Here is a 72,089-nt window from a genome sequence, read left to right on the forward strand (position 1 = left end):
TTTAAGACTATGATCGAATCCTATGGGGATTGCCTACGTATCATGACGCCGCATGAAGCAGATCATTACACAGTTCAGGGATATAAATGCGAAATGAAAATTTCTTTTTTTTGTTTTTTTTTCAATATTTCATTGATAAAAGACATCTTTTTGAATTTTCTATTACAATGACTTAAAGTAGTGATGACTATAAAAGAAAATTCTATAGACTCGAAATAAAGCAATAAACAGCCTTGACAAAGACAAACAAAACTCGAGGAGAAAAACAAACTCAAAAACTTAAAAAAAAAGAAGGTCAAAAATACATAAGAGCATCCACTGGTACTCCGGGGGCTTGCGGGACATCAGTCGGTCTCTGCACGGGCCTATGGGCAATATCTTCTTAAAGGTGGTCTAGGTCAACCATCACCTGTCGAACGAATGTCATCACAGAAGCAAAAAACATAGACTTGGTCATGTCTTCACATTCATGGTATTTCATTACAACATAATCAGCTATCTCTTTAATCCTCATTCTGATGACACCCTTTTCTTGAAGCAAACGTCCAATCTGCTGGGCCCGAGCCTCCAACACCTGTGTATCTGTGTTGTTTTGATCTTGTAACTGCTGCAGGCTTTCTTGTAGCTGGTAAATCAATGCATAGCAATGTTCTCTTTCTGTCTTGAAATCCTTTGTTTGCTTGACCAATTTATTTTCCAGGGCAACCGGCTTTTTCTGTAAATTTGCTACTTCTTTGTCATATTTCTGCTTCAACTGGTGGGCTAATCTAGCATGTTCTTCTGCACTTTTGGCCAACTTTGCTTGAGCATTTAACAAGTCCCTTTCGGCCTTTGTCAAGTCAAAACCATAATCATGCACTTTCCGCCTTAGGTTGGTTATAATTTTCTCATCTCTCTCACTTCTTACCGGTGTCTCGGCGGCTATTTTCATTCTATGGATTTGGGCTCGAAGGGCTTCATTTTCCCTAGCCAACCTCTTATTTTCCCCTTCATCTTTAGCTTCCTGCAAACTACTATCAAATTTGATTTTTTCAATTTGTTCTTCTAGTTTGTTTATAGTAGTCCGGTATTCCTTTTCTTTAGCTAACCAAGCCTATTGCTCTCGTGCTCCATCGGTGAATTGTTGGACATGGGGCCTTTTGGCGGGCTGTTCTGGCTCTTGATCAACCCGACTTCTTTTACCATACCATGTGGCATAGTTGGATCCTACTTCACCCATGGACAAATCTCGTACTTGAGTTTGTGGTTCCAGGAACCTACATTAATGCCGAATCAGGCGGACCCTTTCTTCTGGAAATGTGGTTTTGGGCATAGTTCAATAACCTGTGGACTCAAATCTTCGTCATAGGGGACCGTTTGGTATCTGCCCAATTGGCGTAGGACCCGATGCGGGGCATATGGCTGAATACTCCGAAGACCCATTAATAAAAAAAAGCACACTCCGGCGGACATGTAAATAACTTCATCGACCAGAGCCAACCGAAAGTCCACTCAATTCGATTTGCATTTAAAGAACCCAAATACTCGAACCATGCCTTAGTACCTTCTGGCAACTCATGAGCATTTACTCGGTTTTCATATTCTTCGATGCAATTGAGTCCGGTCAGACCGTAGTTCATGTAACCTGGGCGATGACAAAGATGTTCTACCAACCACATTTGTAAAAGCAAGTTGCAACCCTAAAAAAATTTTGTCCCGGCTCGACAAGAGGTTAAAGCTCGGTAAATTTCTGCGAGAATCATCGGTATGATAGTGCCATTGGCCTTTTTGATCATAAAGTCGGCCACTCCTGCGAGCCCTAATTCTATATGTTTGTCACTCCTTGGGCATATCAGAGTGCTTAAAATTGCCACCACAAAGGCCAAACCCCTGCGTGCTTCCCATTTGTCTTTATTTCCCTGATGATTCAAACTAGTGTCCGGAGCCTCAAATCCGTGGGGGTCCCCATACCGGCTGTATAAGAAATGGAATGTGCAGAATCCTCCGGCTAAATTTTTATCTTTAACCTGCCGGCTAATACTCAAGAGGTCCAAAAACTTATGAGGGGTTACAGTTCTTGGTGCTACTGGATATTGATGCCTTAGCTTCCCTTCGAAACCAGCATAATCTGCTATCTCCTCTAGTGTAGGGGTCAACTCGAAATCAGAGAAGTGGAAAATATTGTGTGTCGGGTCCCAAAACGGTATCAAAGCTTCGATTATATCAACCTTTGATTTAATCTCCAGAAGACCAATGAGCCCACCTAAAGCCTTTGTCACAGAACGCTTGCTGACCTCCCCTAGGTCGTTCCACCACATATGGAGTCCTAGTGGAATCTCGTCTACGACTCGAAAAGGTATATTTTCAACAGTGCTCATCCTGCACATTTTTATTTAAGGCGACTGGTTAAAAACAAGTAATTTTTGATTTTTTTTATTTTTGACCCCAAAAGAAAGATTATTTGTGCAAAATAAAACTCAAACAACTCAAGGCCACCTTTGCAAATACGACCCTTCAGAAATAAAGATTTTAAAGTTGTGCTTGCTAAGTGGCCAAAATTAGGAAAAGAGCCATAGGTGGCTATTCTGGTAAAACAAACTTCCTGCGTCCCGTCGGGACGTTTCTGGCTATTTGGACAGAAAGTGACATCCCCTAAATTTATTTATGACAAAATGACGTATTTTTATATTTTTTGGTTATTTTTGCAAAAACGGGGCCGGACCCGATGAGGGTTGCCTACGTATCTCACATCCGGTGAGAATCAAACTCGCGTAGTTCGGTTAATTTTGATGCACAGAAAGATATGATTTGTTTTGAAATGATTTTCTTTTTTAAAAAAACTTTGGCAGAGTAACGGGATTTTTTGAATATCGGGATTATCAAAATCGGGCATTTTTCTATCCTATCTTACTCTTGATTTTTTTTTTCTTCTTAATTTTCTTTCCTTACTCTAGAAGCCGGTCAACATACAAGCCAAGCAAATTAATGCACAAGTAGCACGTAAAGAATGCATCAAGATGGTCTTTTAATTTTCGGGTGCACCTATCCTAGACGGACCCAACCCCTATGTTGAGTCCCCTAAGTCAAATACACATGATGCAAGCAAACGTACCTACTAGGGATTCGGCATGAGGATGTGTTATTCTAAGTTTAAATCTTGAGTGTATTGTTCTAGACCTGGCTTACCCGAGCGGACAACTCGAGCCGGAGGGGGGAGGGGGGGGGGCAGCGTATCGGGAATATAGAAGCTTCACCGGCTTTGCAACTTGTCCGAGCCTCATTCTAAAATTAGGATATGACTCTAACAGAAAAGAAGCCACGCGAAGCGCACGCTCCCCAGAAGATTTAGAAGACTTAGAGAGAAGGAGAGTTGTCGTAGCAATTTATATACAGTTCAAACAATATCAAAGCGGTAAAAAGCGGCATTTAGCACATTAGGCTCAAACACGTAAAAATCAGATTATAAATAAAACCAAGTATCACAATTATTCTAAGCTCGAATTTTGAACCCTGAACCAGAGATTCTGGGTTCTTTTCCCCAACAAAGTCGCCAGAGCTGTCACACCTCCTTTTTTCGAAGGGGGATAAGGGAGTTTTTCCAATTAAAGTGACGTTAATCGAAATGGGATTATTTATTTATCAGAGTCGCCACTTGGAATAGTTGTTATGGTGTCCCAAGTCACCGGTTTATTTTAAATCCCAAATCAAGGAAATTGACTCTATTTTATGGTCCGCGAACACAGAAGACCGGGTAAGAAATTTTGTTAACCCGGGAGAAGGTGTGAGGCACTCCCGAGTTCCGTGGTTTTAGCACAGTCGCTTAACAATTAATACTTGGCCTAATTATCTGATTTATTACATATTTAAAGCCTATTGTGCATTTTACTTTTTAACCGCTTTTAATTATTTATGAAATTATTTCTGGAATAAGTCACGATATCGTACACTTGTCGTTTTGGCACACGTCGCAAACCGCGCCACATAAAATGCACCCGCGATTTACAACATGTTTATTTTTATTATTATTGTTTGAAATTGAGGTCGAGTCACGTGAAACGCGCACTCGAATTGGAGATTACGTATCATGACTATACCACGATAACCGTACCCATAGTCACGATGATTTATTAATCGTGCCTAAAGCAAACTACGCTGTTCGAGTTATTTATCATATATTAATTTGAGATTATTGTAAGGCCATGAATTATGGAAGTGGTAGAAAAGAAGCAAATTAGTTGATGGAATAAACATGCTAGCATGTTCCTTCTCGTTATTAACCGAACCCAAAATCCAACTTCAATTTTTCTTAAAAAAATCAACCTACGGCTTAAAAATGCTCTTATTAAGAGTCGAATTAACAAAAGCAAGGTAAAAAAAAAAATAACAGAAATTATCCAAAGCTCGAATCATTTAATTTTGAGTTCTCTGCCACGAATAATTTGTCTCAAGAAGCCAAAACCTCTCTTTTGCTTTTAAATTCAAACATTGTCATGGCTTAACCAAACAGATCGTAATCAATGAAAATCCAAACATTTGCAGCCACATTTTCATAAACTAATTAATTCATGTATGCTCCCAAATAACGCATCATCAACGGAAACTTTAACATAAATAAACTAAATTAAGAAAGTTCTAGACAAACAACAGAATAATCACACGGCATTCATAATCATCGGAGATTAATAGAGAGGAAACTTATCAGAGAAAGAAATTGACCTCAAAGAATGACAGCTTTTCGATTACAGTAGCCGTATATGAGTGGAAACCCGGATCGAAAAACCCCGACGGAAACAGAAACTCGAACTTAAGACCGGAATCGCACTGGTAATCCCGAACGAAAAACCTGCCGGCGACCTCGACTTCGAGCACAGAGCTTCAATGTAAGATTTCGGAGATAAAAATGGTGGCCTCCATTACTCGTCCGTTTCCCCTCTACTGTATCTACGTGTGTGTGGGGCTGAGTGTTGTTGGGTTGAGAGAATGAGAGGGTGGTGGCAGAAGCTTTTGGAATTTTTTCCTCTTTTTGAGGAAGATAGAGATACAGAAGGGAATGGGATTTTTGGGAGTGGGCAGCCGTTAGAATAACGAAGACCTCTGTTAGGTTTTGTGAAAATATGGGTTTTATATGGTTTGGGAAAACAACCTTGGCCATTGGATGAAAGTAGATCGATGGCTATGATTAAGGAGGGATTTTATGGGTGAGAAAAGGTTTGGGCTAAAAGAGATTGGGAAGAATGGGCCTTTGTCTTGCTGGGCCACTAAAATTCGAAATGAGCTCCCAATTGGCTCGGACTTAATTCTTTCTTATTGAACAAAAATAAAAATAAAAATAAAAATACTATCAAAATATACTAATTAATAAGAATAAACTATTAAAGTGATCTATATATTAAAATAAAAATATTTTTGGTATTTTTTAAGTGTTATAAATATTATAAAATACTAATAAGCTAATATATATTTATATATATATATAATAAGAAAAGAAACATTATAAAACCATTTTTGTGTTTTTAAAACTTATGTTTTAAAATTAAAACTAAAAGCTGACTGAAATCCTATTAAAATGGAAATAAATAAATATTTTTAAAATACTACTTTTAAAAGTTGCGCGGGTCAAAAATTACGTGCTTACAATGACAAAACTAACCACTAGACGATACAAATTGTTAAATCAACACCATGCAGTATGACTCTTTTCTTTAATCCACCTTCTCCAGACCAGAACAAAAAACACATATCAATACGTTTTTTGCTCCCTCTATTGAGAAAAAAAAGACGTAATGATGCTAAATGTACAATTTTACTTCGCATTTTGAGTAAAATACAGTTATATAACATATTTCTTGTACAAAGGGAGCAAAAAAATGTATTTTAACCAACTAGTTTAATGTGACGAGCCGAATACCCACCACGATTAAAATAATAATAATACTAATAATAATAATAATAACAACAATAATAATAACAACAACAACAACAACAACAACAACAACAATAATAATAATAATAATAATAATAACAAAAATAAAGATTATTCGTTTTAGCCATTAAAATGCTTCGTGTTTGTAAGAGTATAGCACAACATGAATTGCTTTGTTCCTTTCATGAGGATAACTCATTGATCAAGAGATCATAATTCAAATCATAACATGAAAATTTAAAGGGTTTAAGTTTAATGGCCTCAGTTGGATCTCTTGTTACCGATGTTTAAAAAATATTATCACATGCTCCAAAATATTTTGCAATTTATCTCTTATTTTTTGATGAAAAATGAATAAGATATTTCATTTATTTCCTTTTTGTTTCTAGCATTTACAAATAATTTATGCAGAAGTTTTTTTTTTGTAGGACAGAAATATGTGTGTTTGGAATTTTTACTTATTTTCTAGTTTATATTTGTTAAAATCGTAAGTTCAACCTAAATGGATGAATTTTCTCTCTCGACCTTATTAATTTAGACTATAAATAATTTATATTATTGAGAATAGGCATTTATACTTTATTTTTGAAACTTCATAGGAAAATTAACATTGCGGAAATTTTTTTATATGAAAGAGATTTGTACGAAATTTTTTGACCCTGTCGAATCCAAACTTTATGCTAATTTTGTATTTTTTTCATATTAAAAATAATAATTTCATATGGACATCTAACTTTCCACTGTTCATTAAAGAGTTAATATTTTAACTCTACAACTTGCGAGTTAATTTCTCTAGACGCCTATATAATATGACTTAATTTTGGTCAATCCCTTGCATTTCAAAATCTAAAATTTAACACCTATTTAAAGGAAGCTAAATCCTACCCAAGTATAATGATTACTAGTAATTAAGTAAGTAATTTATTTCATTAGATATTTAGGAGGTCTCGTGTACTCACATTTCAAAAAAAAAAAAATGATTTCTAACTTTTTAATGAAAGAGTACAATCCTTTGTCTCAAGCTCTTGTGGCTACAATGTTTGAATCTTGTTCAAGCGAACTTGTGGTATATTGGTAGAAATATGTCAATGCTTGTATCATTTTAATTCACAGAAAATCAATAGCTTCTCTTTTCCTCAGGGCTCTTCAAAATAGGGAGTCGGTTTTTTTCCCTAGGAAAGGTCATAAACACACACAGAAATATAAAGAGGAATTTTCAAAAACTACTACTGTTTTGTTGCTATTAACTTTATATAGCTACTATATACATAATTACTTCCAATATCTATTATTCAGTTGTTACGGTAGTATATTCGCGCGGTTGTATTCATGAATACATAAGCAAAAAGCACCTAAAATAAGGGTAGTCCAACTGTACGCGCATGTATTCACATGTATTCGCGATTCTGTATTCATGAATACAAGCGCCTAAAATCAGGGCAGTCCAACTGTACGCACATATATTCACATGTATTCGCGTTGTTGTCTTCATGAATACAACAACAAAAAGTGACTAAAATCAGGGCAGTCCAGCTGTACGCGCATGTATTCACATGTATTTGCATTGTTGTATTCAAGAAATACTGCAACAAAAAGCGCCTAAAATAAGGGCAATCCAGCTGCACACGCATGTATTCAAATGTATTCGCGCCATGTATTCATGAATACAGTAACGACAATCACCTTAAAAATAGGTATGTCCATCTGTCTAATAACAGAAATAATATCAATTAGCGTGATACACTCCTAATATAACTCAGCAAAATCAATTCTTACATGCCTCATTATCAATCCAATTAATTAGAATAATTTTTCAATTGTATATAACTGTTGTACTTAACTTTAGTATTTAGTGTGTTTCAATATTTTTTTTACTATTGCATTCATTAGATTCAATGTTTGTATTTACGGTATTCGCTATTTTATATTCAGTGTATTCAAATAAATTTGTATTAGCAGCATTTTAGTTATTCCTAATACATGTTATTACTGTTGTATTCAGTATATTTCATTGGTTGTATTCACTGTATTTCTATTTGTATTCAGTATATTTTAATGTATTTCACCGTATTTTAAAATTAAATGTATTCACTGTTTATATTCTATTCTATTTTAATATTTGTATTCAGTGTATTTCAATGTTTATATCCTGTATTCATGCACGAATACATGAGTATTCAGTTGTATTAAAAAAATACAAACCTTTAAAATACATAAATACAGGCAAAACATAATATATTTATATAAAAATATAATATATTTGAGTGAATTTGTACAGAATACAATGTGTTTGTATTATTGGATGTGACTAAATAGCGAAGAAGGGAAGAAAGTTCACCGGATATGGCATTTTCCGGCCAAGCAAAATATTATATACATTGTATTAAAACTAAAAATGGAGACGAACAAAAACCCCGGCCCTTAAATCTTCTCCGGCATAAAAACTATTGCAGTATCCGTGTAGAAAAATCATTTACAATATCCGGCGTAGAGAGAGCCGTAGTCTCTTTCTTTCTAATATTGCAGTACAAATCCATTACAAATATCCGGCGTAAAAACTAAGCAGTACAAATCCATTGCAATATCCAGCGTATAAACTAAGGAGGTATTCTGCTCGAACAGAGAGAGAAGAAAAATTTTGTTGGGATTTTGAGATCGTGTGTTAATTGAAAGAAAGAGAGAGAAGGAAGAGAGAGAGAAAGAAGAAAAAATTTGTTGGAATTTTGGTATCGTGTGTTAATTGAAAGAAAGAGAGAAGGAAGAGAGAGAAAGAAGAAAAAATCTGAGAGAATCTTGTGTTAATTGAAAAAAAAAGAGATGAAAAATATAAATAGCATATTTCATGTCTCAATGATAGTATATATCATAAATACCTATTTTGCTATAAAATATAAAAAGTAACTATAAAAAATAATATTTTAAAATAATTTTAGTTTATAATAAATATGGTATATAACTTTGCAACAGGCGGTAAAATTTTCAAATATAAATGGACGTTGATCACTTTATCATAGTTGATCTAAATGTACAGTTCCTTTCCTTGTTCGATGTATCTAAATGTGGGAAATGAGTTGTTTAACACGTATATGTGACACTCACATAATCATAACGTGATACTAATGTACTATTTTATACTAACATTTTACTTTAATAAATAAATAAAAATAACAATATACTCCGCCAAAAATATCCACTATTCGACGAAATCAACAAAGTTTTTAATTAAAACTATCAAAGATAAGGATGTGTGTGTTACTATATATATGGTAATTGCTTTCTAACCTCTTTTCCAATATAATGAGAACTAAATAATCTCAACATTTAAATTTCACATTTTTTCCATTTTTATTTTACACTTTCAAATTGTGAAAATTTACAGTATTGACTCGAAATTGACTACTACTTTGACCAAGTCAATCTAAGTGATGGGATAAGATAAGATACTTCAAGATACGTAGTCAGATTCGGCGGGAAAAAGATTGACCCAAATGAGATTTTGAGAATATATTAAATTGCAAAAAAGAAAAAATATATTCAACCTTAAATCTGAAATCCATTCTTGAGAAACATTCACAGTATATTAAAATTTTTAGATCTTCTCCGAAATTGAGAGAAAAGAAACTTGAGAAAAAAATAAAAAATAACGAATTGAAGTAAAAAGAAAAAGAGAACAAGAAATCACTAGCTAGCTTTGGCGTCATTGGTTATGTTGAACATCAAGAAAAAAAATATTGTTATTTGACATACTATTTCTAGATGAATTTAAAGACTATGGGTTGATGAGTATAACATTTAAGGTTATTAATATAGTTAGTGACGGCGGCGGATGATGATAGAGGTAGTTGGTTGGTGGTGATGGTTGTGTAATAATTGATAAAGTAGTGGTGAAATATTACGTCCACGAGAATCATTAAGTTAGCATTTTAACAATTTTGAAGACTTTTCGCAACATGGCTGATTTAAAAGTATAAAGTGAAAGCTAACTAATGGTGAGTTACAACTTCATTAAGTGGAAGTAACTGAACCTAACTGTTCCTTTTCTTCTAAGGAACACTTGTTTCATATACAGAAAATTTCTTCATGCATGTCAGAGTAAAAACAGTAACTGATTAACTTCATTGAATATTTAATTAATCACTGCAATTCAATGAATTCCACCAGCTTCAAATGGACAAGCTGTGTTCTTTGACATTGCTACAGAGAGGCTAATCAGGTCGCGGATATTTTTGTCAAAATAGAGCATTGACGAACAAGTGAGCTTTTTCTATGTTTCTAATGAAATGCGGCCGAGACAAGTCCGTAGTTCTTATGCATGAGTCATTCTGGTTAGTTTGGTTGAACTTTGTACGCGGTCGAAATAGATTTCGGCCTTCATACGATTGATCGAGGTCAAAACATAATGGATCAAAGTCAAAACATAATGGATCGAAGTAAGGCTCCGTGATGGGTTCCGAAGATGGAACAAACAAGCTTCGAGCCCGAGGGACCGATAAACGTCGAGCTCGATATCATTATCAAGCTCGAATCCAAATTGAACTATGATGCGAAGAAAAGTTATCGAACTTGTGATTCAGAGACCGACCCACATCGACCCCGAATCAATTCAGGGATCCGAGTCAGAATCAAGCTCAAGTCAAGATCGAGAGCTCGAGTCAAGACCGAAAACTCGAGTCAATATCGAGCTCATAGGCAAGAGCCGTTGCAATCCCACTAGAGTAGAGAATCTTGGTAGGAATTGTGGAAAAACTGATTTATCATTGGTCTCCCACTATGTATTTTTAATTATATCTAAAGTAATATCCCCCTACTATAAAGGGAATGATTATCATTTCTGTAAGGACCAAGTTTTTGCTTATATTGTAATTCAAGCACCATATTCTCCTACAGTGAAGAATTATTCTTTCAAACTTCATAAATTGATTCAACTTATTTAGTCCTAGCAATCATCTTCCTTACAACCTTTTCTATTTGCATTCTTATCAATCCATACTTGATTTTTCTATTCATCCTTACGATTTGTATTAAACTATACCATATATCCTTAGAACTACGTACAAATTCAACTCTATCCGTTTTTTGGGTAAACAGTTTGGCGCCTACCGTGGGGCTAAGGATAACAATGGTTATTTGATACGACCTTGTTTTACGCTTGTTTCCGAAAGCATTTCGGATTAGCAATAACTGACTACCAATCAAATGGCCTTACCTATCGACAACGAAGTCGGTCTTCAAGATGAGAATAACAACTTGACACCCAGTACCGGAATACCACTTGTCAACGCCGTTGAAGCTCGAATCGAAGTGCCGATAGATATCAATTCGCATGTGGCCATTGAGGCAAACCTACATCCTGAACCTGAGAATAGCATTCATGGTGGCACTCGGTCTGCAGTTCGAGATACCCATAATGTTGAGGAAAACGGCGTCAGCCTGCGCATGATTTTTGAAATGTTGCAAGCTCAACAGGCAGCAATAGCTCAGTTGCAGAGCCAAACCTAACTACCAAGCAGACCGGAGCCCAGTCCACTTCGAGAAATCAGCCACAGAACGGAGTCGGCCATAGTGAGGTCAAATGAGCAAGAATCGGGGACTACTTCCGAAATTGCTAAAATGCTCGAGGAGCTCACAAAGCGAGTCGAAGCCAACGATAAAAAAGTAGAAACGTATAACTCCAGGGTCGATCAGATCCCGGGAGCTCCATCAATGATAAAAGGGTTGGATTCCAAAAAATTCGTGCAAAAACCTTTTTCCCTCGAGCGCAGCCCCAAAACCAATCCCCAAAACATTTCGTATGCCCGAAATTCCTAAATATAACGGAACGACCGACCCCAACGAACACATAACTTCTTACACGTGTGCCATCAAGGGCAATGATCTAGAAGACGATGAAATTGAATTTGTGTTGCTAAAAACATTCGGAGAAACCCTCTCGAAGGGAGCAATGATTTGTTATCATAACCTACCACCGAATTCCATTGACTCATTTGCCATGTTAGCGGATTCTTTTGTAAAAGCACACACCGGCGCCATAAAGGTTGCAACAAGGAAATCGGACATTTTCAAGGTAAGACAAAAGGATAACGAGATGCTGAGGGAGTTCGTATCTCGTTTACAAATGGAACGAATGGATCTGCTACCAGTCACAGACGATTGGGCTGTTCAGGCTTTCACTCAAGGTTTAAACGAACAAAGTTCAACGGCTTCACGACGGTTGAAGCATAACCTGATCGAATACCCAGCCATCACGTGGGCCGACGTACACAATCAGTATCAATAAAAAATTAGGGTCGAAGATGATCAATTGGGGTCTGAACCCGCTGTTCGAAGGGATATTAATCGAGAACAAGGTCCGATCGGTGATCGATACCGACCGTATAACGGAAACCGCAGAATCAGTGAATCGAGACATAACCCCGGGCAAAATAATAAAAGAAGTGATCGAGGTCAAAGGTCCCGGGGGCTGATGAATAGAAGTAGGTTCGACAGGCCTGCCGGATCTAAGGAAGAGCATCGGTTATCGGAATATAACTTCAGCATCGATACATCCGCCATCGTGTCAGCTATCAGTTGCATCAAAGACACTAAATGGCCTCGACCCATGCACACCGATCCTGCCCAGAGGAATCCTAATCAAATGTGCGAATATCATGGCACCCATGGCCACAGAACGGAAGATTGCAGGAAGCTAAGAGAGGAGGTAGCCCGGTTATTCAACAAAGGGCACCTTCGAGAATTTTTAAGCGATAGGGCGAAGAACCATTATAAAAACAGGGATTTCGGCAAGCAAAACAAACAAGATGAACCACATCACGTCATTCACATGATCATCGGCGGCGATACCCTTCAAAGAGCGATGCTTAAACGCACTAAGACATCGATTGTGAGGGAAAAGCGATCTCGAACTCAAGATTACACTACAAACTCATAACGATGCACTGGTAATATTCGTACTTATGAATAAAACTAAAGTTACGCGTGTGTTGATTGATCCTGGTAGCTCGGCCAATATCATCAGATTGAAGGTCGTAGAACAACTCAGCCTACAGGACCAGATCGTACCCGCAACCCTGGTTCTAAACGGATTTAATATGGCATGTGAAACCACCAAAGGCGAGATAATTCTACCAATAAACATGGTCGGGACCATCCAGGAAACGAAGTTCCACATGATCGAAGGCGACATGAGGTACAACACCTTTTTTGGAAGGCCGTGGATCCACAACATGAGAGCTGTACCGTCGACCCTACACCAGGTCCTTAAATTCCTAACATCGAGGGGAGTTAAAACAGTGTACGGAGAACAACCGGCCACAAGAGAAATGTTTGCCATCGAATAAGCAAATCCAATATCCTCGCCTTCGCCAATAAAGGGTTCGAGCTCAAAAGGGGAACGAGATACCAAATAGTAATCACAGACATCGGCTTTAACCCGACCAGATAATCAGAAGATCAAAGAAGATGATGATCAGAGGATCCCTCGATCCTTCGTGGTTCCCGATGATTCTGACGCTACCAAATCAACGATTGAGGAATTGGAGCAAGTCACACGGATCGAGCACTGGCCCGAACGGAAGGTATACCTAGGAACGGGGTTGACCCCCGAACTCAGGAAAACACTTATTCAATTTCTTATCGATAACGTAGATTGTTTTGCCTGGTCCCATTTAGACATAACATGAATCTCACCGGATATAACGATGCATCGGCTAAGCTTGGACCCTAGGTTCAGACCGGTGAAGCAAAAGAGAAGACCCAGTACGAGGTAAAGCACATATTCATAAAAGACGAGGTAACCAAACTCCTCAAGATAGGGTCTATTCGGGAGGTGAAATATCCCGAATGATTAGCCAATGTAGTTGTAGTGCCTAAAAAAGGGAACAAACTTAGAATGTGTATAGACTATAAGGATTTGAACAAAGCATGCCCCAAAGATTCCTTTTCGCTGCCCAACATCGATCGCATGATCGATGCCACGACCGGCCACGAGATCCTTACTTTTCTCGATGCCTATTCCGGGTATAATCAAATCCAAATGAACCTGGAAGACCATGAAAAGACTTCATTTGTCACCAAGTATGGAACATATTGTTATAACGTGATGCCCTTCGGGCTAAAAAATGCAGGAGCTACTTACCAACGCCTAGTAAATAAAATGTTCGAGGAACAAATAGGTAAATCAATGAAAGTTTATATTGATGACATGCTAGTTAAGTCCCTGCGCGCAGAGGACCATTTGACCCATTTGCAGGAGACATTCGAATTTTAAGGAAATACAACATGAAGCTCAACCCCAAGAAATGTGCTTTCGGGGTCGGTTCGGAAAAGTTCCTCGGCTTCATGGTATCAAATCAAGGGATTGATATTAACCCCGATAAAATCAAGGCCATAGAAGACATCACCATCGTCGACATTATAAAAGTCGTGCAGAGGTTAACGGGACAGATGGCAGCCTTAGACCGATTCATTTCGAGGTCGTCAGATCGGAGTCACAAATTTTTCTCTCTACTCAAAAAGAAGAATAATTTCGCTTGGACCCCGGAATGCCAACACGCATTAGAGGAATTAAAATGATATCTATCAAGCCCGCCACTGCTTCATACTCCAAAAATGGGCACAAAACTTTACTTGTACTTGGCAGTATCAAAAATCACGGTAAGCGGTGTCCTAGTTAAAGAAAATCAAGGTGCGCAATTTTCTGTTTATTATATAAGTCGAACCTTAGGAGAAGTAGAAACTAGATACCCACACCTAAAAAAATTAGCGCTTGCACTGATAAGCGCCTCTAGAAAGTTAAGACCGTACTTCCAATGTCACCCCATATGCGTATTAACAACTTACCCACTTCATAATATTTTACACAAGCCCAAACTATCGGGCCGATTGGCCAAATGGGCAGTCGAGCTCAGCGGGTACGATATCAAATATTAACCCAGTACGACTATCAAGTCTAAAATTTTAGCAGACTTCATGGTCGATTTCACGCCAGCCCTCGTACCCGAAGTTGAAAAAGAACTATTGTTAAAATCGGGTACATCATTGGGGGTTTGGACCCTCTTCACAGATGGTGCTTCGAATGTGAAGGGGCCCGGGCTTGGCATCATGTTGAAACCCCCCACAGGTGGCATAATTAGGAAGTCTATCAAAACTTCTAGGTTAACTAACAATGAGGTCGCGTACGAGGCCATGATTGCAGGTCTCGAGCTGGCAAAAAGCTTGGGAACAGAAATGACTGAAGCTAAATGTGACTCTTTACTAGTAGTAAACCAAGTAAACAAAACCTTTGAGGTTCGAGAAGGCAGAATGCAGAGGTATTTGGACAAGTTACAGGTAACTTTGCACCATTTTAAGGAATGGACTTTGCAACATGTGCCTCGAGAACAAAACGGTGAGGCCGATGCCCTCACAAATTTGGGGTCATCGGTCGAGGAAGATGAGATTGATTCGGGGACTGTCGTTCAACTCTCGAGGTCCGTAATCGAGAAGGGGCACACCGAGATAAACTCCACAAGATTAAACTGGGATTAGAGAAATAAGTATATTGAATATTTGGGAAACAGAAAACTCATATCGAACCCTAAAGAGTCAAGGGCCCTAAGAACTAAAGCTTCTCGATTCACGTTGGCGAACATTCGATGGACCATTGACAGTATGATTAGGACGAGGAGACACCGATTATGTTTTATGAGAGGTCCATGAAGGCACTTGTGGGAAACACTCTGGCGCCGAATCACTGATTCACAAAATCATCAGAGCAGGATATTACTGGGATAGCATGGAAAAGGACACTAAGGAGTTTGTTCGATGATGCGATAAATGTCAAAGGTTTGCACCGATGATCCATCAACCCGGGGAACAACTTCATTCAGTCCTATCCCCATGGCCATTCATGAAATGGGGGATGGATATCGTTGGCCCCCTACCATCAGCCCCAAGTAAAGCTAAATTTATTTTATTTATGACTGACTATTTTTCTAAATAGGTTGAAGAACAGGCGTTCGAGAAAGTAAGAGAAAAAGAGGTTATAGATTTCATCTGGGATCACATCGTGTGTCGATTTAGGATACCCGCAGAAATAACATGCGATAATGGTAAGCAATTTATCGGCAGTAAAGTAACAAAATTTCTCGAAGATCATAAAATAAAAAGGATATTATCGACACCATATCACCCCAGTAGGAACGGACAAGCCGAATCAAAAAACAAGACTATCATCCAAAACTTGAAGAAAAGGTTGAACGAAGCCAAAGGGAAATGGAGAGAAATTCTTCCCGAAGTCCTATGGGCATATCGAACAACATCAAAGTCCAGTACAGGAAAAACTCTATTTTCTTTAGTGTATGGCTCCGAAGCCTTAATTCCAGTCGGAGAACCCAGCGCAAGGTTTCGACATGCATCGGTGGAATCAAACCATGAGGCAATGAACACTAGCCTCGAATTATTAGATGAAAAATGAGAAGCAGCACTCGTTCGAATGGCTGCACAAAAACAACGAATCGAAAGGTACTATAATAGAAGAACCAACCTCCGCCACTTCAAGGTCGGGAACTTAGTCCTAAGGAAGGTCACCATCAATACTTGAGATCCTAATGAAGCAAAATCTCGGCCCAAATTGGGAAGGACCCTATCTGGTCCTCGATATAGTCGGAAAAGGATCTTATAAACTCGGAATGATGGATGGCAAGCCATTATCGAACAACTGGAACATATCACTCCTCTAATGATATTATTGTTAAGGTATGATTCTCTTTTCTCTTTGGCCCATATATACATATTTAAAGTTAACCCATTGCAGGAGTTCGATCAAAGATATCGAGACTTCAAGTTTTAAAGTACGCGTTGCACTCTTTTTCCCCTTAGATCGGCTTTTATCCCAAATGGGTTTTCCCGGGGAGGTTTTTAACGAGGCAACAACCATGTGCTACCTGAGGGCAATTCAACAGTATCCGAGGCTTCTTCCTAATCAACCTCGAATACTGGGGGGGCATTAGCCCTCAAATATATCAAGTTCTGAGGCAAGAAATATATTTCGTAACAACAGGGTTCCAATAGGAAAAGTTGTAAGAGCCAAATTGTCAAAACGAACCATGCTTATATAGTTGGCCCGAGCCCTGACGCAAAACATGAACACATGTATAATGACTTGCAAAGAAAATTTATATTCTATACCGATATCATATATCCAAGGAAAACTCCTCTATTTCGAAATTTATTATGCAAACAGGATCGAGTTCAAATCATTCACTCGACTACTAAGCCTGCGGGCTACTTTTATTTCGAGTTCGAGCAAGCACTCACTCAACCATTATGCCTACGGGATACATTACTTCGAGTTCGAATCATTCACTTGACCATTACGCCTACGGGCTACATTACTTCGAGTTCGAATCATTCACTCGACCATTACGCCTATGGGCTATTTTTTTTCCGAGTTCGAATCATTCACTCGACCATTACGCCTATGGGCTATTTTTTTTCCGAGTTCGAATCATTCACTCGACCATTACGCCTACGGGCTACTTTTATTTTGAGTTCGAGCAACCACTCACTCGATCATTAAGCCTGCGGGCTACTTTTATTTCAAGTTCGAGCAAGCACTCACTCGACCATTACGCCTACGGGTTACATTACTTTGTGTTCGAATCATTCACTCGACCATCACGCCTACGGGCTATATTACTTCGAGTTTGAATCATTCACTCGACCATTACGCCTACAGGCTATTTTTATTTTGAGTTTTAGCAAGCACTCACTCGACCATTACACCTACGGGCTACATTAATTCGAGTTTAAAGCACTCACTCGATCATTACGCCTACAGGCTACATTACTTCGAGTTTGAATCATTCACTCGACCATTATACCTACGGGCTACTTTTATTTCGAGTTCGAGCAAGCACTCGACCATTACGCGTACGGGCTATATTACTTCGAGTTCGGATCATTCACTCGACTACTAAGCTTAAGGGCTACATCACTTCAAGTTTGAGTAAGCGCTCACTCGGTTACAAAGGCTACGAAGTCCATATTTGATCAAGTTGCCTAAATCCTTGTGAAAATATTTATAAGGTGTAAATAAAATCTTCACAAGACAGGAAACAGAACAGAAGCAAGTCGGCAAAAAAGGGATATTATTATATACAAAATTGTTTACGTAATTGATTACAACATAAAAATTGAGGACTAAGCTTCTTGGTTATCCCCAGGAACGGTCTCTTCTATATTGGGCTCCCCCCATTTTCGGACCCACTCTTACTCCCATCATCATCATCGTTATCATCATCATCGTCATCGGAAACCAAGGCTTCAGCTTCGGCTTCGAGTTCTTTGGCCCTTTTAATCGCTTCAGCGAGGTCGAAACCTCGAGCATGGATCTCCTCAAGGGTCTCCCTCCGAGATCGGCACTTAGCAAGTTCAATGACCCAATGCGCTCGAGTATCGGCGGTCTCGGTTGCCTCTCTTGCTTGGACCTGGGCAGCTTCAGCATCGGCCCGATTGACGGCCATGAGTGCATCCACATCAGCTTTTGCCTTTTCGGCGTCAGATTCGGCCTTTGCAAGTTCAGAGGCTAACCGAGCCTCGAGCTCCTCTATTCTTCTCGTTTGGACCAAGCTTTTCTTCTTTATTTTTTCGAGTTGGTTTTCTGCCGATGGCAATTGGGCTCGAGCAGTTTCTTTCTCTGCAGCAAAGCGGTCCATTCCTTCTTTCCACTCCAAAGACTCCGCTTTTATCACATCGACTTCTTTACGGAGTTTTTTGATCATTTCAATTTTCTGCTGCAGCTGTGAGACCGAAAAATTAGCCATCGTTCCGATATCGAGCCCATAGGATTTTAAAAGTATTATTACCTGCTCGGACAGATCGATCTGATCTTGGTAAGCCTTGGCCAACTCAGCTTGAAGGTCTTTTATTTCTTCCCCCCTTTGGCCTAAGAGAAGTTTTAGGGAGTTCTTCTCCTCCGTAACCCGTTGAAGCTTGGCCTCGTATCGACGTAGCTCGGTTCGGGACCGAGAACATGATTCTCAATGAACTGCCGCAGCCTTCAAAGAAAGAAGGAACAAAGTCAGGAAAGAAAAGCAAACATAAAGGTAACGCCATATAATTTAAGGCTTACCTGATTTAAATCCTGCTGCACTCCGTGAAAAAGGTCGGATGTATCACTTGTACCGGTAGTGTCTTCGACACCGATAAATAGTTCACGAAAAGGATCCTCTCCATCATGAGGCCTATCTAATTCGAGGCCCCCCAAAGCTTGGGCTTCCCGAATTACCCCTACAGAAAAAGTAGGAAAGGTGGGCGAGTCTTTGATTGCTACTGCCCCAAATGAATCACCTGGGGCATTCTCTTGGGTTCGAAAAGATTCGGGAAGAGCCCCTTCAGGATTATCCCCCATCCGTCGGCTAAGATGGGAAGCATCTTCAATTTCCAGCAACTCGGGGTCTCTGCCCGAATCTCTCTATGATATATCCTCAGTTCGAGGCAGATCCTTATGAACCACCATTGATCCAACCGCCTGTGGAATGTCGGTGGTCTTTTTTATTCGGGCTGCCAGCGCAGACCCATCGTTCTCTTCTTCTTTTTCTTCTTCATCCCTTAGACGCATAACTGATTCCACGGTCAAAGGAATGATATTCTTGTTTGGCTTACCAGCCGTCTTCTTCTTCGGTTTTTGATCATCGAGGACGGGGGATCTTTTCCCCTTATTATCTTTCACTGGCTTTGGGACATAGGCCAAAGCCTCTTCCTCGATGGATGAGGTCCTCAAAACTGCATCTTTGCCCATATATGCATACGGAAAATTTTATTGAAGTGTGTGAAAGGTATTCAGATTACCAAAAGATACGAGAAAGGTGCTCACCATGATTTTTTGCCTCCCATCGGCCCTTTGACAAGTCGCGCCATGAGCGCTCGGCGTATGAGGAGGTCGAAATCAAATCACGTACCCAGTTCTTGAGATCGGACACTGCGCCGGGTATCCAAGGAACCGCTGCACCACAAAAGGGGAATATTGATAATAAAAGAAATGAAAGAACAAAATAATAGGAGATAACAACAGAATTACACTTACGCTTCATGTTTCACTCCTCGGGAAAAGGCATCCTCTCGGTCGGAATCAGGTCCGAAGTCCTTACTCGAACGAACCTGCCCATCCAGCCTCGATCCTTATCCTCATCTATACTCGAGAACGGAGCCTTAGTAGCTCGATGTTGGAGTTTTATTAACCCTCCTCGAAAAAGGCGAGGATGGTATAATCGGATAAGATGATCGATAGTGAAAGGCATCCCCTCGATTTTACTCACAAAATATCGGATCAAAATAACGATCCGCCAAAAGGAAGGATGTATCTGGCCTAGCGTTATTAGGTATTTACGACAAAAGTCTATGATAACAGGGTCGAGGGCACCTAACGTGAAAGGGTAAGTATATACGCTTAAGAACCCTCTCACGTGAGTAGTAATGTCCTCTTCGGGAGACGACACTACCACTTCTTTGTTCTCCCAGTTACAATATTTTTTTATTCCTCTTGATGTGCTCCCGGGTTATCGAACAAATATATCTCGATACGGGCTCACATCGGCCAGGAACCGGTGAACCTTTATCGAGTTTAAAATTGGAGGTAAAAACACATGCCGCCGGAACACACTTCTCAGGACGTGGATCCATCGGTGTTTTGTCGGTGACAGATTGGAAAGAAGAAGCTTTTTCCTTTTAGGGGATGGTTTTTGATATCTTCACCATTTTGATTTAAAGAAGGTGACAAAGATTTGGTAATTTAGAAGAAGAATTTTGCAAAGAAGAATCACAGATTGCGAATGAGCTCAGAGAATACGAAAAAGAACTTGAGAAATTTGGAAGACTGAAGATGTAAAAGTGGTAAATGATAAAAGGAAGGGCTATTTATAGGTTAAAATAATGGTGGTTCAGTATCAGCGGTGGCCGACCACCGTCTGACATACATTAAATGCCTTGAAAGACTAAATCTACGGGACAGCCATCACGTGCGTCATGGTCGAGCCCAATGTAAATGTTAGCTTTTAATCCGATCGAGCCGTTAAAAAATCATATCGTTTCTCACCACATCCTTTCCGAGAAACGAGGGGACTATCTGTATGCGGTCGAAATAGATTTCAGTCTTCATACGATTGATCGAGGTCAAAACATAATGGATCGAAATAAGGCTCTGTGATGGGTTCCGAAGATGGAACAAACAAGCTTCGAGTCCGAGGGACCGATCAACGTCGAGCTCGATATCATTATCAAGCTCGAATCCAAATCGAACTATGATGCGAAGAAAAGTTATCGAACTTATGATTCAGAGACCGACCCACATCGTCTCCGAATCAATTCAGGGATCCGAGTCAGAATCAAGCTCAAGTCAAGACCGAAAACTCGAGTCAATATCGAGCTCATAGGCAAGAGCCATTGCAATCCCACTAGAGGAGAGAATCTTGGCAGGAATTGTGGAAAAACTGATTTATCATGGGTCTCCCACTATGTATTTTTAATTATATATAAAGTAAGATCCCTCTACTATAAAGGGGATGATTATCATTTCTGTAAGGACCAAGTTTTTGCTTATATTGTAATTCAAGCACCATATTCTCCTACAGTGAATAATTGTTCTTTCAAGCTTCATAAGTTGATTCAACTTATTTAGTCCTAGCAATCATCTTCCTTACAACCTTGTCTATTTTGCATTCTTATCAATCCATACTTGATTTTTCTATTCATCCTTACGATTTATATTAAGCTATACCATATATCCTTAGAACTACGCACAAATTTCTATTCACATTTTTCATTATTTTGTTCTTTGGTCAAAGAAAAGGTATACTTAAGTTTCTGGACGCCTTACATTGTGGTGGAGTGGTAAGTATTCTTTCATCCTTAACCAGAGGTGTCGGGTTCGAGCCCTGTGTATGGAGTCGCCTTTGTTAGGGAGCACTTTACCCCCAAATATGGGACTTTTCGGCGCAAATCCGAATTTAGCCGGGTCCCAATGCGGGTACTAGACACCATGTGAGAAACAAACAAAAAAAGAAGGCCAAATACCTATATGACTCCTTAAACTTGGTTCTAGTTTCCATTTTAATAGCTCAATTTAAGCCAATACCGATTAAACACTCCAACTCCAATAATAGTATGTCTATTAAACACCTCATATAATATGCTTAAGTAAGTCCAGCCGCGTGAACTGGATGTACAATGACATGGCAAAATGCACGAAGCCCAAAATACCACATGGCTTTTGAATTTAAAAAAGACTTTAGAGAAAATAAAAAACCAAAACAAAACAAAAGGAAAAAAACAAGAAAACTAAATAACTTCCACAAACCCATTACAACCCGGTCTCCGGCCATAACCTTCAATACTCCACCAACATCATCTTCCAAGAAAGCTAGATATGTAACATCTTCCTCTTGCCAGACCCACCTTAATCTTCCCTTCCCCTGGCACACACAACTATCAGATCCTCCTACTAGTACAATCAATAACTATTTTTCAATCTAACCATAAACGGATAATAGAAAAATGAGGAATAAATTGAAAATTGGTAAGCAGAAATGTTATTATCTTCAATAAAGAAGTTCTGAGCCAGATCTTACGAAGAAGGCCACAAGGATTATGAAAAAGAAGGGATGATAATTGTGAAAATTAAAGAAAATGGCAGTTAAATTTTTAGAACTCGCCGAAATTTTCATTACCGATGAACACTGATTTGGTTGTCGATGTTATGTTCATGTAATCCCTGGGCAGTTTTTTTCTAGTATATATGTTATTTTTTTATTCGATTAAAAAATTATAATTGATTAGTGGATAATTTAATGAGTAAGGGTGGTAGCAGTGATGGTAGGGAGAGAACACGGTGAAGGAGAAGACTGAGTTGTGGCGCAGAGATGAGGACCAGGGGGAAGAGAAAGCTGGGTTGGTGGCAGCAAGATGAGGAAAGAGAGAGAAAGAGAAGATGTGATTTTTTTGTTGTTGGAAAAATAGGAAAAATTTAATTTGAGACCAATTTACGCGCGCGCGTGAGAGGTGAAGAACACGGGTTTTGCCACATCAGGGGTTGTGTTTAATAGACATACTATTATTGGAGTTGGAGTGTTCAATCGGCATTGGCTTAAATTGAGGTATTAAAATGAAAATTGGAACCAAGTTTAAGGGGCCGTATAGGTATTTGACCAAAAAAGAAAATATCAGGGCGTCTTCTTTATTTTCTCGAGTTTCCTACTTGTTGTTAAAGAAGTGAGCTGCTTGTGGGAGCGGTAAGAAATTAAAGTACAACACCAACAAATAACAAATTCAATGTAATGAGATATGGGAATCACGTATGCGGACTTAACGGTTAAAAAGTCATCACAAATTTTACTATCCAATATATTTCAATGGACAATCCAAAATGTTGGGGCTGTGGGGAAGCATGAAAATTTCTTCACAGTGGTTATTTCTTTGCCAAGATCACAGGTTAAAGCTTTTTTGAAGAGTGATCAACAAATTAAGTTTGACAAATTTCAGAATTAGATAAAAAAAAAAAAAAAGAAGAAGGGACAGTTTACTTTTGCGCATTAACTTCAGTTTTGCATACTATCTTGTTTTGTTCGTTTAATTGTCTCTAATTTCGTACTAGTGAAGTATACTAGATAAGAAAAGAATGAGTCTTTTTATAAAGTTCTGACCGACTTCCAGAACATTCAATCCAAACTAGACAATTTGTGGCTGACGAAATAATTTGTGAGTCATGACTCAAATTTCAGTTGCCACGTTATGAAGAAGACAAAGCCTCGAATACTAAGCAAAGGGGGCCAACGTCGGCAAAAAATCAAGCTATAGCCATTAATGTTAATACAGCTGTTTTATTTGTTAAATCCAAAAATCAATCAACACATCAACATAAATCACTGTCATTAGTGGTCAAACAGTTGTTTATTTGCAAAATCCGACGACAAAAACAGTTTGCGTGGTTGAGAATTAAAGGACATTTTCCTGGTAATCGCCATAATTAACCAAAAGTCTAACCATCGATCTGTTAATTAATTACGATTTAATTTGATTCGGTTCAATAATTAATATTCGCATTTTTAAAACCTATAATAAGGAAGTCTTTCATTTGTGTAGCTTCAAACTCATTCAAATTATCTAGTGTGACCAAACAACATAAACAACTCTTGAAGATTTGTCTTCAACTTCTTCCCTTTTTTTTCCAGATAAAAGCATGGCAAATACTTCGACTTGCTTCCTTCTCGTTGCTGCTTTCTTTCTAGGTAATAACTACACACACATTTACAACACATGATTTTTCCGTTGTCGGTAAGTACTTTCTAGCCATACACAAGTAATTTCCTGTGTTTGATTTGCCGTAAAGACGAAAGGAGAAGGATAAGGATCTTCGCCAGTTGATCCCTCTTGTTCCTGTTTATCTCCTTTGTGTCCGAAACAATTATTATTTTTATATTTCTTTCTTTCCTCGCTTTACCTTTTCCTCAGAAATACAAAATCAAGAAAATCAAATCAAAACTTAAGACTAAAATCTTTCTATTGTTTGTTTTGGATCCACAAATTAATCTTATGGATCCGCAACTGTATCAGAATTTGAAAAAGAAATTGATCGTGACTTTGAACTTGACCGTTCTTAATTGAGATGAAAGGAGAGTTTGTTAACCTCACTAGGGAAAAGGAAGTTTTTCTATTTATAACGATACTTCCTAATTGTTAATTGAATGAAGATGTAATGGCACATATCTTTCTGGCCAAGGAATTCAAAACTTTTTTCTGCTACATAAATCCATTTTTCATTTCATCCGAAAAAGTTTATATTAGAACAGGTGCAGAAACTTGGTGAATGCTTTACATTAAAACTTCAACAAGAAACATCTAGTCAAAGCTAGAACTCACTGGCATCAATAGAGCTTCAATCAGTGGCGGAAACGGCGGAAACGAGCACACGAAGAAGCTAAGGGGATTCAATCGTTTAATATATATACATGAAAAAAATTGACTTTATATACAAAATAAATAAATTTTCAGCGAAAGGGGTTCGGCTGAACCACTTCTGCCCACCTAGCTCGCCCCTGGCTACAATGTAACTAGCCTTTAATTCCATGGTGATAATTTGCCCTAAAGGAAAGATTAACTATTGTTTTTATACTGTTTTTTTTATATTTTATTCTTCATGCAGTTGGAACGATGATACCATCGGCACTATTGGCACAAACATGCTACCAAATACACCCAGAAATACTGTGCGACCAAGGCAAAGTTGAACCAGAATGCTTGCCCTTTTGCAAGAACAAATTTGGCGACTCTGGTAGTGGACAATGCATTGAAAACGTTGGTTTTGTTGGTCCTTTTTGTGCTTGTGATTATCCTTGCTAGCTACCCTCCCTTCACTTTCCTTCTTCCAATAAACCTCTATTAATTACATCCCGCTTTAGCAAGCTAGAAGGAATTAATATATAAAGTATTGCAGTTATTACATGTAGTTTTCATTTAAATCATGACATGTAATTATATATCATTTAGGTGATCTGGTGTAAAAAATTGTTTACAAGCTTAATTCTTCTGATACATGAGTAATTAATACTCTCTCCGATCCACAATAAGTGACCAATTTGCCTTTTTATTTTTGTCCAAAATAAGTGTCCATTTATATAATCAAGAAAAAATTCAATTTGTTTTTTCAAAATTACTCTTATGTACGTATCCCTAAAAAGTCTTTTACTCCTCACATTAACTATGTCACAACATTTAATTAAGGGTAGTTTAGTCACACTAATTATTTTTGTCTAGAATTTTATATTTCCTTAATGGATATGTACAAGACAAATTGGTCACTTATTGTGGACATGGAGTACTTTATTTGCACTCCGGTTGTCTTGTTATTTGGACTCCGGTTGTCTTGATAAAACTACATCTTGTTTTTACGTATGACATTGTTGGAAATAGCCTGAGACTTTTTAACTATAGATATAGTTATAAACCCTAGAAAATCCTTTGAAATAAGATTATTTCTACTGCTTACCTGTTACAACAATAAATTCTTTTTTACACTAATAATGTATTTATTTCTTTTTTTATTAAATTAATAACATCATTCTTAGGTCCATTTTTCGGTAACGTCCAGCAGTTACCAGTGACCACTAAAGAATTGTGATTTTGCTCCAATCCTGACTCATCCATCCCCTCAGTTAAAATCAATGTATTACACAAAGTGATCAAGAACATAAGGCTACTACATTTTTTTTCTTAAAATTTGCTTTTAAATTACTTTATTAGAATGACCAAGCCTTAATCAAATTACAACTTTAGTTTATACAAAGCAAGGAGTTTCTATAATCATATAATACTGATTTACTAGTTGTGTTTGCATATTTAGACTATTTCACCACATAACAACTACAGAGTATCTCCCATTAACACATAAGTATTGGGTAACTCCTCCTGCCAAAACTTAAATAATAGAAACTTAGAAACCTCAACTCCAAGGTTTACAAATATTTTATTGACCACTAGGTTATATTGTTGGGTGCATATAAAAGAACAATAGTTTATTAACTACTTCTATCATTAACGCATGGATAGTTCATGAATAGTCAATTTCGAGCCAATATGTAAATGACAAGACGCGATTAACTGTTTAATAATCTTATATGAAACCAAACAAGGAATCCAATGGGAACTGAAATTTGTTAGCCGACTGTTTTTCGTTTAATTCTATTACCCATGAAAGGGAAGAAAAAGAATTTTTAAATTACAGATCTTTTCCCTTTCTAATAAAATTTGCACCTACTACTTTCTGCATAATTCCAATTTCAAGTGGGAAACCGGAATGGAAAAAGTAACTGGATTTGCAAATAAGATGGCCATAATAGTGCCAAACGGGAACAAGAAATAAATAATTATTAATGAGTTAAAAGATTAGTCTCTTCGGGAACATCTGATAATAAAAGTGAAAAAAAAAAATTAAATTAAGCGCCGTGCAATTTAAAATAAGAATGAATGATTTTATTGAATTTTGAAGTTACATATATCCAGCAGGGGAAAAGAAATTAATGAAGTATTTAGCAGAAATACAATTCCACTGCTTTGTTTTCTTCAGCCATATCTGCTTAACTCTTGTATCTTTTTGGTCCTCTACCTCAAGCCTTGAATTTTGGGAATTGAGCTGCAAAAGTACAACAAAATCAATTAAAAGATGGAACAAGATCAGCTAATCAAGAAAAACCAAGCATATTGAGAAAATCAATATCGGTTAGAACATTCATTGTGCAGTCAGCATACTATCCAAACAAAATTTATATGACTAAATTTAGAGTTTTAAGAATGTTTAATTTTTTAAAAATTCTTCAAATAATAATACTTTCTCCATTCCCAAATATCAGTCATCTTGAAAAACTGAATTTGTTTCCAAAAATTTGACGTTTTAGAAAACAAGAAATCGTCAATTACTTCTTTTTTCCAAATCCACCTCAGTACTGCTCTACTTACTTGTTTGGATGGTTGTTATGTGTCGTTTCATAATGTATCGTATAATATTGTATTGTATAGTATTGTACTGTATCATTTTGATGTATACAATGTTTGAAAAAATTGTATTGTTTGCCGTGTTTTCATGATGTCACACACCAACAATAGAAAGAATAAACTTGCAATATTACAGATAAAAAGTAAGATACGAGGTAGAATTATATATTATATAAAAAGGTGGGGTAAATGATAAAAAATAATTATTTAAGAATAAAGAAGGTCAAGATGAGAAGAAAAAAAAAAGGTAACGACGCGATCACACTAAATCGGTCGTTCCATAAAGTGGCACTTTTCATTGTTCCTTAACGACGGATTTAACGATACGATACAATAAAATTTAAGTAACGATCAAAACAAATATTGTATTTAACGTAACAATACGATATAAAAAGTAGTTTAAACAAATACTCATATTGATTAAGGCGATTAAATATCATTCTCAGGGTTTGTAAAAATTTTAAAAGACAAATAATATGAATCGAAGATATACCTCTGATCTCCTTCATTGAACACTCAGTATCACATTTCATCTCACAATAGGTATAACCATGGCCTTGTTGAGAGCATTCCTGGTGACAAGTGTTATAGCAATCTTTGAACTCTTCTTCAGTGGCTTCAGCCTTAGGGACATTAGACACAGCTGTTAGTACAACCATGCACATGAGAAACACTGCAACAAGCTTTTTTGCCTCCATTTTTATATTTTTCTTTTTTCTTGTTGTATGCTTTGTTTTTTTTAGTTTTTTATTGCTTGTGGTTTTACAGTGTTTCCTTTGGACGATTTGGTAATGGTCATGGCTTTGGCTATTTATAGGGAATTTTGTTGGAGAATAAACTTTAAAGTAGGCAATAGTTTGTGGATTTCCTGTGTTGTAGGACATCTGTTAGCTTTGCTTAAATTATGGTTACCCACTGATCGATCGAATGGTCGTGAGACTCGTTACACATAGTTTTATTGGCTAAATCAAGATGTGTTCTTCACAGGGGCGGACCTACATTAGGAGTAGGGGTCACCGGAACCTGTTGGCCTCGGCATAAATCACAGTATATTTTATTTTGTGTATATAGGTATATACCTAACTTACACAAAATCACAGAAGACTGCATGGTAAAGCTGGTTGAATGCACCTACCTGCTTACTTGCTCTGGATTGAAACCCCAACTCATGCTTTTAGTCTTTCCTTTTACAACTGATTTCATTGATTGTTTTACTTAGTAGTCTATTGATTAATTTTTTTATTTTATCTTTTTTAAATTCAATTATCATGGAATACTTGTACATAATAATCAACTTAATTAATATTATTCTTTTTCAAATCCCTCACTCAAAATCAAAAGCTCCAAATCGTAGCTCCTATCTCTACAAATAAAAAATTATCAACCCTTCGGTCATGACCCGACACATCATCATGCCACGTAGGTGCCATTTGGCATATATTAATGCCATATGGAAGCTTACATATGAAATAGATTAGCACATGTGGGAAGGTTCTAGAAAAATATGAAGATTTCTCATGAAAGACCTTAGAACCCTATGAAATTGTTAGGAAATTCCTTAGAAGATTCTAGCTATGTAGAATATTCTAGAGAAGGGACTTACTTATAAATAATAAGGGTCTTGTGTAATAATTATTATTTACTCACTAGCCCCTATGAAACTAGTATATAAAGGGGTTATTCATTTGTAACTCATCAAGCAAAACAATCAAGTTTTCTCTAATACAAAAGCTTCCTTTGGCAATTCTCCTGTGTTCTAACATTCCTTTAGCGAACTTTAGTGTAGTAAGGCTGACTTGGTATAGCAAGAACGTGAGCAAGCTGTGCAAGATCGTGAGCAGATTGTCAAGTGCCGCACGTGTACTTAGTTGAAGACTAAGGACATGACACTTCTTTCTCCCATCAACAATCACTTTGTCTCGATCACTTCGACAAAGTAGCAGCATCTATCGATTCCGATGAGAGCGACTGAGAATTTATACTTTAGTAATAAGTTATCATAATCGTTAAGTTTTTAAAGAGCTGCACGCCGTAATTTATCGCTAGCAATTGGCATATTTAAAGACAATGTGCCCCCGTTGCACTCAAATTTTGAGTCCGCCTCTAGTTGTTTACCACCGAATTGAACCACTATTAGTAAACATATGTAGACTTGAAAGAAGGGGTGGAGCTAGCATGGAAAATACAGGTTCAATAAAATTTAGTAACTTTGTCATATATCTATTGATAAATCCATTGAATATGTACATGCAATAAACTTCAGAATTCATAAATTTCAAATTCATAACCCATAAGCTTCAAATCATGGATCTCCGCTTAAAAGTTGCTTCCATGGTTTATAAGGATCGGATAATAATTAACTAGAGTAGCAATTACTACTTTAACAAGATTTTTTACACTATAAGTACATTTTAACATGTTATAGTAACTAACTAAACTTATTTTTCAATGTTACTAATCCCAGAACTAATTAGAGATAAAGAAAAGTGAATTGCTTCTGACACCACAAGTATATGCTTATTATATAAGTATATCATGTATAACAAGCATTATGTTTTAACATAATCAACAGTTTGCGCAACAAAATAAGTTGGTGATATTTTTGTTCCTTATTTTTTTCTTTTCAAAGTACTAATAAGCTAAAAGTGCACGTGGGTAAAATGTAACAAGAGGTATGAAAAACAAACCAAAATGTTTAGGGGTCGTTTGGTAGGAGGTATTAGAAAAAATAATGCAAACATTAGCTTTGTGCATTACTAATACCTTGTTTGATACATTTTTTCAACCTATGTATAACTAATACTTGCATTAGTTATACATCATACTTGATATTAGCCTATGTATAAGTAATGCATAGAAAACCATGACATTAGTAATACCAAGGCTATTAATGCATGCATTAGTATGGTTAAAGACAAAATTGTCCTTAAAGTCCCTTAAAGCTAGAGAATATGAAGGGCATTTTTGTAAACAACTATTTTTCTTAAAAATTATGCAATGCATTATAATTTTTAATACACCACACCAAACAGTTTATAAGAAATAATATCTGCATAATTAATGCTTGCATTACTAACTCATGCATTACTAATACATTGTGTTCTGCAATATTCTTATACACCCTACCAAATGACCCCTAAGAGTCATACGTCTTTGCATTTACATTGTATAGTTTTCTTATACATCATCACGTTAAATTGATATGCAATAACAAGTACTCCATTCTTTATAGAAGGCTGAATTGACCGGTAACTTTGAAAAATAAAATAATAACCTTCTATAATCAATTAGATTACCCAATAGTAGAAAAAGATATTCACCGTGTACATATATAAATATAAAAGTTAAATCCAAGAATGACGTGCTGAAGAAAGTCATGTACTTAATGTGGTCGTACACGCAACGATAAATATTTGTTAACGAACTTTTCCTATATCGAAGACAATCAAAACCTTTTCAAACAAATAATACTCCAAAGGGAAGATCACCTAATTAGGTAAACAGTTGTAAAGGAGATAGATATAAACTGTATTCTTTATTGAGGATTAGTTATGAAATAAAGCCTTCCTCAGAGTTGCTAACCATTCATCATTAGTAATTAGTTTAATAGTTGGCCAACAAAACTACCTATCTTTTCTTGTTCTTTTGTGCTGAAACTTGCGTATATAACTCCCAAAGCCCTGTTCTTTCTCTGCACTCAAAACTGACCCAAAAAACTACAACCACATTTCTTTTCGTTTTCTCTTTTCTGAAAATCAATTTTATCCCAAAAGAAAAATGACATCCAAAATCAATGTGATGGCTCTAGTTATTATTCTTGTGGCCTTTTTTGGTACTGGAGCTTTAGCTCAATCAAGTTGCATGACTACACTTGTAAGCTTGTCCCCTTGTTTGAATTATGTTAGTGGAAATTCATCAACACCATCTTCATCTTGCTGCACTGCACTATCTAGTGTTGTCCAGTCCAATCCTCAATGCCTTTGCGTTTTGGTTAATGGTGGTGGTTCTAATCTTGGCATTGCCATTAATCAAACTCTTGCTCTTGCATTACCTAGTGCTTGTAATCTACAAACTCCTCCAGTGAGCCAATGCAATGGTAAGATAAAATCTATAATTTTTCATACTACTAGCATTGACATTGTAAATAATAAGTGAAATTAATAACCTAGAAAATAAGGCAGCTAACCTGGTAAAATAGGTTAAGATATACTGATACGGTAAAGATTCTTTACGTGTCAGTGCGTATAAGGTAAGTACTTGAACAATTATTATATTCAAATGAACTAACTGCTTGTTCTGTGCATACATTAAGCAGCTGCAAATGGACCAACTGCTTCAGCTGCAGTACCAGCAAGTTCTCCTACAGGTTCCACTACCCCATCTGATTCCTCAAATGAACTTCCAACAACTCCATCAGGATCAGGCTCCACTGTTCCAACAGGTAAATCCGAAGGATTTCACTTATATTCACTTACAGTAGCAACATATTCGTACATCAGTATGTTGTAACATGTTATAGTTGGTTGTATTATCTACATGATTTACTAGGTTACTAGTCCCTCTACATTGACGTCGGTGTATATTATTTAAAACTCAAATGCCAATGCTTCCATTGATGCAGGTGCTACAGGTTCTAAAACAGTTCCTTCAACACCTGGATCATCATCGGCAGAAAACAACTCAAAAATTTCAATCAGTTTAGTTGGATTCCTACTCTTTACTGCATCATTTGCTTCCACCTTCAGGGGATTCTGAGTTTTTGGAGCATCATGGGAGCTTGAGAAAAAAGTCATTTTTATGCCAATGTTGTATTGATAGAACAGTGTTACTGTTATTCTTTTGGTTTCTCTGTTTTTAGTAGGAGTGTCACACTGGTTGTATTTAGCTATTTATTGTTGCTTATTTGATTAATATATTCAGGAGGGCTCTTTGTTACTTGTTTCGAGTTAATAATATTTTTTCATCACATAAACAGACATTTGTTCGTTTTCCCTTCATTTATCGTTGCAAAATGTGGCTTCAGCCTTCATATATATAATTCAATTCAATATTGGAAGAACATCACCTTTCAAGATTTTCAAACACTATTATCCAAAAGGATAATCAGTTCATTTAATGGCGGGATAGCAATATACTCCTATAACTTGTGCGGTGAATGAACAAATTATATTACTTACAGAATGTGAACTAAAAATACAAAAATCTAGATCATGATCTAGAAGGGGAGCCTTGGAGCAACGATAAAGTTGTCTTCATGCGACCTATAGGTCACGGGTTCGAGCGTGGAAGTAACTATTAATACTTGTATTAGGGTATGATGTTTACATCACATCCTTTGAGGTGCATCCCTTTCCCGAATCATGCGTGAATGTTATTACTAAATTATGCTATTCATATATTTTCGACATCATGATACTACAATTCTTGATTATGTTTTGTTTGTCCTGAAGGTTCTATTACCAAGTGCCTTCTTTATTGTTCATGTTCTGTTTTGGTTCTACACTTACTTTTGAATATTGACCTTTGCCTCTCAATTCAAATGTGGGCGGCACACAAGTGAATATTGGTTTTCTTTATCACCGGCCATGCATATATATAGGCTCCCGAAGAGAGAGAGAATCTGCCGACCTATCCAATTTGACTAATAGCCTGTTTGATCAAGCATTAAAAATCATCTTATTTTGAGAAGTACTTTTTTTTAAAATATTTTTCTCAAAAGTACTTTTGATAAGAAACAGTTTCTGTTTGACTAATTAAAATATTTCTGAGTAACAATTAGTGTTTGGCCAAACTTTTAAAAACTGCATCTAAGTTTATTTTTCTCAAAAGTGTTTTTCAAAAAGGTACATTCGGAGATAAACTACTTTTTTCTGGTTCTCCAAAACTGATTTTGCTTTTTCTCAAAAATATTTTTTTTTTTCAAAAATTTGCCCAAACACTCCGACTTAGAAAAAAAAAAGTACTTTTTTGAAGAAAAAAAAGTACTTCTCGGATTGGAGAAACTTGGCCAAACAGGCTATAAGCCATTAAGTATATGAGGAAGTAGAATTTGAAGTTTATTAGTTTTGAACTTGATGCTGAACTCATAATTCGTTTAATAATTGAGTTTGTACATAAATATTTATACAGGTTTAATTAATTTTCTAATACAAATGTAAACTCTTATCAAATGTTATTGGATTCGTCCCAACCCCTACGTAATACAATAACTCTTGCATAAGTGTTTAATAATGTAGGCACCTTTCTATCCACACATTTAACGAGTTTAACCTCTACATACTGATAATGTAAAATAGTTTTACGTTATTAAATTATGTAAAAAAAAATAGTAACTAAATAGTTGTTCATAATTAGTAAGAGAGCTGTTATAATGATTATATTAATAAGCTCCTAGAATAAATTAAAATTCATTAACAATATTCTAGAAGTACTTCACATGATATATTTAAGTTAAACGCATATTTAAGTTGGATGATATAGGAGTATTATCTTTGATGGAATAAGCAACAAAGATAGCCTTTTCTACTCCTTTTATGCTATGAAAGAGAGATGAAGTAAACCAAAATTTGGCAGCTACTCTTGAAACGTGGAGGCTATAGAGTGGAAGTACTTGTCTTTTCACAAAAAGTATAGACCAACCAGAAAACCTACACCTATTAATATATAGTAGCACCTGTTGTCATTTAATAAAGTCGAATGTAGAAAGAAAATTAATAAATGCTTACTCACGGATTCGTTATAAATTAGGAAAAAGTTGGTCACCCACATAGCAACCATCTGTCTTTAATTTATTACACCATCTTTCCCTTTATAAAATATCTTTCTCCTCCTATTCTCTCTATAATAATATACTACTCAATATCAGAAACTCCTAATCACCAACCAAAAGTAAGATTTTGAGAAGAATTTCCAAGATAAAATATTCAAGAAAATGAAGATGTTAGCTAGTGCAAGTGCAATTTTAGTAGCTACGGCTCTTCTTTCATTACATGTTAGTGCTCAATCGGATTGCCAACAAGTAATCGTTGGTTTAGCCCCATGTTTGCAATACATTCGAGGAAATGTTACGACACCATCATCAGGATGTTGCACTCAACTTGCTACTATAGTGAAAAATCAGCCACAATGCTTATGTCAAGTGGTTAATGGTGGGGGTTCAAATTTAGGAATTAATGTTAATCAGACACAGGCTATGGCTCTTCCCAAAGCTTGTAATGTCCCAACACCCTCTGTTAGCCTTTGCAAAGGTAAGTTATGTTTATCCATAATATACTGCTTTTTGTTTCTCTTTTCTTTTCATTTTTTCACTTTTGTTCAAACTTGATTTATATTTTGTATAAGGACATTTTCTAGATAAATACTTTCTTGAAAGAAGTCATTTTCTAATAAATACTTTTCCAATCAAAAGGGATGAATGACTTCCCTGGGACGAAATTTGTTTTCCTTACAGCAATATAATATTAAGTTTTAAATTTATACTCCCTCCGTTTCAATTTAAGTGAACATATTTCCTTTTTAATCTGTGTCAAAAAGAATGAATTATTTCCTTATTTGAAAACAATTTACCTTTATGCAATGATGTATAGCTATACAAAATATATATGCTTTATTTTAACCCACAAGTTCAAAAGTTTTCTCTCTTTTCTTAATCTCCGTACTCGGTCAAGTGAGTTCACATAAGTTGAAAAGGATGGAGTATTAGTTACTTTCTTTATTATTATTATTATTTTTTTTTCTACGATATATTTTTTTTTTCCAAAAAATATCCACTTTCCAAAAAAATATTTTTCTTGGAAAACGACTTTTTTTCTTCCTATATGTTAGATCCTGCTTGTTTTGGACAAAGATTTTATCAACAACTATGTAAGCTTACGAAATTTTATTTTTGTATTTGTGAGTACTTTAATTAATGAGAATATTACAGTTTATGGCTCTATGCATTAGTTAATATTCAAGTCGAACAAAGCGAAGTTAGTTGACCGAATAAACCGAAACCAAAAGAAGTAGCCAAACCATATCGATTTTATTTATGTATGGTATTGATATAGCATTTTAAAAAATCGAAACGAATATCCCTACTAAACAGGCTAGATTTTTGAAGTATATAACTTGTTTTGTCTTGTCAAACATTTCAGGTACTACTCCTTCAGGTTCTCCGGGGTCTTCATCCACTCCTTCAGGTACTGATAATACGAGCAAAACTTCAATTTCTAGTAATATATACTAACAAAACTCGATCGTTGTCGAAACTCCACTATTTGGATGTTTTTTTTTTCTCTTAACATAATTAATCTTATATACTTTTGGCAGGTGGATCTAAGGGTGAGCCAAGTGGAAATTCATCAGTATACTCAGTCAAGCTGCCATACTCTCTCTTGTTTACCCTTGTAGCTATCGCGTTTTACGCCACAGTCTTCACCACCATTTGAGCTCCAGTTTTGCCTATTCTTTGCAATGGGGTTGGAGTAGTGTGGAGTTGGCACAGTTTGGATACGCATTTTAAATTTTTTGTTTACTTTGTTAGTGTGATGTATATATATATACACCTTTGTAATACACTACGCTAAAGGCTAAGGCAGAGGATTTGATGTACTTAAGTTGAATTTTGAGTTGTATTGAGAGTTGATCAAGATTGATTTGTTTCTATCCGTACTAGATAAAGCTATTCTTTTTATGAGCTACTTGACTACTTCTAGACTTCTAAGGTGGAAAATGCAGGTCGATCCAGTTTGAACTGGTTTTTATTTATTTTGTCCACAAAAGTTTCTCAACTAAGAGTTACTATATGTTTGTATTTCACAGATAATCATATATGCAACTGAATACAAGAAGATATGAGAAAGAGAAAGGGATTTTTAACCATGGAGCTGAATCCACCAATTTTTCCCAATTATTTGTAAATAACTGCTGCTGAAGAGTTATCAATATTTCATTTTTCGGTTATCAAAAATAACATTAACCCTTCTTACAATGTTCATCAATGATGCTTCATATGCAATGGAGCGGTTCTATTAACATTAATTAGGAATAAGAATAGTTTAACATAAAAGGGTTAAGGACCTGTGTGCTTCCTAACGAAAAAACAAGCTTTTCCAGTGTCTGAATCATGGTGTCTAGGCAAATTCCAAAACCAATATTCCCAGATCTAAAGCATTTTCTTTAAAATGTCATAGAAGACGACCTTACCCAAATGTATAAATGTTATTTCTTTATTCCACGTCCAAATTGATATACTCCTTCACCCAAATGCAACTTACTTTATCCTCGAGTATCCACGGGTCTAAAATTAAACTCCTGCGGTAGTAAGCCACGTCTGGCAGGCAAAGCATTCCTTTCAAATCCATCATAGGTTGGAAAGATCCTTAAAAGATGATGGGAATTCCTTAGTTGAATTAAGAAATCCAAACCCAACATTTGTATGTACATTTAAAACAGTAGGTGAACATCTCACATGGATAGTCAAGATTTCAAAGGTCTTGTATTTTCATATATTATTGATTTCTGATTATAAACCCTAATGTGTTCCTGAAAGTCGAATAAAAAATAGAGCAACACTTCTATGTAATTATAAGAGTGTCAATCCTATCACTTACAAGTGCCTTCAATTCTATAAGTTGTTGCTGCAACTGTTGATTTGCTAGCTGTAATTCATGTATTGCTTTTTCTCTTTCTTGGACTATTTGGTCTTTTAGATCAAGCCTCCTGGCACAGCCCCCAACGGGATTAGCGTCATATATCAATGCCTCTCGAATCTTGTTTTCAAATAGTTCTGGCGATTGTGCATTTGTTGTAGTCCTAAGCCATCTGTTGATTGCTATTTTAGTAAACACCTTACAAACGATGGCGTATTCTTGTTTCCTATGTGCAAGAAAAATGTGTGTTAACGGGCACCCTGGGCAATCTCTATTCCCTTCATGTAAACATGCTCCACATACTAGGACGTTTTCTTGATTTGCCTGCCATAAAAGGGTTAAAAGATTTTGACTGACTGATAGGAAGAGTGATTATATCAGAGTCGCTGAATGTGACTGATTTGACAAGACGAATTTGAGAGTCTGCGGATAAAAGTGACTAGACTAGGAAGAGTTGCAGACCGATTTGTCAGGGGAAGGGTTACATATAAAAGTAACTAGACTGGCTGATTTACTACTTATTTGTTCGTTTTTTCTTGACCCACGTAAGTCATGCAACATCGCAAAGTATTGTATTACCTCCTATTGGATTGTCGTTTCCGATCACGTTTAACCTATTTTATAAAATTAACCTTTAATGCAATAATTAAATTACAATAATAATATGTAAGTTACACTATTCGCACAACAAAAACAAATATGTAAATATTAGTGAAATCAACTAATTTTTTAGTTGATTGCTTTATAAGAGATGCGTAAGTAGATTTTCTTCTAATACAATAATAATATGTTGATAATTTTAACAGAACGTTAACATTTTGATTGAAAGCTTTCGTTTAAGATAATATCATTCATTATCATTATTATTTAGTTTTTTCAAAAAAATAATTATCTTTCAATATAAAATATTTTTTATTTCTCAATCATTCTAAAATTTTATATTTAAATTTCAAATTTTATCCTTAATGCATGCTATTCTCATATTTTATAAATATAAATATACAAAATAAATAAACTTAAAATTGCCAAGTGACTTTTTATTAACTTATCACTTGACTATATATATATATATATATATATATATATATATATATATATATATATAAAATTAAATTAAGTCCTAAATCATATCACATTATGTCTAAATCCTAATGGCTAATTATGGATTACAATACTAGCTATGATTGATTATTAAATCGATAAAATAGGTTAAACGCGATCAGAAACGACAATTCAATAGGAGGTAATACAATACTTTGCAACGTTGCATGACTTACGTGGGTCAAGAAAAAACGAACAAATAAGTAGTAAATCAGCCAATCTAATCACTTTTATCTGTAACCCTTTCCTTGTCAAATCAGTCTGCAACTCTTCCTAGTCTAGTCACTTTTATCTGCAGATTCTCAAACTCAAATTCGTCCCGTCAAATCAGTCATATCAGTCGCATTCTCTAACACGATCACTCTTCCTATCAGTCAGTCATAACTAGTATTGTAAGATTTAATAATCAGTCATTGTTGCAACTCTTCCTAGTCTGGTCACTTTTATCTGCAGACTCTTAAAATCAAATTCCTCCCGTCAAATCAGTCATATCAGTCGCATTCAACGACTATGATACAATCACTCTTCCTATCAATCAGTGAACATACTTTTAACCCTTTTATGGCAAATCAAGAAAACACCCCAATATGTAGAGCATGTTTACACGAAGGGAATCGAGATTGCCCAAGGTACCGGTTAACATATATTTTTCATGCACATAGGAGACAAGATTACGCCATCGTTTGTAGGGTGTTTACTAAAATAGCAATCAGCAGATGGCTTAAGACTACAGCAGACGCACAATTGCCAGAACTATTTAAAAACAAGAGTCGAGAGGCATTGATATATGACGATGATCCCCTTGGGGGCTGTGCCAGGAGGCTTGATCTAAAAGACCAAATAGTCCAAGAAAGAGAACATGTGATACTTGTCTTAAGCAATCAGCAGATGGCTTAAGACTACAGCAGACGCACAATTGCCAGAACTATTTAAAAACAAGAGTCGAGAGGCATTGATATATGACGATGATCCCCTTGGGGGCTGTGCCAGGAGGCTTGATCTAAAAGACCAAATAGTCCAAGAAAGAGAACATGTGATACTTGAATTACAGATAGCAAATCAACATTTGCAGCAACTTATAGAATTGCAACATTTGTAAGTGATAGGATTGACGCTCTTGTAATTACATAGAAGTGTAGCTCTATTTTTTATTCTACTTTCAAGAACTAATTAGGGTTTATAATCAGAAATCAATGATATATGAAAATCTCAAAATACAAGACCTTTGAAATCTTGACTATCCCTGCAAATAATTTAAAAAAAAAAATCAAGATTATCCTAGAAAAAGGGACTAAGTTTTGGATCTTTATGGTTATAACTATCCTTGGGAAAAGGACCAAGTTCAATATAGTTAACAAGACCAAGTCCTCTGCCAGCCTTAGAGTGAATCAAGATTGATTTGTTTCTATCCGTAATAGATAAAAAGCTATTCTTTTTATGAGCTACTTGCCTATTTCTGGTGTATATTCTATATGCTTTCAATCGCAACGAGTAATATCAATATGAATTTTCAGATAATTGAGTTGTCAACATCACTCTGTCTTACCGCAGTGGGGTGTTGTACTTAAATCTAAGGTGGAGAATGCAGCTCGATCTACTTTGAACTTTGAACCGGTTTTTATTTATTTTGTCCTCTAATGAAATATCCCCTCCTTTTTCTCCATTCCGCTTTGACATAGATACCCAAAGAATGAACAGTCCACAAAAAATTCTCAACTAAGAATATCATATTTTGCAACTGAATACAAGAAGATATGAGAGAGGGATTTTTAACTATGGAGCTGAAACCACCAATATTTCCCAATTAGTTGCAAATAACTGTTGCTGAAGAGTTATCAATCATCATTTTATTTTTTGATTATCAAAAATACCAGTAACCCTTCTTACAATGTTCACCAATGATACTTCAGAGCAACGAGACCAGACAAAATCCCGGTGGAATTTTGGAAGAATGCGGGTCAAGCTGGCTTGGAGCGGCTTACTGAGTTGTTTGATGTTATTATTAAGACAAAGAGGTTGTCCGAAGAATGGAGGTGGAGTACGATGATCTCATTGCACAAGAACAAGGGCCATATCCAAAACTGCAACAATTACATGGGTATAAAACTGTTGAGCCACAATATGAAGGTTTGGGAGATGGTGGTAAAAGCCAGGGGTGAGGAGGAGCGTCTTAAGAAAAAAAATTAAGTGGGGTATCATTACTAAGCCTAGAGAAGCAGGAGGTCTAGGTGTGCATAAAGCTGACTTGAGGAATACTGCCAGCCATCATAGTTTGGCTTGGAGGATGTACAACAACCCTCAAGCCCTGTGGGCCAGAGTGTTGTTCCACAGACACTACACTAGCAATCACCATAGCGGGCAAATTGCCTCTAGAACCTAGACTAGCATCAGAAATGGGTGAAAAGTGTGTAGAGATACTAATAGGTGGATAATGCATAAGGGTGATAGAATCAACCTCTATAATGACAGATGGATTCAAAACTTAGAACCTCTTAGAGCTTTAATAAGTGGACCCCTTAACAGGGGAGAGGGGAACAGAACTCTGGCCACATGTCTCCTAAATGGCCAACTCATCCCTAATAGCCTTTCCTTCAACCAACCTAGCAGTGTGCTTTCAAGTATAAACTCCACCATTTGTAATGCTAACCCTCTTAGTATAGATAAAAGGGTGTGGAACATGACCAATAATAGGCTTTTCTCAACCAAATCTGCCTACTTCATGATCCTTGAACAATCTGAGAATCTGCACCAAAGTCCAGAGATCAATTTCAATTGGATTTGGTCAAAGAAGGTACCTAACAAGATTAGATAGATACTTCATGTGGTTGATGGCCCACGACACTCCCTACTACCAAGCACCTGCACACCGGGGGGTCACTCTGAACCCCAGGTGCTTCTTCGGTGATAAAGAGGATGAATCAATTGAGAATGTCGTAGTCAGTTGTGAGAATGACAAGTTATTATGGAACAACCTATCCCACATAAACTTAAATAACCATAGCACCATAACTATCCTGAATAAACAGAACAACTGGGGATGCACCAACAACACTATCCACAACAAGAAATGGAACTCACTCCTTAAATAGGGGGGAGTTGATCCCATTCTGCCTATAGGAGATTTGGCTCACCAGAAACAACAATAGTTTCAATGGGAAGAGAAAGCCAGTCTCATGTTGGGTTCATTCATGTGGTTGGAGGAAGCAATGACATCACTACTAATGTCCTTTATATCAAGTGGCATCCTCCAAGGAGAGGCCACTATAAACTCAATATAGACGGGGCAACCTTTCAAAATGGGCTCATAGGTGGAGTAGGAGGGGTAATCCGAAACAGCAATCGGGAGGGATCGAGTGATGGGATATATGGGGAAAATAAGTTATACCGATACTCTACACTCTGAACTAACTGGCACACCTCATTTTTTCGAGGGATAGAGGGGTTTTCCAATTAAAGTGACATTGTTCGAAATGGGATAATTTAATTAATCAAAGTCGCCACTTAGAATAATTATGATGGTGTCCCAAGTCACCGGTTTATTTTAAAATCCCAAATTGAGAAAATTGACTCTATTTATGGTCCGCAAATACAGAAGACATGGTAATGAATTCTGTTAACCCGGGAGAAGGTGTGAGGCACTCCCGAGTTTCGTGGTTTTAGCACGGTTGCTCAACGATTAATAATTGACCTAATTATTTGATTTATTAAACGTTTAAAACCTATTGTGCATTTATCTTTAACCACTTTTAATTAAATATTTAATCGCCTTTAGTATTTATGGAGCTATTTCTTGAACAAGTTACGATGTCGTACACTTGTCGTTCTGGTACACATTGCAAGCCGCGCCACGTGAAATGCACCCGCAATTTACAACATGTTTATTATTATTATTTAAAGTGATGGTCAAGTCGCGTGAAACACGCACTCGAATTGGGGTTTACGTATCATGACTATGCCACGAGAACCGTACCCATAGTCACGATGATTTATTATTAATCGTGCCTAAAGTAAGCTACGATGTTCATAAGAGTCATTTTCCAAAAAACTAAATAGAGATTATTGTATGGCCATATATTATGGAATTATTTGTGAAAAAGGTGAAGTAAATTAGTTATAGAAAAGTGGGCTATCTTGTAGCCTTATTGACATTTGGGCCAGCTTCAATTGTATTACTCTTGGACCGGGCAGAATTCTTTTTGGCCCAAATCCTTTTCTGGCTTAAACCAACACACAACCCGCTTTAATATTTCTACACTATGTTAACATGGCCCAATATGATTACTACCCAACCTCCAAGAATTCGATGTACAATCCATAAATTAAATGGAACAAATAATTCCCTATATTAATCTTATCAACTACTCCTACCAATTTAAGATATCAAACTAACGAAAAGGCAAGGAAACAAATACAATCATCAGTTCATCACATTAAAATAACACGCTTAAAGTAATTAGCAAAGAAAACAAAAGACAAGGCAGATGAACATATAGAAATGGGCATAGGAGTAAAAATGGACCTTGAATGAACAATGGAACTTTAATTTCTGACTGGCTTTCGTTGGACAAGGAACCTCGAACCGGAGTGAATCGAACGGCGACCTAGATGATGATCTCGAACTCGACTTTGGAGTTGCTGTTTTCGTGCGAAAAGGGGGCTGTTTTTCTGCATTTTCGGCTGATTTTGGAGGTTGTTCAGCAGCTGGTGGTTTTGAGCTGATGAAAATGGTGTCATTTCAGCAGGTTTTGGAATTGATTTAAGGGGCTGTTTCAGGTCAGTTTTCATGGGAGATGGTGGCTGGTTTTAAACTGGATTTTTAGCTCGTTTTTGGAGCTGTTTTGAGGTCGTTTTTAGGGTGTTTGAGCAGCTGTTTGGTGGTGATTTTAATCTGGGCTTGGGGCTGATTTTGAGGCTGGTTTTGTGGGTTTGAGAGGCTATTTTTCAGCTTGTTTTGCTGGGATTTTGGTGTGGAAACAGGGCTGGTTTTGGATGTATTTTCAGGTGTTTTTGGATGGTTTTGAGCCAGGATTTCACGGCTGTTTTTTTTTTGGACTAATTTTCGTGATTTTAGGGACTGTTTTAGGTGTCAATTTGTCTGTTTCCTTGGTTTTATACGGTGGCTAAAGGTGGCTTTAATGGAGTTTTGGAGGTTGGTTAACGATGGAGCAGGAGGTGAAGCCTATGGATCTTTCATGGTTAAAATTGGAGGAAACAATATGGTCTTTTTGGAAAGCTTTTTGGCTGCGACGGAACTGCTACCAGGAAGAAAATGTAGGCGGCTCTCTTTTTCTTAGCTCCTAGGGTCTGTTTTCTACAGATGCTCTGCTCGTTCCCCCCTTTTTCTCGTGTAATCAGTGTGTTTATATAATTAAGAGAGAATGTGGGGGAGGAAAAATGAAGTGGAAGGATGTGTGTTTAGGAAGGTCTCACGCAAGGAGTGAAGTCAGAGAATATTTTCTGTTGGTGCCCTCTGCTACCCTGGAAATGTGCCTTCTCTTTCCATGTGGGGGTGAATTTGTTACATATAGATAGAATAGAATCTTTGCCAAGTGGCATTTTTTGCATTGGTTCTTCTTTATGTCTTTTCTTTTTAAAGGTAATCTAAAATTAAAAATACTACACTAATATTTCAAACTAAAAAAAATATAAAAAACTACTAAGAAGAATTACAAAAATACTAGCTTACCAAAGTTAGAAGAAAATATATATTTTGCGAATTTCCTTTTCTTTGTAAATAAAAGTAAAACTAATATCTAAAAATGCGTTATCATTTTTAATTTTCTTAATTAGAAACAATAAAAAGGTGAAACACAAATTAAAATAGGTAGATTAAACTTAAAGAATATTTACATACCAAAAAGTGATGAAAATCTAAATATGGTCAAAAATTAGATACTCACACTAACAGCTCTAACGCAGGGACTAAAAATGGCAGTCTCAAACAACTTCATGCCTTTGGAGGTTAACATAGACTCAACTAAGGTAATACACAGTATCAACAAAGGCAATCTAGTTTATGAGACTACTGTATGCGAATGCAGGTCACTCCTAACAGCACTGGGGCATCCTCCAGTAAACCACAGCTACAGGGAAGCCAATAGGGTGGCGGATAAGCTGGCAAAGGAAGCAAGCAAGATGAACGAAGCAACAACAAACTTTTTGGTAGTTCCTCCGGTGTTTGCTAATGAAGCAATATGGGCAGACATCCTAGGAACTATTTTGGAAAAAAAAACAAGAGGTTGTAATGTTTATAATGTAGCAATAGACTACAATCTTTTTGTGGAGGCTGAGACCTCTCCGAATGATTCTGTTGTAATAAACATCCAAGTAACAAGTTAATATATTTATATATATAAAAGAATATCAATTCTCCTTGCTGTAGAGCATTTTCGTTTTAGGTCATAGAAGATGACCCTATTTCATTGTGTAACGATTATTTCTTCATTCCATGTCCTAAAACAGTAGGTAAACATTTCTCGCAATTTAGAGAATTGTCGCATGACAGGATTGCACAAATAAATGCGACTATCACCCGATGAAAAGCAAACTAAACAAGCGGACACATGGAAACCGGATACGGAAAGTGGGAAATGAGGTCAAGTGACAGAGTATACCTCATTGCTTTTTACCTTTCCTTCCATGTCTACTGAAACAAATCGTTGCCTGCATCTTTCTGACCGTCGGAAATAATTGAATTGCAGAAAAAGAAGTTGGGCAGTTTCCATTGAATGTTCCAGGTGAGAATGAATGAAGAAAGGACTAGTAATCAAGTCATTCCACGACTTTGATGCGCACCGTAACATGGATAACGTATTCACATGGCATCTTATAAGATCAGCAGGTAGCTTGTTAAACTCACTATTATTATTTGCATTATTCCCCTCCTCCTCCTCCTCTGTACTTTTCCTTAGTTGATCTTCGTTTCCTTAGCATCAAGCATTGTGGATATTACAATGTTTTCAAATAAACCGAATATTCTTCTGTTAACTAAAAAATCAAGAGAACAACTTAATATATCATACAGCAAACACCTTCACTCAAAAGGGTAGAAATCAAAAATTGAGCAAAATCCCTTATAAAATTTAAAGGCTAATAATATTGTATATGAGATATATCGATCAAAAGAAGGTAGGTACCTTTTTGTGCAGCTCCCATATGTGAAGTTTTTCCCGTTCCCAGAAGTGAATATTTTCCTTTGGAGTAACAGTAACCTCCTTCACAGTTTCAATTTCCTCCTTTTTTTGTGGCTATGCGGCAAGGGAGGAGATGAGCGTAAACGTGGAGGGGCGCATAGCAGGCTATAAAAAGGAAAGAAAGCCAAGTTTTATCGATTGGGCCTTCGATGACCCATGTTCTATGGCCACAAAAGAATATGGGTTAGGTACACAAATAGCCCTCAAAGTGGATGGTCTTAAATTTTTGTTCCCTCTTGCACCCAAGGCAGAACTTCAAGTTTAACAAGTGTTGCCCCTCGCTTGCCCTATTGGTAACACTTCTAACTTTTGACTTCGAAATTCTGCTCAATTCGCAAGTGGATGTGTTATAAGTTAAAGACAACACCAAAAAAGTAAAAACGACACCAGGTAGCCACTCTAAAGGGCTGCTATTTAAGATTATCCCGTGCGTCCTGAATTTCAATTTTTCAGTTCAATTTTTTAGAACAAAGATAACCCAAGTTGTCTTGAATTTAAGATTTTTAGTTTAAAATTTCAGGACAAAATAAGTACTGGCCAATCTTTAAATATCATCCCTGAGAATGGCTATATATGCACTTGCTGTCATATTTCTGCAATTTTTAAAAAATAGAAGCCGCTATAACGGGAGATTTAACTTAGTTTGAATAACCATGGCCCTCCTAGCCCTAAACCGGAGTTCATGATACACTCCCTAGTGTGCGTTCTTCAATTTCTTCAGCAACAATGAAGGTCGTCGGGACCATTTCAAAAACTTCAATTCTTAATTAATATTTTTTACGTAAGCATAGTGATGGATTTAACTTTAACTAACTGTTTGTGCAGACTTTGTTTATGAAGAGGTACAACGAGTCTATCAATTGAGCTCAAAAATGTAGTAACATATTTGAAGGGAAGGTACACATTCAAATACAACTACAAGTAGTTCAAGTAATTTGTAGCAACTTTTCGCCTCAACAAAGATCCACAATAATTTAGGATAAATGACAGACTAACTACTCTCATCATGGCTAGAAAAAGTACAAAGAGTTATCCATATGAAATCACCAGTGATGATAGTTGTCTCGAAAACTAAAAACTGATTGCTAAGTACAGCAAAAGAGTCAAGTGATTAAAATAATTCCGACTCGAAAAGAGGAGAGCCATGTAATTATGTTGCAGCAGCAGCATACACTTCGGAAGGCAAACGGATGAAGCAAAAGAAATACAACTAGTCTTTATCAAACTGCTAGATTAAAAACAAGACAGAGTTGCTTCGTACAATGACAAAAGTAAAAGCTCCAAAACCTAAAACATGATATAACTAGATTACTGTATAGTACCAGTTTTGTCGAAAGATCCCTACTATAGACTGCGAGTGTCCATAAAGACACTGAAATGAAACATAACCAGTAATGATACCAGTGAGAAAGCAGGGAGAGCATCATCTTCAACAATGATAAGGAGCCTCTTCAACTATCTTCTTCCAACCGCTCAAACAAAAAAGCACTATACACGAAAAGAAGTGAACAAATATAAGCAAAAGTTATAACAAATGATAGCTAAATACAAAGTAGACATCACCAAAACAATGAAAACTTGGATGGCTTACCTTAAGAATAACTAGGTGATCAACAATCTCCAGAGCAAATGGAATTTAGCTGAGAGAAAGTGGGATAAACCACTTAACATGTATAATTGGACTCACTAGAGGAAAGCTAAAAGATAAGATACCCAAGACCAGGAGTAGAAAGGATATAGCTAACTATTAATTCCCCTTACCAATTTTCATTCCAAAAAAACAGAAAAATGGTCAAGGGGAAAACAACTTCAAGGGGAACAAGTACGAATTAGATCCTGTTCAAAGTAAAGAAGTGAATATGACAAGAATACAGGAAACGGGGTGATCTGATGACTAGCCAATTTAGGCATTCAGGATTAGCAAGGACTCTGATATACTACAAGGAGATAGAGATGGTTGGGATGGAAGATTGAATGGAAGGGCCAAGAGTTTGGTAACAGAATAAAACATAAATCCAAATGGCAGCTAACTAATCTGGTTGGGTCTAAGATATATACAATATCTCTGACAAACAGAAGATCTAAAGATTCGTGAAGAAGCAAAGAATGAACAATCCTATGAGAACTAGAATCAAGGATCTGAATTGATGGTTAGATGCTATCTCTATAGCATCAAAGATAGTTGACCAACAGTTCTGCAACCCCACAAAGGACTGCAAAGCTATCTATCAATTACTGCAATAGGAGCTTCACACTCAACACCCAGCTTTTCTTCCACTGAAGTATGCACAAGCACACATACTTCAAGATCTTGAACCCCTGTAGAATTTAACCACGTCCACCCATAAATGCATGAACTTTGAAGCAACCTGGAGAGAGTTGACCAACCTGCCACTGCTCATATTGTACTTCCCTTAAACCAACCACAATTAACAGCTGTTGAAGCTTCACCACTGAGTTTAAGCTGCTCTCCACCACGACAAATGCTAAGCGACTAACACAAAGTCCATCTAAAGACTGCTTTATTCACGATTTATACATATCTACTAGTACTACCAAATTCAAACTACATTATCCCCTACTTAGCAGCTATTCAGCACTCCCACCACACATTCATCAATCTGTAATTTCGAGATTGAGGATACGACGAAGAGTCTGAGTGGCAGAGTCAGTACTGACAAATACGATTCCTGGAGAAGGGCTGTGCTCCCTGGTTGGGGATGCAGGAGCAGACTTGGCCATGGGACGCAAATGAATATCAGACGCTGAAGCAGGCAATTCAAGAGAGACAGTCCTTTTAGGCCTGAGAGAAAACTTGGGCATGGGCAAAGAACTAGGGGGAGGAGAATTTGAATAAGCTGGCCCCGCCCACAGTTCAGAAAATTCGTCATTCAAAGAAACCCCATTGCCAGAACCAACATCCACTTTGAGGTTAATTGGTATCGCAATCATGCTACTTCTGGCTGGTTTTCTCGATTTCGTTTGACCTTCAGTGTGAGATTTCACAGTATTAACAGGTAGTGATGTTAAAGGTGATCGTGTGTTGGGAGACAAGCAACCCGAAACGGCCGGTTTAATGACATGTTTAGACTCGAAAGCCCGGTAATTTAACTCCCTGCACCTACCAGAAGGAGGTGAACCAAATGACCCAAATCGAGCAGGGCCATGTTGTGCCCTACTTCTCCCATAATACTGATTACTATGCTGAGCAACAACAATCATTTTCCAAGTCACTCAAATAACCAATTCAATCAAAATCCACTGTATCTTATCAACAAACCTAAAGATCTAACAGGAAACAACAGAGGTCAAAGATTCATACTGGCGTTCTGAAATGCTGTAAAATGACTACAGATCTTAGATCCTCTTTTCAACCACCACATCTGAGTACGTCAAAATCACGACCAGATTTATCCACTATCACCACTGTAATCTTCAGTTTCTTCAGATCTATAGGCCAGTAACAAGCAAAAAGAAAAAAAAATCAGCCAAATTACATGATATCAAACCAAATCAGTAATCAAAAATGAAACACACAAATCGAAAAATACAAAACTTCTAGCATCACACAACTTAACTATTACATCTCAATTTCATAAGGTTTATTCAGATACAAAAATCTCAGAATAGTAACTTCATATAAATCTAAGTTCTCAATTTTCATTTTGAAGTAAAGTTCCGAAAAATTACCTGATGTCAGAAGGTATGCAGTGAAGCACAGTGTCTTGAAGGTGTGGTTTTGAGTGGGGTTTTTTCTTCCTAAACCTAACAAAATTAGGTGTATGTACGTATATTGAATTTGAACATTAAATACTATTTGTATGGTTGTCTGTGCTCTTTGTATTATTGTGGAGACACCATTGAATTTGCTGACTAAAAGCTTTTTTGAACCCTGAATCCCCGATCTGAAAATGAATCCAAAAGCTCAAAAAATAATTGTAAGAATTGTAACATTGTAAAAAATGGTGAAATTTTTTTTGAATGCTATTTGAAATTTAGAATTGTGTTTGACATAAATTTCAGTTTTGGTTGTTTTTGAAGTTTTGTGAGTAATTTGAGTGAAAAATTTTGAAAAATAGTTTTTTTTGCGATTTTTTAAATTTTCGAAAATTTCCAAAATGTATTTTCAAGTGAAAATTGAAAATTTTATGAACAAACGCTGATTTCGAAAAAAATAAAAAAAATTTGAAAAAATCTTCAATCAAATTTCATGTCTGAACGGGCACTAAATTTCATCATAGGTCTAGCGACGCGATTGTACGATTAGACCCTCCGTTATGACGTGTAATTACAAAAACACCATTACTTTTTATGATAGAATATCGAAACTCTAATTTTTCATATGTAAATTTATCAGATTATTTGCTCTAAGTATTGAAACTCCAATAGGAAATACTTATTTTTAATGGTGGTTGTGTTTAAGCTAGTTAGATATGTACTAAATAATCTGTTTCGGATAATCAGAATATTGAAGATGTGAAGTTAACATCTGGCCACTGAACATGGTATACTGGGAGCGGTGGATATTAGTCAGTTGGCTTGATGCCAGAAGTAACATTTGTAATATTAGCTACACATATATTTATTAGTTTTGGAGTCTAGTTATATGTACTTTTATTTTATTTTGGTGTATTAAACTCTAGTTATATACTTAAAAAAGATTTTGATCATTTTGAATTTTTTTTTACGTAATCTTGTCTTTATTGGGACGTCCTTGAAGTACAATAAAACTCATTCTCTGTATTATAGAGCATATGCAGGCTGAGAAGGTTAAAGTCGTAAACCCGCAACATTCCCTTGTAAAGGTAGTTCACTCTAACATAACACACATTAGTTTTTCTGGTCCAATAAAAACTTATAAATAATGAAACAACAATATAAGTTTTCTCGGTACCAACTTCAGATACATATGTCCAAAGTTTGAAACTTCGGACCTGAAATTTTCAATTTTGCGAGCCTAAGGTTAATTTTGAAGGGTCTAAACTTAAATAAAAAATATAAATTTTGGTTATTCTTTACATTTACATAGGGGTCCTCCAAGAGGCTCTCTGTGCAGTTGCCCCTTAACTCCTCTAACATTGGCCCATCTTGCAATTGCCCAAGACTAGAACTACTCTCATATGACATATCTGAGTCCAAGTATCTAGAGGCTGAATGCATTTGAGACGAGCCTTAGCCCTAGGTCTGCTTGATTGACGGCCCAAACTTAAGTAGCATTTTTCCACCATTAACTCATAGCGGGAAGAAAAATTACAGTAAACACATTGGTTATAGGAATAATTTTGGAATATGAAACGATAGCACATTGATGTGCACAATCAGTCAAAAAGAAAAGTTGGAATAATCTAGTGGAGATTGATTTTTATTTTGTTGGTATTTCTTTCGTACAAACTATGTTCGAAGATCTATGTTGAGAAAAATGTTTAATATACATGTACTGATACAATCCCTTTGTCGCAAAACAGTAATCAGGTCCGTTCGGAATACGAAGGTCAGCAAATCTATTTTTCTACGTAAATTGTAACATAAATTTCGTAATCTGTTAGTATAAAATATGTGTTTAGAAACTATATAATAAAAGTGATAGTTAAAAAAACTTAAAAGTATGTTTCGCTGAAAAATTTGACAGGTATAATAAAAGTTAATTACACATGCTCCACCACTGAAAAATAAAAGACAACAAGAAAAGGACGTTAGAGGCAAATACTAGAGATGAGAGGATGAAACATGTGGATGAATGACGATGAGCTTACGTGATACTAACAAACTGTATATTATATTACTGTAGTATACTACTATACGATTAAATATAGCATGTGAAAAAAAGTACGTCAATTTAAAACTCAAACTCATGCTGACGAGCACTTAATGATACAATACTTAATTAATCATATTGCAAAGAGTTAAAAGTATCACGTTCTTTTGCATATTATAGAACAATGGCTGAATCGAGGTCCGGGTCGAGGTCGAATATCTCTAATAGAGTTATAATAGCTAATTTTAAGATAGAATATTAAAGAGAATATTCTAGTGGATATTATCTACACTTGTATTATTATGGTTTCTTAGGAATATGTTTCCTATATATAGAAAAAGACATTATGATAGGGAACATATAATATTCATTTGTAAAGAACACACTTTGACTTAAAGAATCGGATCTTAATTGCTAAGATACAAACATCACATTTTCACTAAGATTCTTGTCTATACTTTTCCACCAGATCCGAGAATAACTCAAATATTCAAGTGTCACGACCCAAAATCCCACCATGGACGTCGTGATGGCACTTAGTCTCTAAGACTAGGTAAGTCGATTACAATTTCATTTCGAGGCATTTTTTTTCCTTGAAATATATAATTTAATACAAGTGTTGAAACCAAAAGCGGAAACAAATATAACAATCTCCCAAGACTGGTAATATTGAGTCACGAACTCTAACTGAATACATGCAATGATCTCAATGATCGGATATACAATATTGTTCGAATAAGAGTTGACATTACAATAAAATAGAAAGACTCCAAGGGATTGCGATGACCAAGCAGCTCTACCTTGAATCCTTGCGATCAACCCACTAACTCTGCCCGAGTTCGATATCTCCAACACCTGGTTCTGCACAAAAATATACAGAAGTGTAGTATGAGTACACCACAGTCGGTACCCAGTAAGTATCAAGACTAACCTCGGTGGAGTAGTGGCGAGGTACAGTCAAGATACTCACTAGTCAAATAACTTGTGCAATATAGCAGTATACAATAGTACTGAAAAATAACTAGCAGTGATATAAACAGTAAGGCAACAAGAATACCATAATTATTGCTCAGACGAATAAGGAACACAAGTACAACCAATTAATCAAGTCCTTCAAATATAAATCTTTCATATATAATTCTTTCTAATAAATACCTTCCTAATATATTTCTTTCAAATAAATATCTTTCGGATATAAAAAAAATTCAAATAAAAGTCACTATGTGATACCTCATTTCATAATCATAAAATACGGTTTCAGCTCATTTTCATATTTTCGTAACATGGGTCTCAACCCACTTTCATATTTCCACGGCACCTCGTGCTAATATTTTTATCAAAATAGCACAAACAACTCATGTGTAATAATAAAAATCACCACATTCCCCCCAGCACCTCGTGCACACATTTCATATCTATTGCGGCGTGTAACCCAATATCATATAATATTAATCATAGTTGTTGCGGCGTGCAATCCGATCCTATATAACATAATCTGCTCGACATTAGACACATGTTCACAATTTTAACATAGATAAGATTATTATCAAGTTTATCAAAACAACAAGACAAGTTGCACATGATATAAAAATAAACACAAGGAAAATCACAACATCACATGAAAATTACCAACGCAATAACCCACATCATCACATAAAAATTACCAATACAATAACCCCACATCATCACATATTATCCATGACAATAGCCACCCTTATCTCTCCGCCCTGACAATATCAATAGCCACCCTTATCGCTCATATAGTGTCATGGCCCAATTCTCCCTCCGTAAGATGTCGTGATGGGACCTAGTCTCTACAACTAGGTAAGCCTAACAAAATGTGAAAATAACAAAAATAGAAGTAAAACTTAACAACTAACTGTAACAGATAACTCAATAACTGGTACCAATGTCGCTCGATATGTACAATAACCAATACTCTGGTAATACACAATATTTCCAAAACCCGAAACATCATAAGTCACAAGCTACAAAAGGAAACTAGTATCTCTATATACCAGAGTCTAATAAAAGAAGTACGAAAGGTAAATGGCATAGGAGAGAATAGAGGGGGACTCCGAGGTCTGCGGACGCTGCAGGTGTACCTTGAAGTCTCCGTACAGCAGCAATCACTCTCAGCTAGTAGAGGGGCTGATAAGAAGCACCTAGATCTGCACACAAAATATGTGTAGAAGCGTAGCATGAGTACACCACAACAGTATCCAGTAAGTGCCAAGCCTAACCTCGGTATGGTGGTGACAAGGTCAGGTCCGGGCCCTACTAGGATATAATAATAAGACATTTGATATAATAAAATGGAGAATTTACCAAAAAGAATTCACAGAGAAATAACAACACAACACAATGTGATAACAACAGGGGCGCTCCCGAGATACCGTCTCGTAGTCCCAAAAGTAAATATTCAACAAGGGATCTCCCGAGATACCGTCTCGTAGTCCCAAAAGTAAATATGCGAGGAGATCTCCGAGGTACCGTCTCGTAGTCTCAAAAGTAAATGTGCAGTGGGATCTCCTGAGGTACCGCCTCGTAGTCCCAAAAATAAATATGCAAGGAGAACTCCTGAGGTACTGCCTCGTAGTCTCAAAAGTAAACACACAGCTCAACCGATAAATACAATAGTTAACAGCAAGAACCCTATAGTTAAGATCGATAACAATCAAGGAGAAATAGGAATTCAACTAGGCATCCTGCACAGAGTTCAAATAAGCAGATAAAACACGTAGACATGTGATTTAGACTAAGCAAGATAACTACACATACTAGTATAACTAAATTAAGATGGAAATATGTTACTACTCAGTAAAAATTGGGTCTTACAATAAATATCCCGTGTACGCACTCGTCACCTCACGTACACGGCGCTGCCATATCACAACAGTACCAATCCTAAGGGAATTTTTCCCACACAAGGTTAGGCAAGCCACTTACCTCAAATCAAGCTCAATCAATTAGTAAAAATGCCATTTCCTCGATTATCCCACTCTGAATGGCTCAAATCTAATAAAAAATAATTACATATCATAAATACAACTATAATAGACTAATCTAATTAATAAAATTAAGACTTTAACAAGAATTTCGAAAATCGTCCTAAAAGGTCTATCCGGGCCCACGTTTCGGAATCGGGTAAAAGCCACAAAATATGAACATTCATTCACTCATGAGTTCACTCGTACTAAAATTATCCAAATCCGATATCAAAATCCCAATCAAAACTCAAAAACTTAGTTGAAGAACTTCTCCCATTTTTCCAAATTTCTCAACCAAATTCCTTAATTAAATGATGAAATCAACTGTAGATTAGTGGAATATAACCATAAGCGAGTTAAGAATAATTACCCCAAAGTTCTCTCTGAAACAAATCCTTGAATTATCACCTCAATCCGAGCTCTCAAAGTCCCAAAATTGAAAGTGGGATAAAACCCTCGAACTTGGCCCTTTTCTGCCCAGTGATTTCGCATCTGCGGACTTCTAGTCACACCTGCGGAAATTCCATCGCAGGTAAAGACTTGACTTAAGTCCCATGTGTCCGCATCTATGATAGGAAGGTCGTACCTACGGATGCACTCCTGCGATCAAGGAGCCGCACCTGCGACCTCATCGCTGCTGCGCACCTTCCCATCGCAGAAGCGAGGCCGCTTCTGCGTAAATCTTTCCGCACCTGCGAACCCTGCCTGGGCTGCCCAAATCCTCTTCTGCGATTCTGCATTCGCACATGCGTGTCTGCACTTGCGGACAACCCCACCGCAGGTGCGATGACACCAGAAGTTGAAAAACTTTAGCTGCTATACAAGTCCAAATTTCTATCAATTAAAGCATCTGAAACTCACTCGAGGCCCTCGGGACCTCAATCAAACATACCAACAAGTCCTAAAACATCATACGAACATAGTCGAGCCCTCAAATCACACCAAACAATGCTAAAAACACGAATCACCCTCTAATTCAAATTTAATGAACTTAGAAACTTCAAACTTCTACAACCGATGCCGAAACATATCAAATCACGTCCGATTGACCTCAAATTTTTCACACAAGTCATAACTGACATTACGGACCTACTCCAACTTCCGAAAACCGAAATTCGACCCCGATATCAAAAAGTTCACTTCTGGTCAAACTTTCCAAAAATTTGACTTTCGCCATTTCAAGCCTAAATCAGCTACAGACCTCTAATTTACATTCCAAACATGCTCACATGTCCAAAATCACCCAACAGAGCTAACAGAACCGACGAAACTCCATTCCGGGGTCGTCTTCACACAGTTCCAATTACGGTCAAAATCCTAAGACTTAAGCTTCCGTTTTAGGGACTAAGTATCCCAAATCACTTTGAAACCACAGCAAAACCTCTCGGCAAGTCATATAAGCAGAAAAAGATACGGGGGAAGCAGTATATAGAGGATCGAGGCTAATACACTCAAAACAACCGGCCGTGTTATTACATCATCCCCCTCTTAAAAAAATTATTCCTCCTCGAACGAGTATAGAGACATACCTGAAGTGGTGAAAAGATGAGGATAGCGGTTGTGCATATCATGCCCGATCTCCCAAGTCGCCTTCTCGACCGGCTGACCCCTCCACTAAACCTTCACGGAAGCAATATTCTTCGACCTCAGCTATATTCTTCGACCTTAGCTTTCGAACCTGCCTGTCCAAGATAGCCACTGGCTCCTCAACATAAGATAAATCCTTGTCCAACTGGACTGAGCTGAAATCCAATACATGAGACGGATTGCCGTGATACTTTCGGAGCATAGAAACATAAAATACTGGGTGAACCCATGATAGACTGGGAGGCAAGGCAAGCTCACAAGAAACCTCTCTAACACGCCGCAACACCTCGAATGGGCCGATGAACCTTGGGCTCAACTTTCCCTTCTTTCCGAACCTCATAACACCCTTCATGGGTGACACTCGGAGTAGGACTCGCTCTCCAACCATGAATGCAACATCGCGAACCTTTCGATCCGCATAACTCTTCTGTTTGGACTGGGTTGTGCGAAGTCGATCCTGAATCACCTTAACCTTCTCCAGAGCATCTTGAACCAAGTCTGTACCCAATAACCTAGCCTTGCCCGGCTCGAACCAACCCACTGGAGACCGATATCGCCTACCATACAGAGCCTCATACGGAGCCATCTGGATGCTCGACTAATAACTGTTATGGTAAGCAAACTTTGTAAGTGACAAGAACTGGTCCCAAGCACCCCTAAAATCTATCACATGCACAAAGCATATCCTCCAGTATCTGAAGGTGCACCCGGAATGTCCGTCCGTCTGAGGGTGAAATGTTGTGCTCAACTCAACCTGAGTACCCAACTCCTCCTGTACAGCCCTCTAGAATCGAGATGTAAACTACGTACCCCAGTCAGATATGATAGATACCGGTACGCCATGAAGCCTGACAATCTCGCAGATATAAATTCGAGCCAACTGCTCGGAAGAATAGGTAGTCATCACAGGAATGAAATGAGCTTACTTGGTCAGCCTATCCACAATCACCCAAACTACATAAAACTTCCGCTGAGTCCATGGAAGCCCAACAACGAAATCCATAGTGATCCTCTCCCATTTCCACTCCGGAATCTCCAACTTCTGAAGCAATCCACCTGTCTCCTGGTGCTCATACTTTACCTGATGGCAATTTAGACACTAAGCTACATACTCCACTATGTCCTTCTTCATTCCTCTCTACCAGTAATATTGTCTCAAATCCTGATACATCTTCGTGGCACTCGAGTGAATGGAGTACCGCGAACTGTGAGCCTCCTGGAGATTCAGCTCACGCAGACCATCTACATTGGGCACACATAGCCTGCCATGCATCCTTAGTGCACCATCATCTCCAATAGTGGCCTCCTTAGCATCCCCGTGCTAAACAGTTTCCTTAAGAACAAGCAGATGGGGGTCATCATACTGACGCTCCCTGATACGATCATAAAGAGAAGACCGAGAGACTACTCAAGCCAACATTCGACTCATCTCAGAAATATCCAATCTAACAAATTTGCTGGTTAAGGCCTGAACATCCAATGCCAATGGCCTCTCTACTACGGGTAGATATGCTAAGCTCCCCAAACTCTCCGCCCGGCGACTCAAGGCTTCAGCCACCATATTGGCCTTCCCGGGATGGTACAAAATGGTGATATCATAATCCTTAAGCAGCTCCAATAACCACTGCTGATGCAACTTAAGATCCTTCTATTTGAACAAATGATGCAAACTCCGGTGATCAGTGTAGATCTCACAAGGGACACCGTACAAATAGTGTCGCAAAATCTTCAAGGCACGAACAATAACCCTAACTCAAGGTCATGGACAAGATAATTCTTTTCAAGCACCTTCAGTTGTCTGGATGCATAGGCAATCATCCTACCGTCTTGCATCAACACCGCGTCGAGACCAATCCGTGACGCATCACAATATATAGTATAAGATCCCGAACCTGTAGGCAATACTAATACTGGGTTGTAGTCAAAGCTATCTTGAACTTCTGAAAGCTCTCCTCACACTCATCTATCCACCTGAACGGAGCACCCTTCTGGGTCAGCCTGGTCATAGGTGTTGCAATGGATGAGAATCCCTCTACAAAAATACCCCGCCAAACCAAGAAAACTTCGGATCTCCGTAGCTGATAACGGTCTAGCCCAACTCTGAACTACTTCCACCTTCTTCGGATCCACCTGAATCCCATCACTCGATACTACATGACCCATGAATGCCACTGAGTCTAGCCAAAACTCACACTTTGAACATTTTGCATATAACTTCCTTTCTCTCAAGGTCTGAAGCGCAATCCTCAGGTGCTGCTCATGATCCTCCCGAGTCCGGGAGTACACCAGAATGTTGTCTATAAACACAATGATGAATGAGTCAAGATAAGGCCGGAACACACTGTGCATCAAGTGCATAAAAGTTGCTGGGGCATTGGTCAGTCCAAATGACATCACAAGAAACTCGTAGTGACCATATCGAGTCCTGAAAGCAGTCTTCGGGATATCTGCCTCCCGAATCTTTAACTGATGATAGCCTGAACGCAAGTCAATCTTGGAAAACACTTTGACACCCTATAACTGATCAAATAAGTCATCAATACGAGGCAATATATACATGTTCTTCACTGTGACTTTGTTCAACTGGCGTTAATCAATACACATCCGCATATAACCATCCTTCTTCTTCACAAATAAGACAGGAGCACCCCAAGGTGACACACTAGGCTGAATGAAGCCCTTATCAAGCAACTCCTGTAACTGCTCCTTCAACTCCTTCAATTCAGGAGGAGCCATACGATATGGAGGAATAAAGATGGGTTGAGTGCCCGACAACAAATCAATGCCAAAATCAATATCTCTATTGGGCGGCATGCCCGAAAGATCAGCTGGAAACACATCTGGAAAGTCCCTCACTACTGGAACTGACTCAATTGTAGGGGTATCAATACTGACAACTCTCACATAAGCTAGATACATGTCACACCCCTTCTTAACTACTGGTTGAGCTTTAAGAAATGAAATACCTATGCTGGGAGTATACTCTAAGGTACCTCTCCACTCTAATCGCCGTAAACCTGGCATAGCCAGCGTCACGATCTTAGCGTGACAATCAAGAATAGCATAATGGGGCGACAACCAGTCCATGCCCAAAATAATATCAAAGTCTATCATGCCGAGCAATAATAAATTATCTCTGGTCTCAAAACCACCAAGAACAACCAAATACGACTGATACACATGGTCAACAACAATAGAATCTCCCACAAGTGTAGACACATAAATAAGAGAACTCAAAGAATCACGGGCTACGCCCAAATATAGAGTAAAATAAAAGGATACATTGGAATAAGTGGAGCATGGGTCAAATAAAACTGACACATCTCTATGACAGACCGGAACAATACCTATAATGACAGAGTCAGAAGCAACTGCCTATGTACGAGCAGGAAGAGCATACTATCTGGAATGGCCTCCCCCTCTAGGGCGACTTCGACCTCCCCGACCTCCACCTCGAGCTGACTGAGCAGGTGGGGTAGTGGGTGGTGCTGTAATCATAGCCTGAGGATTTGGTGGAGCACGCTACGCCTAAGAAGTCTGTGGAGGTGCACCCCCCCTAAGTCTGGGGAAATCCCTCACCATATGGCGAGTGTCTCCACACTCAAAATAAGCTCTCGGAGGGCGTGTTTGCTGTGATTGGCTCGGGCCAGGTCTGCTGGACTGACCGCTAAAAACACCTCGTGCAGGAGGCGCACTAGATACTGGAAGTACATAATAAGGCTCATGGGGCTTAGAAGGGGCCGGAATATAACTGGCGGTTGGAAGTGCTGAGTGAACTGGGCGACTCACATAACCCCTACCATGACGAACTGCAGCTGGGGCACGAGCACCACTATAAGTTCTAGACTCTCGAGACCTCTTGGCCTCGCTCTCCTAAGCAACCATACCCTCCAATCTCCTATCAATACTCACAACCTGCTGGTAAGGAATATCCATCTCCAACTCCCGGGCCATGCTAAGCCTGATACTAGGGTGGAGTCCCTCAATAAACCGATGAACGCTCTCTCGAACTGTGGCAACTAAGGCTGGTGCATGTCGGGACAAATCGCTGAAGCGAACTGCATATTATGACATAGTCATAGCACTCTGGCGTAACTGCTCAAACTCCGCGCGCCATGTGTCTCTGAGACTCTGGGGAACATACTCACTCAAGAACATGTTCGAGAACTGGGTCCATGTAAGTGAAGCTTCCTCAGCCGGACTACCCAACTCATAAGTATGCCATCACTGATAGGCTACTCCTCTAAGCTGGAATGTAGTAAAAGAAACCCCACTCGAATCCGCTACACACATAGTACATAGAATATGGTGACACTCCTCCAGAAAACCCTGGGCATCCTCTAACGCCAATCCATTGAAGGTAAGAGCTTGGTACTTCTTGTACCTCTCAAGTCTGAGTTGCTCTGCCTCAGAAACTGCTGCCCTAACCTTGGGATGAGCTGGAGCTACCGGCTGCATCGGTATAATCTCTGGAACCTGGTCTACCTAAACCCATTGCTTTGGAGTACCAGCGAAAGAGTCTGTGTTCCTCCCTCGGTCTGAGATGTGGCAGGAGCAAGTGGGATCAATCCAGCACTAGCCAAGGTGCTGAACATGCTTAGAAACTGGGCTAGAGTCTCCTGGAGGGCTGGTGCAAACACATGTATCTTAGGTGTCTGCCCTTCAACTGGAGCTACAAGAGCTCATCTAAGGCAGCTCGTGCGGGTGCTGTAACTGCACCGCGTGGACGTCCTCGGCCTCTACCCCAGCGCCGGCCTCTCGCGGTTCTAGCAGGGGTGCGGATGCCTGGTCACCAGATCCGCCGGTACGTGTCCTCACCATCTGTGAGAGAATAAAATACAGAAGTTTTGAATTTCAGAAGTCAACAATTTTCGCACGATAAGGAATCAAAGTAGTGAGTTGTTTTTCTTCCTAACAGTTCCATGGTCTCCGGAAGATAAGTACAGATATCTCCGTACCGATCCGCGAGACTCTAATAAACTGGCTTATGGCTCACGACACCTATGAACCTAGAGCTCTGATACCAACTTGTCACGACCCAATTCTTCCTCCATAAGATATCGTGACGGTACCTAGTCTCTACGACTAGGTAAGCCTAACAAAAATTCGGAAATAACAAAAATAGAAGTAACACTTAACAACTAACTGCAATAGATAACTCAATAACTAGTAACAATGTCGCTCGACATGTACAATAACCAACACTCTAGTAATACACAATATTCCCAAAACTCGAAACATCATAAGTCGCAAGCTACAGAAGAAAACTGGTATCTCTATAAAGCAGAGTCTAATAAAAGAAGTATGGAAGGTAAATGGCCTATGAAAGAATATAATGGGGACTCCGAGGTCTGCGGATGCGGCATATGTACTTTGAAGTCTCCGTACATCAGCAAGCATTCTCATCTAGTAGCGGGACTGATAAGAAGCACCTGGATCTGCACACAAAACATGTCCAGAATAGTAGCATGAGTACACCACAACGGCACCCACTAAGTGGTAAGCCTAACCTCGGTAGGATAGTGACGAGGTCAGATTCGGGCCCTACTAGGATATAATAATAAGATAGATGATATAATAAATAAATTAAAATGGAGAATTTAACAGAAAGAATTCACAGAGAAATAACAACACAACACAATATGATAATAACAGGGGCGCTCCCGAGATACCGTCTTGTAGTCCCAAAAGTAAATACTCAACAGGGGATCTCCCGAGATACCGTCTCGTAGTCCCAAAAGTAAATATGCGAGGAGATCTCTCTAGGTACCGCCTCGTAGTCTCAAAAGTAAATGTGCAGGGGAATCTCCCGAGGTACCGCCTCATAGTCCCAAAAGTAAATATGCAGGGAGTACTTCCGAGGTACCACCTCGTAGTCTCAAAAGTAAACACACAGCTCAATCGATAAATATAATAGTTAACAGCAAGAACCTTACAGTTAAGATCGATAAAAATCAAGGAGGAACAGGAATTCAACTAGGCATGCTGCACAAAGTTCAAATAAGCACATAAAGCACGTAGACATTTGATATTAGACTAAGCAGGATAATTACACATGCTAGTATAACTAAATTAAGACGGAAACATGTTACTACTCAGTAAAAATCGGGTCTTACAATAAATAGCCTGTGTACGCACTCGTCACCTCACGTAGATGTCGCTGCCATATCACAACAGTACCGGTCCTAAGGGGATTTCCCTCACACAAGGTTAGGCAAACCACTTACCTCGAACCAAGCTCAATCCATCAGTAAGAATGCCCTTTCCTCGATTATCCGACTCCGAATGGCCCAAATTTAGCCAAACACAATTACATATCATAAATATAACTATAATAGACTAATCCAATTAATGAAATCAAGACTTTAACAAGAATTTCGAAAATCGTCCTAAAAGGTCAACCTGGGCCTACATCTCGGAATCGGGTAAAAGCCACAAAATATGAACACTCATTCACTCACGAGTTCACTCACTAAAATTATCCAAATCCGATATCAAAATCCCAGTCAGAACTCAAAAACTTAGTTGAAGAACTTCTCCCATTTTCCCCAAATATCTCAACCAAATTTCTTAACTTAATGATGATATCAACTATAGATTAGTGGAGTATAGCCATAAACGAGTTAAAAATCATTACCCCCAAAGTTCTCTCTCAAAATCCCTTGAATTATCACCTCAATCTAAGCTCTCAAAGTTCCAAAATTGAAAATTGGATAAAACCCTCGAACATGGCCCTTTTCTGCCTAACGATTTCGCATCAGCGGGCTTCCAGTCGTACTTGCGATGCCGCACCTACGGAAATTCCATCATAGGTTCGGACTTGACTTAAGTGCCATGTGTACGCATCTGCGAGAGGAGGGTCGCCCCTACGGATGCGCTCCTACGACCGAGGAGCTGCACTTGCGACCTCATCGCTCTTACGCACCTTCCCACTGCAGAAGCGAGGCCACTTTCGCGTAAATCTTTCTGGAACTGCGAACCCAGCCTCGGCTGCCCAAATCCTCTTTTGCGATCCTCCATTCCCACATGTTTGTCCGCACCTGCGGCCAACTCCACCGCATGTGCGATGACACTAGAAGTTGAAAAACTTCAGCAGCTACACAAGTCCAAATTTTGATCCGTTAAGCATCCGATAATCACCCGAGGCCCCCGGGACTTCAACTAAACATACCAACAAGTCCGAAAATACCATACGAACTTAGTCGATCCCTCAAATCACACCAAACAACGCTAAAAATACGAATCGCCCACAAATTCAAAGTTAATGAACTTTGAAACTTCAAACTTGAACAACCGATACCGAAACATATCAAATCACGTCCGATTGACCTCAAATTTTGCACTCAAGTCATAACTGACATTATGGACCTAATCCAACTTGGGGAAATTAGAATCCGACCCTGATATCAAAAAGTCCACTTCCGGTCAAACTTCCCAAAAATTCGACTTTCGCCATTTCAAGCCTAAATCAACTGTAGGCCTCCAATTCATATTCAGGACACGCTCCTCTGTCCAAAATCACCCTACAGAGCTAACGGAACCGACGAAACTCCATTCCGGAGTCGTCTTCACAAAGTTTTAAATACGGTCAAAATCCTAATACTTAAGCTTCCGTTGTAGGAACTAAGTGTCCCAAATCACTCTGAAACCACAACAAAACATCCCGGCAAGTCACATAAGCAGAAAATGATATGGGGGAAGCGGTAAATAGGGGATCAGTGCTAATACACTTAAAACGACCGGCCGGGTCATTACATATAACCACCTTTATCGCTCTTATAATAGCCTCCATTATCGCTCCGTTTAATAGCCTCTATTGTCACTCCGCCCAGACAATATCCCAACACACATAACAACTGTGAAATACCACCCTTATGCCCTTATAATATCAACAATCGAATGCCACCCTTATACGCCGCATAATAGTAACTCAAATCACACAACAATTCACACAGAATATTATCACAACATCATCAACTTGTATTTACAAATTGCATGTAGGCCACAACCATTCCAAATGTACAACAAAGTCAATTAATTTCACAACAGATAGTCCACGACTCAACACAATGTATATAAAATCTCAAAAAAATCACAAGGATTGGAAAATAACTCGTCATAGAACAACACCTTCTTTAATCTAAATTTTAGATAAATATATAAACGCCTCAATTTAAACTTATTTAATTAATTATTTGCATATGAAAAATCCATAATGTGATTATTTCCAAGAAATATCAAATCAAAAAACTCACGAAATTTACATAAAAATCCAAGTGGCAATCACACCATAGCAGTACGCCATGAAGCCTGACAATCTCGCGGATATAAATTCGAGCCAACTTCTCGGAAGAATAGGTAGTCATCACAAGAATGAAATTAGATGACTTGTCAGCCTATCCACAATCACCTAAACTGCATCAAACTTCCGCAGAGTCCGTGGGAGTCCAACAACGAAATCTATAGTGATCCGCTCCCATTTTCACTCTGGAATCTCTAACTTCTGAAGCAACCCACCTGGCCGTTGATGCTCGTACTTCACCTGCTGGCAATTTAGACAGCGAGCCACATAATCCACTATGTCTTTCTTCATCCTCCTCCACCAGTAATGCTGCCTCAAGTCCTGATACATCATCGAGGCACCCAGATGAATGGAGTACCACGAACTGTGAGCCTCCTGAAGAATCAACTCTAGCAAACCATCTACATTGGGAACACATAACCTGCCCTGCATCCTCAATGCACCATCATCCCCAATAGTGACCTTCTTAGCATTACCGTGCTGGACCGTGTCCTTAAGGACAAGCAAATGAGGGTCATCATACTGATGCTCCCTAATACGATCATAAAGAGAAGACCGAGAGACCACACAAGACAATACTTAACTTGGCTCAGAAATATCCAATCGAACAAACTGGCTGGCTAAGGCCCGAACATCCAATGCCAATGGCTTCTCTGCTGCTGGTAGATATGCTAAGTTCCCAAACTCTCCGCCCGACGACTCAAACCATCGGTAACCACATTGGCCTTCCCGGGATGGTACAAAATGGTGATATCATAATCCTTAAGCAACTACAACCACCTCCGCTGACGCAAGTTAAGATCCTTCTATTTGAACAGATGTTGCAAACTCTGGTGATCGGTGTAAATCTCACAAGGGACACTGTACAGATAGTGCCGCCAAATCTTCAAGGCATGAACAATAGTTGCTAACTCAAGGTCGTGGACAAGATAGTTCTTTTCATACACCTTCAGCAGTCTAGACGCGTAGGCAATCACCCTACCGTCCTGCATCAACACCGTGCCGAGGCCAATCTGCGATGCATCATAATATACAGTACAAGACCCCGAACCTATAGGCAATAACAATATTGAGGCTATAGTCAAAGGTGTCTTGAGCTTCTGAAAGCTCTCCTCACATTCCTCTGTCCACCTGAACGGAGCACCCTTCTGGGTCAGCCTGGTCATAGGTGTTGTAATGGATGAGAATCCCTCTACAAAAATACCCCGCCAAACCAAGAAAACTTCGGATCTCCGTAGCTGATGACGGTCTAGCCCAACTCTGAACTGCTTCCACCTTCTTCGGATCCACCTGGATCCCATCACTCGATACTATATGACCCACGAATGCCACTGAGTCTAGCCAAAACTCACACTTTGAACATTTCGCATATAACTTCCTTTCTCTCAAGGTCTGAAGCGCAATCCTCAGGTGCTGCTCATGATCCTCCCGAGTCCGGGAGTACACCAGAATGTTGTCTATAAACACAATGATGAATGAGTCAAGATAAGGCCGGAACACACTGTGCATCAAGTGCATAAAAGTTGCTGGGGCATTGGTCAGTCCAAATGACATCACAAGAAACTCGTAGTGACCATATCGAGTCCTGAAAGCAGTCTTCGGGATATCTGCCTCCCGAATCTTTAACTGATGATAGCCTGAACGCAAGTCAATCTTGGAAAACACTTTGACACCTTATAACTGATCAAATAAGTCATCAATACGAGGCAATGGATACATGTTCTTCACTGTGACTTTGTTCAACTGGCGTTAATCAATACACATCCGTATATAACCATCCTTCTTCTTCACAAATAAGACAGGAGCACCCCAAGGTGACACACTAGGCTGAATGAAGCCCTTATCAAGCAACTCCTATAACTGCTCCTTCAACTCCTTCAATTTAGGAGGAGCCATACGATATGGAGGAATAAAGATAGGTTGAGTGCCCGACAACAAATCAATGCCAAAATTAATATCTCTGTTGGGTGGCATGCCCGGAAGATCAGCTGGAAACACATCTAGAAAGTCCCTCACTACTGGAACTGACTTAACTGTAGGGGTATCAATACTGACATCTCTCACATAAGCTAGATACATGTCACACCCCTTCTTAACTACTAGTTAAGCTTTAAGAAATGAAATACCTATGCTGGGAGTATACTTTAAGGTACCTCTCCACTCTAATCGCCGTAAACCTGGCATAGCCAGCGTCATGATCTTAGCGTGACAATCAAGAATAGCATAATGGGGCGACAACCAGTCCATGCCCAAGATAACATCAAAGTCTACCATGCTGAGTAACAATAAATCGGCTTTGGTCTCAAAACCACTAAGAGCAATCAAACACGACCGATACACATGGTCCACAACAAGAGAATCTCCATAGGAGTAGACACATAAACAGGGGACTCAAAGAATCTCGAGATACGCCCAAATACGGGGCAAAATAAGAGGACACATAGGAATATGTAGAGCCTGGGTCAAATAATACCAACGCATCTCTACGACAGATCGGAACAATACCTATAATGATAGAGTTGGAAGCAATTGTCTATATACGAGCCAGAAGAGCATAATATTTGGCCTGGCCTCCCCCTCTAGGGCGACCTCAACCCCCCCGACCTCTACCTCTAGCTGGCTGAGTAGGTGGGGCGGTAGCTGGTGATGGAATCATAGCCTGAGGACCCAGTGGAGCACGTGGTGGCTGAGAAGTATATGGAGGTGCACCCTTCCTAAATCTGGGGCAATCCCTTACCATATGGCGAGTGTCTCCACACTCAAAACAAGCTCTCGGAGAGTGTGACTCCTGTGACTGGCTCGGGTTAGGAATGCTGGACTAGCCGCTAAAAGCACCCCGAGCAGGAAGCACACTAGATACCGGCAGTGCATAATAAGGCTCCTAGGGCCTAGCAGGGGCTGGAACACCATTGGAGGCTGGAAGAGCTGAATGAACGGGACGACTCTCATAACCCCTACCATGTCAAACTGCAACTGGGGCACGAGTACCGATGTACGTGCCAGACGCTCGATACCTCTTGGCCTCCCTCTCCTATCTGTCCCAAGCAAGCATGCCCTCCAATCTCCTGGCAATACTTTCAACCCGCTGATAAGAAATATCCATCTCCAACTCCCTGGCCATACTAATCTGGATACTGGGGTGGCGTCCCTCAATAAACCGTCGAACCATCTCTCGAATTGTGGCAACCAAGGCCGGTGCATGTCGGACCACATCACTGAAGCGGATTGCATACTCTGACACAGTCATAGCACCCTGGCGCAACTGCTTAAACTCCGCGCGCCATGAGTCTCTAAGGCTCTGAGGGACATACTCTCTCAAAAATATGTCCGAGAACTGAGTCCATGTAAGTGAAGCTGCCTCATACGGACTACTCAACTCATAAGCACGCCACCACTGATAGGCTGCTCCTCTAAGCTGGAAAGTTGTAAAAGAAACCCTATTCATCTCCGCTACGCCCATAGTACGGAGAATACGATGACACTCCTCCAAAAAACCCTAAATATCATCTGTAGCCAATCCGCTGAAGGTAGGTGGGTGGTACTTCTTATACCTCTCAAGTCTGAGCTGCTCTGCCTCAGAAGCGGTTGTCCTAATCTCGTGCTGAACTGGAGCACCGACTGCATCGGTATAATCTCTGGAACCTGGTCGTACTGAACCCGCTGCTCTGGAGTATCGGCGATGGGAGTCTGTGCTCCTCCCCCGGCCTGAGATGTGGCAGGAGAATCCAGCCTGAGCTAAAGTGCTGAACATGCTCAGAAACTGGGCTAGGGTCTCCTGGAGAGCTGGTGCAGTAACAGGTGTCTGTCCTCCAGTTGGAGCTACTGGGGGCTCCTCTATAGCAGCTCGTGCGGGTGCTCTACCTGTACCGCATGGATGTCCTCGGCCTTTACCCCGGCCCCGGCCTCTCGTGGCTCTAGTAGGGGGCGCAGGTGCCTGGTCATCAGATCAGCCTGTACGTGTCCTCACCATCTGTGAGAGAATAGAATACAAAAGTTTAGAATTTCAAAGTCAACAATTCCGCACGACAAGGAATCAAAAAAGTATAATTTTTCCTAACGGTTCCATAGCCTCCCGAAGATAAGTACAGACGTCTTCGTACCGATCCGCGAGACTCTAATAAATCGGCTTGTGACTTATGACACCTATGAACTTAAAGCTCTGATACCAACTTTTCACGACTCAAACTCTCTCTGTATAACGTCGTGATGACACCTAGTCTCTACGACTAGGTAAGCCTAACAAATTGCGAAAATAACAATACGAAAGTAAAACTTGGCAACTAACAGCAATGGATAACTGAATAACTAGTAACAATGCCGCTCGATATGTACAATAACCAATACTCTATAAATACACAGTCTTCCCAAAACTCAGAACATCATAAGTCACAAGCTACAGAAGGAAATTAGTATCTCTATACACCAGAGTCTAACAAAAGAAGTACGGAAGGTAAATGACATAGGAGAGAATAGAGGGGGACTCCGAGGCCTGTGGACGTGGCAGATGTACCTTGAAGTCTCTATACAACAACAAGCACTCTCAGTTAATAGCGGGGCTGATAAGAAGTACCTGGATCTGCACATAAAACATGTGCAAAAGAGTAGTATGAGTACACCACAACGATACCCAGTACGTGCCAAGCCTAACCTCGGTAGAATAGTGACGAGGTCAGGTCCAGGCCCTACTGGGATATAATAACAAGACAGATGATCTAATAAAATGAAGTAAAACGGAGAATTTAACAGCAAGAATTCACAGAGAAACAACAACACAAGAACAATGTGATAACAATAGGGGCGCTCCCGAGGTACCATCTTGTAATCCCAAAAGTAAATGTGCAGGGAGATCTCCCGAGGAACCGCCTCGTAGTCTCAAAAGTAAATGTATAGGGAGAACTCCCGAGGTACAACCTTGTAGTCTCAAAAGTAAATGTGCAGGGAGAACTCCCGAGGAATTGCCTCGTAGTCTCAAAAGTAAATATGCAGGGAGAACTCCCGAGGAACCGCCTCGTAAACTCAAAAGTAAATATGCAGGGAGAACTCCCGAGGAACCGTCTCGTAGTCTCAAAAGTAAATGTCCAGGGAGAGCTCCCGAGGAACCGTCTCGTAGTCTCAAAAGTAAATGTGCAGGGAGAACTCCCGAGGAACCGCCTCGCAGTCTCAAAAGTAAATGTACAGGGAGAACTCCCGAGGAACCGCCTTGTAGTCTCAAAAGTAAATGTGCAGGGAGAACTCCCGAGGAACCGCCTCGTAGTCTCAAAGTAAACACACAACTCAAACCGATAAATACCATAGTTAACTTCAAGATTTCTACAGTTATATTGATAAAGAACAAGGAAAAATAGGAAATCAACTAGGCATGCTTCACGGAGTTCATACAAGCAATTAAAGCACGTAGACTTGCGATATTAGACTAAACAAGATAACTACACATGTTGGAATAACTCAATTAAGAATGAAAACAGACTAATACTCATTTAAATGGTATAACTCAAATTACAGGGAAAACAGATTACTACTCAGTAAAATAAATCGGGTTTTACAATAAATAGCCAGTGTACGTACTCGTCACCTCATGTACACGGCGCTCACATATCACAACAGCACCAATCCTAAGGGGATTTCCCCCACACAAGGTTAGACAAGCCAATTACCTCGAACCAAGCTCAATCAATCAGTAAGAATGCCCTTTCCTCGATTATCCGACTCAGAATGGCCCAAATCTAGCCAAAAACAATTACATATCATAAGTACTACTATAATAGACTAATCTAATTAATGAAATCACGACTTTAACAAGAATTTGAAATATCGTCCTAAAAGGTTGACCTGGGCCCACATCTCGGAATCGGGTAAAAGCCACAAAATATGAACACCCATTCACTCACGAGTTCACTCGTACTAAAATTATCCAAATCCGATATCAAAATCCCAATCAAAGCTCAAAAACTTAGTTGAATAACTTCTCCCATTTTTCCCAAATTTCTCAACCAAATTTCTTAATTAAATGATGAAATCAACTATAGATTAGTGGAATATAACTATAAACGAGTTAAAAATCATTACCCCCAAAGTTCTCTCTGAAAAATCCTTGAATTATCGCCTCAATCCGAGCTCTCAAAGTCCCAAAATTGGCCGCAGGTGTGGACACCAGAAGTTGAAAAACTTCAGCAGCTACACAAGTCCAAATTTCGATCCGTTAAGCATCCGATACTCACCCAAGGCACCCGGGACCTCAACTAAATATACCAACGAGTTCTAAAACACCATAAGAACTTAATCGACCCCTCAAATCACACCAAACAATGCTAAAAATACGAATCACCCTCAAATTTAAACTTAATGAACTTTGAAACTTCAAACTTCAACAACCGATGCCGAAACATATCATATCACGTCCGATTGACCTTAAATTTTGCACACAAGTCATAACTAACATTATGGACCTGCTCCAATTTCGAGAAATCGAAATCCGACCCTGATATCAAAAAGTCCACTTCCGTTCAAACTTCTAAAAAATTTGACTTTCGCCATTTCAAGCCTAAATCAACTACAGACCTCCAATTCATATTCCGTACATGCTCCTCAATCCAAAATATACAACGGAGCTAACAGAACCGATGAAACTCCATTTCGGAGTCATCTTCACAAAGTTCCAACTACGGTCAAAATCCTAATACTTAAGCTTCCGTTTTAGGGACTAAGTGTCCCAAATCACTCCGAAACCACAACAAAACCTCCCGGTAAGTCACATAAGCAGAAAAAGATACGGGGGAAGCAGTAAATAGGAGATCAGTGCTAATACACTCAAAATGACTGGCCGAGTCATTACATATAGCTACCTTTATCGCTCATACAATAGCCTCCATTATCGCTCCGTTTAATAGCCTCCATTATCACTCCATCCAGACAATATCCCAACACACATAACAACTGTAAAATGCCACCCTTATGCCCTCATAATGTCAACAATCGAATGCCACCCTTATGCCCTCATAATGTCAACAATCGAATGCCACCCTTATATGCTGCATAACAGTAACCCAAATCACACAACAATTCACACAGAATATTATCACAATAGCACAACATCATCAACTCGTATTTACAAATTTCTTGTAGACCACAACCATTCCAAAGGTATAACAAAGTCAATTAATTTCACAACAGATAGTCCACGACTCAACACAATGTATATAAAATCTCAAAAATAACTACAAGGATGGAAAATAACTCGTCATAGGACAACGCCTTCTTTAATCCAAATTTTAGATAAATATATAAACGCCTCAATTTAAACTTATTTAATTAATTATTTGCATATGAAAAATCCATAATGTGATTATTTCCAAGAAATATCAAATCAACAAACACACGAAATTCACATAAAAATCCAAGTGGCAATCATACCAAATTATCATATAAAATGCAAACTCGACAAACAAGGAATGAGGCATGACAAATGAAGGATTTATAAGTACCAACTATTTCCAATTTAATACATAAGGATGTCTATGAATTTTAACCGATAAAATTTGCACATATAAACCAAGTACGCACTTGTCACCTTGCGTACCCGGCTTTTAATCACACAATTTTCACATAAGACTCAATGCCCAAGGGGTAATTCCCCCACTCAAGGTTAGGCAAGATACTTACCTCAAGCAACTCAATCCACCAGTAAGTCTTTTTCCGCGATTATCCAACTCCGAATGGTTCGAATCCAGATGAATATTTCCTTGAAAATCCTTCGACAAAATCGCTACAAACCGAGCTTTCTTGATTAAGTCTTTAGTGATATTAAAACCTCTAACTACTCTTGCAACTTTGATCTACATCAACATAATTCGATTGGACCAATATTAGTAAAAATTCTAGGTTTTAGGTCAGTTAGGCATTTTATCAAACACCTAGAGTGCATAAATCTCTACATCTCTTAACCATGGAATTAGTTCATCCAACTACCACTATTTACAAACAATTTATAACTTCCAATCATTACTTGCGTGACCATTCATCTACACCCAACCAACAAAATTACATCAATTAATCACCTTTCAATCTCTACCATGGTTATGTATTTAAATTGGGAATTTATGGCTTCCAAT

At 38.3% G+C, this 72,089-nt stretch overlaps 2 protein-coding genes, 4 long non-coding RNA genes and 1 other non-coding gene across 8 annotated transcripts; 3 read left to right on the forward strand and 4 right to left on the reverse strand.

Moving 5' to 3' along the window:
* Positions 1-742: 742 nt before the first annotated feature.
* On the reverse strand, positions 743-5,207 carry LOC138893441 (uncharacterized). The gene is made up of 2 exons (XR_011408987.1): positions 4,696-5,207; positions 743-2,358 (listed from the first exon to the last, which is right to left on the reverse strand). It is a non-coding gene; the product is annotated as an uncharacterized lncRNA (long non-coding RNA).
* Positions 5,208-23,926: 18,719 nt separating this feature from the next.
* LOC138893442 (uncharacterized) lies at positions 23,927-25,465 on the forward strand. Its single transcript, XR_011408988.1, has 2 exons — positions 23,927-24,162; positions 25,077-25,465. It is a non-coding gene; the product is annotated as an uncharacterized lncRNA (long non-coding RNA).
* Positions 25,466-31,101: 5,636 nt separating this feature from the next.
* Positions 31,102-32,356, forward strand: LOC104106145 (non-specific lipid transfer protein GPI-anchored 5-like). Of its 2 annotated transcripts, none has more exons than XM_009614635.4 (3): positions 31,102-31,517; positions 31,734-31,862; positions 32,043-32,356. In XM_009614635.4, the coding sequence occupies exons 1-3, from the start codon at positions 31,199-31,201 to the stop codon at positions 32,174-32,176; spliced, it is 582 nt and encodes a 193-aa protein (XP_009612930.1). In that variant the 5' UTR covers positions 31,102-31,198; the 3' UTR covers positions 32,177-32,356. The 2 variants fall into 2 exon arrangements, with proteins under 2 accessions (XP_009612930.1, XP_009612931.1); XM_009614636.4 differs by having other exon boundaries at positions 31,103-31,517; positions 31,737-31,862.
* Positions 32,357-34,166: 1,810 nt separating this feature from the next.
* On the forward strand, positions 34,167-36,102 carry LOC104106144 (non-specific lipid transfer protein GPI-anchored 5-like). The gene is made up of 3 exons (XM_009614634.4): positions 34,167-34,668; positions 35,557-35,601; positions 35,732-36,102. The coding sequence occupies exons 1-3, from the start codon at positions 34,353-34,355 to the stop codon at positions 35,848-35,850; spliced, it is 480 nt and encodes a 159-aa protein (XP_009612929.1). The 5' UTR covers positions 34,167-34,352; the 3' UTR covers positions 35,851-36,102.
* Positions 36,103-36,408: 306 nt separating this feature from the next.
* On the reverse strand, positions 36,409-43,490 carry LOC138893444 (uncharacterized). The gene is made up of 2 exons (XR_011408991.1): positions 42,674-43,490; positions 36,409-36,782 (listed from the first exon to the last, which is right to left on the reverse strand). It is a non-coding gene; the product is annotated as an uncharacterized lncRNA (long non-coding RNA).
* A 1,115-nt stretch (positions 43,491-44,605) lies between these two features.
* Positions 44,606-45,449, reverse strand: LOC138893443 (uncharacterized). Its single transcript, XR_011408990.1, has 2 exons — positions 45,291-45,449; positions 44,606-45,079 (listed from the first exon to the last, which is right to left on the reverse strand). It is a non-coding gene; the product is annotated as an uncharacterized lncRNA (long non-coding RNA).
* Positions 45,450-46,458: 1,009 nt separating this feature from the next.
* LOC104106143 (uncharacterized) lies at positions 46,459-49,178 on the reverse strand. Its single transcript, XR_011408989.1, has 3 exons — positions 49,038-49,178; positions 46,939-48,797; positions 46,459-46,835 (listed from the first exon to the last, which is right to left on the reverse strand). It is a non-coding gene; the product is annotated as an uncharacterized protein (transcript).
* Between the last annotated feature and the right edge of the window lie 22,911 nt (positions 49,179-72,089).

This window comes from Nicotiana tomentosiformis, chromosome 6 (assembly GCF_000390325.3).
Source record: "Nicotiana tomentosiformis chromosome 6, ASM39032v3, whole genome shotgun sequence".
In the NCBI taxonomy this organism is placed as follows: Eukaryota; Viridiplantae; Streptophyta; class Magnoliopsida; order Solanales; family Solanaceae; genus Nicotiana; species Nicotiana tomentosiformis.

Bases quoted from the DNA above. Each gene is read 5' to 3' on its own strand.
- LOC104106145 (XM_009614635.4), top strand. From the start codon at position 31,199: ATGACATCCAAAATCAATGTGATGGCTCTAGTTATTATTCTTGTGGCC. The intron at 31,518-31,733 runs GTAAGATAAAAT...GCATACATTAAG, and splicing joins TCCAGTGAGCCAATGCAATG to CAGCTGCAAATGGACCAACT. The intron at 31,863-32,042 runs GTAAATCCGAAG...CCATTGATGCAG, and splicing joins AGGCTCCACTGTTCCAACAG to GTGCTACAGGTTCTAAAACA.
- LOC104106144 (XM_009614634.4), top strand. From the start codon at position 34,353: ATGAAGATGTTAGCTAGTGCAAGTGCAATTTTAGTAGCTACGGCTCTT. The intron at 34,669-35,556 runs GTAAGTTATGTT...CAAACATTTCAG, and splicing joins CTCTGTTAGCCTTTGCAAAG to GTACTACTCCTTCAGGTTCT. The intron at 35,602-35,731 runs GTACTGATAATA...TACTTTTGGCAG, and splicing joins GTCTTCATCCACTCCTTCAG to GTGGATCTAAGGGTGAGCCA.